The sequence below is a fragment of the Nuphar pumila genome, chromosome 6 (assembly GCF_984573655.1).
Source record: "Nuphar pumila chromosome 6, dmNupPumi1.hap1.1, whole genome shotgun sequence".
Lineage (NCBI taxonomy): Eukaryota > Viridiplantae > Streptophyta > Magnoliopsida > Nymphaeales > Nymphaeaceae > Nuphar > Nuphar pumila.
Window position 1 is genome coordinate 24,804,899 of NC_143254.1, and position 72,089 is coordinate 24,876,987.

The 72,089-nt window shown below is 36.9% G+C and overlaps 2 protein-coding genes across 3 annotated transcripts; one reads left to right on the forward strand and one right to left on the reverse strand.

The window, feature by feature from the left end:
• The first annotated feature begins 6,816 nt into the window (after positions 1-6,816).
• Positions 6,817-14,574, forward strand: LOC149834391 (WPP domain-associated protein-like). 2 transcript variants are annotated; one of them, XM_090010101.1, is made up of 6 exons: positions 6,817-6,983; positions 8,063-10,568; positions 11,657-11,771; positions 13,462-13,563; positions 13,711-13,792; positions 13,902-14,574. In XM_090010101.1, exons 2-6 carry the CDS (start codon positions 8,173-8,175, stop codon positions 13,988-13,990), a joined length of 2,784 nt encoding a protein of 927 aa, XP_089866227.1. In that variant the 5' UTR covers positions 6,817-6,983; positions 8,063-8,172; the 3' UTR covers positions 13,991-14,574. The 2 variants fall into 2 exon arrangements, with proteins under 2 accessions (XP_089866227.1, XP_089866228.1); XM_090010102.1 differs by having other exon boundaries at positions 8,154-10,568.
• A 2,035-nt stretch (positions 14,575-16,609) lies between these two features.
• LOC149834392 (uncharacterized) lies at positions 16,610-58,192 on the reverse strand. The gene is made up of 7 exons (XM_090011380.1): positions 57,839-58,192; positions 56,805-56,952; positions 55,238-55,429; positions 27,221-27,349; positions 24,313-24,482; positions 23,574-23,704; positions 16,610-16,940 (listed from the first exon to the last, which is right to left on the reverse strand). The coding sequence occupies exons 1-7, from the start codon at positions 58,137-58,139 to the stop codon at positions 16,869-16,871; spliced, it is 1,143 nt and encodes a 380-aa protein (XP_089867506.1). The 5' UTR covers positions 58,140-58,192; the 3' UTR covers positions 16,610-16,868.
• Between the last annotated feature and the right edge of the window lie 13,897 nt (positions 58,193-72,089).

The following is a 72,089-nucleotide window of genomic DNA, read 5'->3' on the forward strand; positions in this document are numbered from 1 at the left end:
GGCGATGATTAGAGGACTGTGTTGAAGAAGTTCTATTTTTTTTATTTTTCCTAATTGTAATTGTTGAATTGTAAATAATTAAACTTCTTAGTTTTAAGGTGGAACGATTAATTATTATAGATACTTGTTATATGAATTTTTTTGTGTGGTTTGTTTTTTATTTACAGGAAATATAAATTGTACAGGAAATATAAATTGTACAGTTCTCCGTAATTAATTTTTAAATAAATTTTTTTTGATTTTTTTTCGTTTTTGCGACGGATTAGCGACGGATGATTCCGTCGCTATTCATATTAATCTAGCGACGGCTTAGCGACGGAATTAAATCCGTCGCCACGCCGTGGTCGCCGTTTAGTACCGGCAGATTGGCGACGGAATATAGCGCTCGTTATTCCGTCGCAATTAGCGACGGACTTGGCGACGGAATAATTCCGTCGCCAGTTAGCGTCGAAATATTCGCGACGTAAGTATACTGTCGCCGCGTTGTCGCTAATCCGTCGCTAACATGGATTAGCGACGGATTAGCGACGAAAGGTGGTCGTCGCTAATCTACTGCTCTGTTGTAGTGATATTTTGTAAACTAGTTCCTTGGATTATTAATTTTTATTTTTAAATACGATAATGAGAAAAATTTATTAAGATGTCAATTTGAATATAATTAATTATAACATATTTCTTACTAATAGTTTTTTTATGGGAATAAGAATTGTCAAAACAAGTACCTAAATTCTATTAAACATAGAAATTTTATGTGGCAAACTTTTATGAGAAATAAGATTTCCATCTCTCTAGAATTCTCAAGTATTCTAACATTCTAGTCATGTATCGGTTGTGTATTTTGAATATTAAAGTTTTTTAGTTTTTTATTTTCAATGTTTTTTATATTTTTAAATTTGGACAGCTATATTTTTATGGGTTTCTAAATGACAATGGCGGTTGATATAGTTAATAATAGGATATTCTATAGCTTTCAAATTCACTATCTTGGGGTAAGTTTAGGTTGTGTTTGAGTTCCTATGGCTTATCCATGACCAACAGAGGAAGTCATAGTCAGGTGATGGTTATTTTCTTAATTAGCCTTTGACCAAGGTGGAAAGTTTATAAGTTGGACAGGAAAAACTCAGGCTGAGTTCGATATACATAACACGTAAGAACCTCCTGAATTAGACCAACACCTGGATCTGGATCTGGATCCATGCCCATATGATGGCAGTATCTCTAGGACATAGAGTGTATCACCTTGGCATGTGTACCACCAGTCTAAGACCTGGCTTGACGACTAGAACTGGTGAGCTATACTAGGATGTGGGTAGCTAATTTGACTTAGGATGTGAGTCCAACTAAATGTATCATGTTTTTTCAAATTATAAAAAAAAAAAAACTTGTGTAACAGCTGCAGTTAGATTGGATTCATACCAGTTAGAGACCAAGGCTCCAAGAGGACAAATCTGGACATATTGTTCCCTCCTGGGCCCTACTGTCAATACCTTAACCCATCTTTTCTCTTTTTTGTGTTTGTCTCCTTTTTTTTTTTTTGGCCTTTCAAAAAAAAATGGCAGAATAAAACCTGTCACAAAAGTTTCATGGACACCTTACGTCAGTTCGATTTATTTTTTGAAAAATAGGACACGAGGTTTTTTATTGTTTTTAATCAATAAAGAACTATTTTTGTGATATTTATTTCTTAAAAATGTATTTTTAATGAAATAATACTAAAAACGTTAATTAAAAATATTAGAATAATAGGCGTACATGTCAGTGTCCATATCAGAATGTCCATGTGTGTCCAGTCGTGTCACTAGGGACATGAGGCCGAAATGGCGTGTCCCTGTGACGTAGATTAAAACTCTAATCCCATTGACATGGTACAAGATTTTCATATTGGAGATTTGTCCAAGGTGTCCTTTAATTCAGGTCCACAATTTACCGATATTTTATAATTGTGAAGTTTTGGCATCTACCACGTCCACAATGGCATCTTATCATATGTAGAGAGAGAGAGAGAAAGAGAGAGGGGTGAATCCCTTTGTAAAATTTGGAGGGTTGAATTTTATGCTTCTTTGCATAAACAAATAACCTTGGTAAAGTTAAAAAGATAATTTTACCTTCTTAAAAGCGGTAAAGCGATTACCTTGTTAAAGGGAAAAGGATAAAAAATGAAAGGAAGATATTGAACAACATTTCAGCACTTAATTTAACGTTAAAAAGGGTTTAAAAAAAAAAACTGTCTAGCGTCCTCCAATTGACCGACATCAGGTGGGGTTCACAATCCCACGCAGTGTTGTGAGAGGCGTACGCCTCAGAAGCGAAGCGCACGCTCAAGGTACTGAGGCATTGCGGTGAGGCATTTCAGGCTTGAAACGCATGCTTCACTCATGTGAAGCGCACGCCTCAAGTCGAAACGCACTTCGCTTCTAAGGCGTACACATCATGTCTATCTCCTCCAACTAAACCTCAAATCCGACCTGTTTACTTTGCTGATGGGCGAAGGCGGCAAACCTCCCAGATCTTCATCTCTCTCTAAAGATTTTTGGTGTTAGGGTTTCTGGTTTGTTGGTGGTACGCACCATCTACCAACCAAGATGTTGCGTGGGATATGCTGCCAAATCCAGTGAAGAAAAGATAATAACAGCTAACTGCTTCAGGAAAGAAGAACAATTGCAACAGAGGGAGTGGTGTACCTGGGAACAGATCCTACTCTGATCAAAGATTTAAGGCAAGATCATATATATATATATATATATATATATATATATATTAACAATGGCCCAGCTTTATCCCTGCTTGTATCATTGAAGAAGAACGTTGGATTCGAAGAGCGTTAAAATCCACTGAAACTGCCACCTACCCTTGCCAGTTAAATATAAACTATATTTAGTAGCAATAAATTTCCCACTTCAAAATGAGTGAGCCCCACGTTAGAGAGGCATAGAAACATGGAGTTTGTCTCAAGTGGGAGGTGTTTGGTTTTACTTGCGTAGACAGTCTGTTGCCAAAGGCAGCAACCTCTCATCTCATGTGTGATTGCTCGCAAATATTCGCTCAACATGGCTTTTCCATGTTGAGGCCAACGTTAACACTTTTTCTTCTTCTTATCAATGACTGGTGACTCTGCTCAGCCCATGGTTTGACTTCAAATTGTGCATTCTGATGTAACCCAAAGGGGTTTAGCATATAGTGGGTTGGGGCCTAGGCTAGTAGGAAGGTGGTCTAGATTCGAACCTAATGTGTTTCACCCCTTGCACAAGCCGAAGCATGGCAACTCCTTGAGAGCAAAAGGCAAACTCACAAAGAGTTTTACGCTGCGAAGATAGCAACTATAAGTACCGCAGACAAAGCCAGAGTGACTAGGTCTCTAATCGATTGTTCTTTGGTATCATGAGTTTAGAGCAAGGTTGTTAAATGCGATGAGGTGAAGCGAGGCGTTGAGCCTGCGCTTCGCTCTGAGGCGTACGCCTCTCACAACTGGAATGGAAGTGAAGAGGTGGGAGGGGAGGCAGTAAGAGAAGGACCACTCGCCCAGCTGGTACGGAAGCGAGGGATATGTCGGTCGTCCGGTGGTCGGAGAAGACTGAGCAACAGCTGCAGCACAGCAACTCCGGTGGTCGGTGGTCACAACTGGTCGGAGGTTGATGAGGGGCGCATCACAGCAACGCCTCAGTACCTTGAGCGTGCGCCTCGCCACTGAGGCGTACGCTTCAGGTACTGAGGTGTACGCCTCTCACAACACTGGTTTAGAGTTAGATTTTAACTGGGATTATACTCCTGACTTATTACGTGTGTATATGCCTCTGCGGTAGGGGTGTCAACGGGTCGGGTTTACCTGGACCAAACCCTATAGGGTCGGGGTATGGTGACAAATAAGAAGAAGAATCGGATCCAGACCCGAATGTCCGATTAATACACTGACCCAGCAGGTATAATTTGTAAAATTTTATACCAGACTCGGGCCCGACCCGAGTTTGGATTAAGACCCCCACAAGTTTTCAATGTAAAAATGATAAAAATATATATATTATTTTATCAGTCTGATTCAAGATCAATTTGGTTTTTTTCCATTTTTTAAGAAATCAATTAACCTAGTGAACCGATTTTAAATACATTGGAACGTTCAACATAATCATACATTATCAAAAAGTTTGTTTGCATTATCTAGTGCACAAATAAAGAAAAGAGAAAAGGTCCACAAGGAATAATTAATGGGAAAGGAAAGGAAAGGTAGGTGGAACAGGAGAATCAAATGCTAAGAAACAAGGGTGGATGGCCCAACTTTTATAGTCTATAAATACATATTTTGGACCAAGGTTTGCTCGCACAAGAAGCTCCATGTGTATTTAGGCAAACTTGGAGATTTTGTGGAGTTGGTTTCGAACCTTGGGCTTTTTGTTTTTTTTAATCAGAGAAACTGTCCCAGAATCAGAGACCTAATAGCATTGACTTTGCCTGTTGTACTTACTATCACTGTCCTGACAGCATAAATAGGAAAAGAGGACTTATAATGAAATAGGATTCCAGTTCCACCCATCCAAACACACATTTTCAGTGCCTCTGATATCCATTTCTATGGACGGAGTATCCAAACAGGGAAATAAAAATGACAGGCGAGCTAACTCATGTTAGAACTCATCAGTCATCAAAAAGGTAATGAGAGCTTTGGGCAACTTTCCTTTTCTAACATCAAAGAATCGTAGGCGTCACATTATTTTTGTGATGACCAAAATAACCTTGAGTGTTCACCTCGTATTCAAATTCGTGTGCGGGGAAAGTGTAAAGCGAAACAATCAACCTATTGATATTCGGAGACCAAAAAGATTCTTCCAATGTATCATTTCTGGGTCCAATGGAATTCATAGGTATAGGAAGAAGCCCCATCAAATAGAGATTTTTTCTTTCGATCATATTTCGATTGTTAATACGATATATAAGGACCGCTACTACAAGCAGTACTACACCTTTGATCGTGAAATATCGATTGCTTGTTGAACCCTGTGAATCACGTGAAAGCACGACACTCCAAGTTTGGGGGCAAGTCCATCCCCCCATGGGTTTTCATTTTTTAACCTTCATCTCCGCCTCCATCCCCGTTTCATGTCCTTCATCCCATGTCAAAACGGGACAAGGCGGGGCAGGGCCCTGTTTACCCCCAGTCCACTGCCATCCCTACACCAAACCCTGACCCTATAAGGATTGGTACGGTTCAAGTATGAGTCAAACCCGACCCATTGACAGCCCTATGTGAGATAAGCTTTTGTTTTTTCTATGGATGCTAGCTGCGGATTAGCCCCATTTAGATCGGAACCTGAGAACATAAATAGGTAGGAACCAGGTTGACTCTACACTGGATTTGACTTTCATTGAGTGTAACCAACTTAGGATGTGGATCCGACTAGGAACACATACTAGAGCCATGGATTTGGGCATGATGTGACACTCTCTGACATTGAATCAAAGAAAATCCAGTAAGTTGGTTTTCCTGTAAATATATACAGATGGGTCTATCAAACCCAGTTTTAAACTTGTTTATTTTTTCAATTCTGACCCGGATCCAACTGAATACACCCGTTTGTAAAATGGGCCTTAATTTTATGGGTTATATTTTGCCCAAATTTTCTAGTCAAATAAAAAACTGATCTGCATGCCCTTAAAGAATAATAAATACCATAATTCTAACTAGTTTAGAGAGGGTGATCCCTCCAAATATATATATAGAAGAATAAGAAGCATATGTTGCAAATACAAGGATTGAGTAAATGTAATGAAGGTCAAACCATAAATAATGTGAACTTGACCAGTTAAACCATCTCAAACTCTTATTGATCAAATCATATTTAGCATCATTTTTTTTTTGAAAGGCAAGTTGGGGTTACAGATTGAAAAGATCAAGTGCAATATGATTGCACAAAATTTGTGCATTAAGCACCTGATCACCCTCCATCTTGGGGACAATGCATGTTGGGTAGGGGGTGTCACAGACCAAGCTTGTTGGGATGTGACAAATTTAATGTTGAGCTCCATTGAGTAAAAGATGCATTGGGTGTAGTAACCAGTGTTGTGAGACGCCTTAGTACCTGAAGTGTACGTTACCCGTAAGCTTCAATATTTTATCGGCTCATACCTTAGGAGGGAAAAAATGAAGAAGTGTAAAAAATAAACATATATTAAAAATATTAAAATCATCTTATGTTGTGAGAGTAGAGGGGTACGCCTCAGAGGCGAAGCGCAGGCTCAATGCCTCGCTTCGCCTCATCGCATTTAACAACCTTGGTGGTAACAAGCAGTATGTATTGGAACCTTCGCCTAATCGTTCAATCATTGATGGTAGCATATAATGTGTGATGAATAATGAAGTTATTGTTTATGGTACATGTGAAACATTGTTTAATAAAATATTGGTCCAATGAATTAGAGGATGGATGCTTTTGGAGATTTGGTGCACACACTAAGTCAAGAGAAAGTAAGACTAGAAAGGAACTAGATTAATGATTGAACGATTTCAGGAGGCCAATTTAGTAAATTCACGTCAAGTGGTATTTTACTCCCGCTCTGCGCGCCCAAAGGGACAGATGGTACTGCATTGTACTTGTGCAAAAATATGGAGGCCATTATAGACATTTCAGATACCCCGGATTAGTGATTGAATCTTTTGTGGAGATCAATTCCGTAACTTTCTCTCGTGGTCTTTTTTTTTCCTTCTCCCGCTCTGCCTTCTCCAGGACGCCCAAAAGTGGAGAGAGAGAGAGGAAATTTCTGCGAGCGCCGTAAAAATTATAAAAAAGGCTCTCTTGCTTTCCCCACTCACTTCGCTTTTCTCTGCCACACGAGATTCAGGGAGAGCGAAACAGAGAGAAATCTGGCGGGAAACAAAGGGGACTAGGTTTCAGCAACGGCTATGGTGGGAAATTCAAAACCACCATCGTCTAATTTTAACGGCGTCCCTCGGAGCACAGTGGTTTGGTGTCTTCTGTGGAAACCCTAACCTCTATGTGAGTGTTTTTTTTCCTTTTGGTCCCTTCACCCGCTCTTCTTCATCTTCTTTGTTGTTATTCTTCTTCTTTTCCTTTTGTTCGTTTTTTTTTTCGGAATCGAGACTTGATAATTTCTCATTTAGTTTTCATTAGAGTTTTTTGGTTTTTTTATTGTATTTATGAGTTCTTTTTAAAAAATTTGAAATTGGTTCGCGGAAACCCTAATCTCTATGTCATTTTTTTTTCCTTCACCCCACTCCTTTTTTTTCTGTTGTTCTTCTTCTTTAGTTCGTGTTTTTTTTGTCAATTGAGACTTTATAATTTCTCGTTTAGTTTTCAAGCGAGTTTGTTGGGTTTTTTTTTTGTATTTATGAGTTTTTAATTTTTTGAAATTGGTTCGCGCAAAGCCCTAGGTCTTATAGAGGCTTTGTATTGAGAATTTACTGAATCAAGGGTTTCTTTTCACTTTTTTTGTGTTGAATGTCGTAAATGCGTTTTGAGTTTTTTGGTAACTTTTATAGTTGATTCGGACTTTGATCTCGTTATTTTTTTTAAGGTTTTTGTGGTTGTCGTTTTGAGTGTGGTGTTGGAGCTACGGAAATTTCGATGTTTGGTTTTATTAGTGGATTTAATTTTTATTTTTATTTTGTTAATTGGTTTTATTAGTGGATTTAATTCTTTCTTTTTTTTGTTAATTTTGAGTTCTGCTTTTGATGGGTTATTTCGATTCATTCTTATCTGTTGGGATTTGGTGTGAAAATTTTTTGTTTTCCTTGATCATGTTGGATTCTTTGTTTTTCGTTCTTGCTAGTGATTGTTTTAATTCTAATATTAAACTCTATTTTACTTAATTTTATGAATTTAGTACTGGGAAATGCTCAGATTTCTTGGTTGTTTTTTGGAATTGAACTTGAGTATTTTTGTTTATTGTATGGAAGGCCGAACCTTATGTTTGATGGTGAACAATAATGTCTATATTAAACTCTATTTGCTTATTTTTGTGAATTTGGTAACGGTAAAATCTCAAATTTCTAAATCTTTGTTGTTTTTTTTGTATTCAACTTGATTAATTTTGTTTACTTTTGACAAAATCTTAGGTCTGATGGTGAACGATACAGTTCATGCACTCTGACTGCAGGCTTCTGGGTTCTTGTGTTAAGTTGACCTTGTTTTTGTTCTTTTTGGTAGTGGTGTGAGGTTGGGAAGCATGGAAAAAATACGTGTGGTATTGGAGAACGGCAAGTGTGTGCAGTCAGACTGTAGTTTTGGAAGTAGTGATAATGGTGATGATGGTTCTGAACATTATAAGAGATATTTGGAATATACAGATTTGTTCTTTGATGAACTTTTGGATGGGGTGGCTGTTTCTGGCATGGTTAATGAATCTGTCATTAAGGGCATTGTCAAACCTGTCAGCGAAGAGGCAAAGGAAGCAGTTTTGGCAAAGGAAACAGAGATAGCCGATCTGCATGAGAAGTTGAGGAGCCGTGAGTTGGAGGTATTAAGGCTTGAGAATTGTTTGCATGCTAGAGGTCTTGAAAATGGGTCTCTCAAGGCAACTACTAGCATTAGTAATAGACAGCCCAATGAGTTGTTGCATTTGTGTCTGATAAGAGATATTGGTCAGGATGAAAAGGTTGGGCTGTTGTGGAGTTTGGGAGTCAAGGCTGAGGAGCAATGGCAGAGGATTATAAGAGAAATGGAGGATTTAAGAATGCTTGTTTCATGTAACTCAGTTGACGATTCCAATTTGAATAACTGCAATATAGCTAGTAAACTGAATTCAGATTTAAATTCGGAGCAGGCATCTGCATCAGACAGAAAACACACTTTCTATGCAAAAGCAGGTTCTAAGTTGAGTAAGATTTCCAACAAAGTTGTTAAGATGGAGGAAGGGTTTGGTTCTCTAAAAGACACATTAGAGAAGGTATATAAGCAGATAGACAATGCCTTTTTCTTGTCTAAATCTACATCGTTGGAATGCCAATGGATGTGGGAGCTTCAGGAAGCAGTCAATGCTATTGTGATGCAAGGTTTTATTGAGAATCTTCAAGAGCGTTCTAAAGAAGAATTGCTGAAGGGACAAGTGATTAGCACACAGCATGATGTTTGGTTGAGTCAAATGAATGCCATCTCAAATTTGCGTCAAGAATTGGACAATATCTTACAATCTCTCTTTGGTTCTGAATCAGGACACACGTTGTTGCATGGGTCCCATGAAAGTCATGATGAAGGTGCTAATGGCCCAAAAAGAGTACAACGTAAGGTCTTGGGAAACCATATATCATTAGGGCATCATGAGCACAATGCCACTATTGTCTCTTCTGACAAAAGTGCAGGTGGTAAAGGTGTTTCTGGTGAGACTTCAGAGTTTGCCCACCTGAGGCATATGAATAGGGAGGAGTTGATAAATCATTTCAAAACTGAAATGACCAAGATGAGTAGAAATCATGAATCTCAATTACAAGCAGTGACAGAAGAATGTTTCCGGCTTAAGAGAGAACTACTTAAAGACAAGGGTTCAGTCCACACACGGAAAGATAAGGATTTTGAAGGTCTGAAGAAGAGAGTTTCAGAAGTAATGGCAAAATTGGATGACATAATCAAGCAGAACTCCAAGTTGTCCTTGATTTTTGATGATTACAAAAGAATCCATGGGGCAATGGATGAGATGGTTAAGGAAAACCAGAATCTGAAAATGGTACTTAATGAGAGAAAGAAGGAAATCAGGTTCCTCTCTTTGCAGGTTACTGATGCAATGCAAAAAATAGCACTACAGTCTTCAGCAGAAATAAACCTGCTCAAGCAGATAAGGAAGTTCAAATTTGACCTGGAAGAAAGTGAAATGGAAGTGTTCATCAGGGATGAGATATACACCACAGTGCTTATGGAGTTCATTTTGTGCCACAACTGCGAAATCAGTGATTCTGATTTCGAAACTATTATCATGCATGAACTTTGCAAAGTTATTTTGCAAGAAGCCATTAAGGATGCAGAGGCCATTATGGAGTCCACAATGACAATGTATTCTGAAGAAAGGAAACTCAGAGGGTATTTTGAATCATTAGCAGAAGAAAAAGAGCAAGCTGTGTGTTCAGAGATCAAAGAGAAGGAGCATCTGAAGGATGAAATAATGTCCCTTTCAGCTTCATTGGGAGAGAAGGAGAAGTCGGAGTTTGAAGCAAAATCTACCTTGGTTAGACAAAAGGAAGATCTAGATAAAGTTTCTCAAGAACTTGACAGGTTAAGGTGTCAGACAGTTCAGCAAGAGAGATTAATTATGGATAAGAGCCATGATTTGGATGCAAGGGTTAGATCGCTAGAGTTAGCTTTGCAGCAGGTGGCTAAATACAAAATCGATCTTGAAGAGCTAGAACAGAGATTGGCGAAGACATTGAATGATTTGAACGAAGCATATAAGCAGAGAAATGTGCTTGAAGATGTTGTCAAAAGAAAGCAACAGAGGGTTTCTATGTTTTTGGAAAAGGAAAGGGAACAAAAGAAACAATGGAAAGTTGTTTGCAATTTTATTATGGATTATTCAAAAGAAATGATGGAATTTGAACATAGAGTGGCTGATACGATTTCAGTAAACAATTTGAGGTATTCTTTTCACCAGCTTCTTTGTCATTCCTTTGCATGCCTTTTTTTCGCCTTCAAGTTTTTCATATGACTTCCAATTTTAGGATATAGTTGCAAAACAGAATACTGGGTTTTACAGTGTGAAATATATTAAACTAATGACATTGCTTTCATACATATGTATTTCTTACCCTATCCTGATTCCTTAGACTTTTTTTTTCTCCCTGACATGTTATGAATTTACTATTTTCTAGTGTGCAACTTGGATTTGCTACTTTGGTGCTGCTTCCAAGAGGCAAATTCAAATTGTTGCTGGCAGAATTAATGGATTTGCTGTTTTACTTGTCAAGCATCGTCCTGTCTTTTTCTTTCATGATGAAAATATCTATCAGATAAGTAATTACAGTCAAACAGTTGCTAAATGGCTAAAAGATCATGCACGAGTGACTGCTATGGCTCTACTCTAGAGTTAATTTGACTTTCCCGTCAATCCAAGAAGATTTGGTAAGAGGTGTAATGTTCAGTTGAATACTTAATGAAGTAATGCTGTGATTACTGTTATGCAAGTAGTGACAGATTAGAAGTCTTTGGTTCTGATAACGTTATTTGTATTCTCAGTAGAAGTAGGTTAGATTTATTTTGCATAATTCTTATGTGATGCCAGCTAGTGTTTAGTGATGCCATCAATTTATAGTTGTTTGTATTATGTTTGTAACATCTGTGCTATCTTCATGTAGTAAGATATGATGACATAAGCACGATGAACTCCCTAGAAGTTTTGAGAAGGTTACTGAAAGATGATCAAAGAATGCTTACTTTTCTGTGCTTTTCTGCTCACTTATGCACTACTGGTGTGGCACTCTTTAGCCTTGAGGAATGAAAGTTCGATTCTTGGTGTCTCTTGGAAATAATGTTTGATGAAATATTTACATCCACCATCTTATGAATTATTCTTGGAATATGCATCACTGATTTTTTTCAAGCTTTTAGGGCCTGTGACATATCTTGTATCACATATTTGCAAATATTCGATGTGATTAGTAGCATATCATACATAATTATATGGTTTAGCTTGATGATATAATCCATGTATGCTGTCTGCCTTGCAGATTCCAAAAGTTGAATAATGCATTGTGCCCACTCATTCAACATGGCAGCTTGCTAAGAAAAAGAGGATTGTGGTGTAAAAATATACTCTCTGATCTTCAAAAAGCTGAAGCGGAGGTAAGATTGCATCTGCTTATTTTTCTTCTTTTAAGCTACCTAGTGTCTTTTCCATTCGTTGTCTGTTTAGTGATTGAATAATGAATATGCATGATTTTTAGATTCAGTTATTGCATGTTGTGTCTAGAATTCTCTAATCCGCAAGCATGGATTTGCATACTCTGGTTTGTTCACAGGATCAAAGCTAGCTTATTTCTGCCTTTTATATCATCTAGTCAAAATAATCCCAGAAAAAACAAACTGAATCTGATGGCAGTTGGTGGTTAATCACACCATCAAGTTGTTGATTTGAAAAAAAATGGTCTGTAGCATCTTTTCAGGTAGCATGGTACATGTGAATGGCTTTTTAGGTGTGCACATGCGCACATGGTCACAGATACTGCCTATTGTTTTGAAAATATTGCAAAATTATCAATGGGAAAACAATTAGGAAGGGAAAATATCATAACATTATCACAATATTTTCAGAACATTTTTCCTGTCATTTCTTTTTCTTATTAATCATATTTTAAAACTTTTTAAAATTTTCTTTACATTTTTTCAGACATTATTTCTGATCTAAATTTTTGTATTACTTTTTGTATTTTCTCTTTCTTTTATGCTAACTTCCCAAGATTTATAAGAAAACCTGTAATATCCTGATGAATCGCCTTAACCAAGATGTTCCTGAGATTGATATTGGTGACTATGATGCATGTGTTTGCATGTATGTGCACAAATTCATGGTTAGCGGCCATATAAGTATTTTACATCCAAATAGCTTTGTGTGTGGGACTCTAATTTACTAAAAATCCAATAGCTTCATTCTGGCATTTCCATTGGTCACTCATTGCCATGGATGAGAAATTGGTCGAGTGTTTCCCTTGCAAATGCATCACCACTGCTGTCTAGTTCCTCTCAACATGTGACACTTTAATTTGACTTAACCCAAAGTAGCTAGATCCTATTATTAATTACCATCACACCCTGTTCACTTCTCTAGCTAAAACGATTCCCTGCATGTTATGATCTTAGTGCAACTTATACTCGTATGGTTCTCAAATCTTATGGATAAAGGGTCATTACAGTTGAGTTTAAATCAGTTTGAAGGAATATGAGGAAATACATGATATCTCAGTGGTTGCTTGATTCACAAATACAGTTGAGTTTAAATCAGTTTGAAGGAATGAGGAAATACATGAGATCTTAGTGGTTGCATGATTCACAAATGTTAGATTGCTCATCTTCATGAATTTTTTTTATAATCTTTGGATGATGACAGAGAATCCTGAATTAAGCAGTCACTATTGTTTACTGGCAGTATGATGGTTACCCAACATCACGGTGTTAAGTATCCTATCCCATGCCCAGTATTTGAAAAGTTGGACGCGTGCATCTGTGATCATTTTGTTGTATAGTTGGGGGTTTCAGGGTTTGGACGATTTCTGCCCCATATTTCGAGTTCAAGATGCTATGAAATAAAAGTAACATGAATTTCTTTGGAAAGTTACGCCCACCGTCCTTTTACAGGCTCTAATGTACCCAGTTTTCAAACATCTATTGATTGTTGATTTTATGAATTTATTCTTCACATTCTGGTTTTATTTTTCTTCCTAGTTGGAAAGGAATAACAAGATTAGTTCATGCTTTTCAATTCTTGAATGTCCACACTTTTAGCATACTATTTATGCAAGTTTCTTTTGGAATCCAGGTTGATCTTTTGGGCGATGAAGTTGATTCTTTATTAAATCTTCTTGAGAAGATATATTTTGCACTCGATCACTACTCTCCAGTTTTAAAGTATTACCCTGGTGTAAGTGCTTTTCCCTCGTCACTTTGTGTTATATTTTGTAAAACTTCCGATCATTTTTGGAATGCCTCTTTTTTTAAGGTGAAAAAGAAAAAATCAAGTTGCATTATCTAGGATTCCTGATTCATTCAAGTAGCATTCTTATGACAGATTATGGAAATACTGAAGTTGGTTAAACTAGAATTGAGTGGAGAAAAATCATCAAGCCAGTCTTCTTTAGTATCTCAACATGGTACATAATGATTTACCGTTTTTCTGATCTGTTGCGTTTTGATGCTCAAAACACTAGTTTTAAAACTCTCCACATCCTGCGTATTGAATTTTTAGAATTGGTCTCACAGAGATGAATGCATCATCAAATGAGGCCACTTCCAATCCCGGATCCATGTTTGATGGAAGGCCATGCATTTCAGACAATCAGGATTATTGATTCGCCGTGTTAGCATATAGAGGGTGTTTTGCTTGTTGGTGTGTCGGTGGGAGGATCAGGCTTACAAACTTAGCATCTAGTTGCTCTTCATCCTGTCAGCGTCCCAGAAAATTTGGCTTGCCAGTTAGCATCTAGGAGAAGGGAGAAGTAACTCATCGCATCCTTGTTTAGAGGAAACGGGAAACACCACACTGAAGTTGCGATGGTCAAGGAGTTTGTTGCATATGGTACCATAAGCAGTTTCTGCTGAATTATGATCTTTAGATGGCTGTGAAGTTCTGTTGGTTGGAGATTTATCTTTTGTTTGCCGGTATATACAGTCATCCTGTTTTTCCACCATGCCCTTTGGATCTATTTTACTTTCTTTTTTTGGTCTTTATGTTGAAAAAGTGTGCAGCATTCAACCTCAAATAAGAGATTTGGCATTTTTAGGTTAAAGAAAGAAAATGTAGCTATGAACAATAAAGTTCTGTTATATTTAGTTTATTCTTTTAGTTATTATTTTGATTTTGGTTTCCCAGTTGCGGTGTATATACTTCGATTTTCTGAGTTCAATTGATTATATTTTAGATTGAGGAAGACATTGTGACTCTCTCTCTCTCTCTCTCTCTCTCTCTCTCTCTCTCTCTCTTCTCTCTCTCTTCTCTCTCTCTCTCTCTCTCTCTCTCTCTCTCTCTCTCTCGTCTGGTTGTGCGTTAATACTCAAGCCTTTGTAACTATAATGAGGCGAGTAGGAATGATTGGTAGACCCAAAACACCGGATCTCTAGGAGGGTGTTTGGATGCACACGCCAAAGGTGCTGTTTGGATGACACTCAAAACCAGGTTGAAAACCTGGTTGTGGGTGCCAACCCAGGTTGTAACAACAAAACATAGCTTGGTGGCTGTTTGGATGCTACCAAATCAGGTTTTGAATCAACCTGGTTTGATGCAAAACTGGGTTTTCACCAAGTTTTGCAAATGCCACTGAGCCCTATTCCCACCCTCCTTTCCCTCTTTCACCCCCACAACCATGGCTGCTCCCACCCGCTCCAACTTGTGTCCAGCTATTTCCATTGGCTGGACTAGTACCACCCGGTGAGGGCAGTGCCAGCCGACTATATTTTTCACGTCAAGTTTTTTTTTATGTTTCCCACAAGAAAAAGTAGCTGGTTGGTCATTTTTTAGCTAGTAGATGTCCGAAAAATGGCTGCCAGCCATTCTTTTTTGTTTTTTCGTTAATAAAAAAAAGGCTAGCTTGCCATTTTCTGGCCAGTGGCTTGTCGGAAAATAGCCAACTATTTTTTTTCATAATTAATGAGGGTCAGCCATTTTTCGGCCAGCCACCAGCTGGGAAATGGCTGGCTTGGGGCAACCTGTGCCGAGCAACACCAGGCTGGCCATTTCCCAGATGGTGGCTCGCCGGAAAATGGTTGGCCCTCATTTTTTTTTTAGGTTTTTTGGTGTTAGAAAATCTTTTTGGATTTCCTGTCATCCAGATTCCAAACAGGTAAGTACACAAACCAGGTTTAGGTTTGCCAAAAAACATGTTTTACCCGTCATCTAAACAATGCCTAAAACTTGGATTAAACTCGTTTGGTTGAGGAAAACCTAAAAGTTTTTTTTTGTTTGAGTCCATTGGGTGGCAAGAAATGACTAGGAAAAGAGAGGGTTTTAAGTTTGGTTGTTTTCTGATCCTGGGAGAGTTTTACACCGTCAGGACAGTGACCATAAGTAGGGCAGACAAAGCCAACGCAGCTAAGTCTCTGATCCTGGAGGTGGTTTATCCGTGTAAATATAAAAAAAAAAATGTTTTGTTGTTTTCTAATGACCTACCTGTTGGAAACCAGTGCATGCAGTAGGCTTTAGGCTCAGACCTCGTTAAGGCTCCTATCCACCTGTTTATCAAGTTAACCTCAAAGCAAGTCCGCGAAGCACGCCATAGAAAGAGCCTTCCTCAGGGCTCGGTTCTGTAATAGTGGAGTTTCATTTCATAGGTATTCCTGCATGCTTGATCATCTTGGCTGGAAAAAGGCTTCTCTTCCAAAGTATAAACCCTTTAAGACTTCTTTTTGTAGGTAGGTAGGCACCTATATTGTATGGGCAATGTCCTACTTGTCTAATAAAATTTGAACTTAAACCTACTGAACCAAGGCTCAAACCAGGTCATTTACAAAAATAAATGCATTGTTTCAAAGCTGTAAGCAATAGAATTTGAACTCTAAACTTAGTCTGAAATCCAAATATTTCAACCTGTCACAGAGAAGTGAAACGGATTAGACTCGCAAGTTCAAAATCTTTTTGAAAAATAGGACATAAAGACACGTTTTATTTAATTTTTAATCAATAAAAAACTAACTTTTTCATATTTTAATATTAAAAATGAATGTTTTATCAAAATAAAACTTAGAATATTAAAATTTTAGCGTACGTGTCGGTGTCTTCAAACCGTCTACACTCTAATACAAAATATATGCAAACTATATAACTAGCCGAGTTGAACACTCGTTGTCGAGCCAAGCTACGAGCAGCTCATCTCGTAAAGAGAATAGCCCTTACCTGACAGTCTTCAGAGACGGCACACATCAAACCCCTCGTGTCTGCACTACTTTTCCAATTCTTGCCATCTTAAACAAGAATGTTTTCTCGAGGAAATGGCAAGAGTTTCCATATTTCATCCCGAAGTATTATACAACGATTCATTAACTAAGAGCAAATTGAAGATCAATGCCTAGTAAACAAGATATAAAGAATCCCTCACCTTGTAGAGGGTGATCCAATCATCATAAATTTATGACCATCATCTGTTACAAGAAATTCCCATCCTTTTACCCCAAATTCTAATTCTTTTAGCCTGAATGATTGAGATGAACATACTATACAAGGAGAGCTACTATTAGTCAGCTCTTACCGTCCAAATCTTTTAGAAAGAAGTTCCAAGCAAGCAGAGCAGCTCCAACAGCAGGCTCAACCTACACATTGGAAAAATAGAGACAAGTCATGCTTGGCCATAAGAGAAATGAACATTCAATGAGTAAAACTGAAATTAACTACAATATAATTTAGAAACACCCAATTCACAAGTTAGTGGGATTAGTTGATCAAACTATTCATCCTTCTATGGAATGATTAATGCCTGAAAACTGGCAAGAGTTGGTGTTGAGTTGTCCGAACAAAAATTTTGTTGTTTAGCCTGAGATCAGTAGCATGACAGATCACACCATTACAGGGATTTGGCAGGAGACTAAACTTGTATGGACCCTTAAACTATGACTGTCCATAAGCAAGTTAGTTGCTACTGTGATTATAGTTTAAATTGTTAAAAGAAACCCCTCCAAAATTTAAAAAAAAAACATAGATAAATAAATAAACAGTAGGGAAAAAGCAAGCCAGAGAGTCTATGAATAAGTAATCTTGAAGAATTCACATAACAGGAAGACCATGAAACAAATTTCTGGGCAAAGAGGAAATGCAAATATATGAATCACCTAAAACCAATGTATTAGACAAATGGGAAAATATTGGCTACCTTCGACTGTACCATATCCTCTAGTAGAAACACCCCGCTCCATCACATTTTCTTGTTTTTTTATGGATCAGCCCTACGGATATGATCTATATGGTTTGTTTAGTCAAAAACACGTCTTAGATTGTCTGACTCGGATCACATTCTTTAAGGGCCTCAAAATCCAATGGTTTTTTAATTTTACAAGACTTGTTGAGAACAAATCACATCTTCAAAGAAAAGAGATTGATTCTTCATCCCCTATTTTGTTCATTTTGCAGTGTTATCTTCAGTGACTTTCTACACAAAAAACACAAAGTCGTAACATGTCCATGTTAAAATGTAGCTCCTAAAATCATTGTAAATATAAATATATATATTTATATACATAGAGATATATTTACATATAATATATTATATGTACATATATCTCTATATATATAAATATATATATTTATATATTTTTACCCGAAAGGGCATTTCTGTCATTTCCTGTTTTGCGCATATTCACTTTTAGAATATGCTGTAATTTTCTTTTTATTTTTTACTTTTGTAATTCTTTTTTTTCTTTTTTATTTTTTATTTCTTTTATGTGCATTGGGGTCCCCCAATAGAGTCGTTGGGGGCCCCCAACGGTCACAAATGTGACCGTTGGGGGCTCCCAACGACTCCTTTGGGAGCCCCCCCTTTGCACCTTCTAACATTTGTATAAATAGGGGTGTTCCCCCCTTGTATTTCCTAAGCTTGAGAGTCTCAAGCATTTGCTTTTATATATTGAAATACATGCATTATTGCATGTTTATTATTTATACACTTTTTGTGTATTTTGTTCAAGTGTTGTGAGAGTGCTTTCGTGCACTTCTTTTATAAGGTTTTTATGCTTGTTTATGTATTGTCTCTTCGTAGACAATTTCACATGGTATCAGAGCTCGGTTGGTGATTCGAGATCGTGAGATCCGCCTTTGTTCGAGTGCCTCGAAAACCGTGCCTTCGGATTTTTTTTAGATTGAAGTGGTGGATCTTGCTTCTCAAATATTTTAGAAGGATCTTGTGCTAAGAAGAAGTTGAAACATCGTATTGGTACGTCTTCTTTCTTCTTCTCTCTACGTCTTAATGGGTGAGAAAGAGTCTCACTTTGCCCTTGGCTTCAAGTTGAATGGGTCCAACTATCATATTTGGGCCGGGAATATGGAGGCCCACATAAAAGGAAAAGGATTGTGGGGTTATGTGCAAGGAACGATTCCGGAGCCGGAACCCAAGATAACCATAATGGACGGAAGTGAAATCAAGATTCTTGAGGGAGAGGAAAGGATCAAAGCTCTTGAAGAATACTCAAAGAAACACGACGAATGGGAAATGAAGAACTTCAAGATTCTTTCTTGGTTCTTCGCATCCGTCGAAACGAAGATTAATGCCAACATTATCAAATTCAAAAAGGCATCGGAAGCTTGGCATTATCTCGAGAAGATGTATACATCAAGAGACCTATCTCATAAGTATTACCTTCAAAAGAAGGCCCTCTCCCTTACTCAAGGTGAAATGTCTATTAGGGAATATTTTGCCGATCTTTCCTCTATTTGGGATGAGCTCTCTATGCTTGAACCAAAATGGAGTGGAGAGGCAATTGAACTCCGCCACAAGCAACTTGAAGAAGATCGTTTCTTCAATTTTTTGAATGGGTTGAGACCGGAATTTGAGCAAATAAGGTCATCACTTCTATCCTCATTTACTCCTCCCTCTCTTGAAGATGTTCTCACCAAATTAAGTGGTGAGGAGACTCGTATGAATTTATGTAAACAAGGACCAAGTGTTCTTATGGTTCCTTGTAATTATGAAGAAAATAATGAGGTTAATGTCGTATCAAGACCCGGAAATAATGTAAAGACCTATCGTCCTCCTCACTTTAAATTCCAAAATCAAGGAGGAGATGGTGGACAAAGAGGGAAGCGGGACTATAGCAAGACTATATGTCACTTTTGTAAAGAACCGGGACATATCAAGCCAGTATGTCCCAAATGGAAGAAGCTTCTTGCTATGGCCACCACCGGCGCACCACAAAAGGAAGAGGCATCATCAAGTGGGTCACTCTCGTTGAACCAAATAATGGAAGCCCTTCAACCTCTTCTCAAGGGAGCTACATCCGGTGCCGCCGTGTCGACTTCTTCCATTCCAGGTAAAGTCCCTTGGCTTTTGGACTCAGGTGCATCCTTTCATATGTCCCCAAACATGTTTTCACTTTCCGATTATTCAAAAAATGCTTCTCCATCCTTTGTTTCCACTGCGGATGGAACTTCTCTTGAAATTAAAGGAATAGGTAATTTTGAAACTCAAGATTTTTTTATTCCAAAAATTAGATTTATACCTAAACTTAATTTAAATCTTCTTTCTGTTTCTCAACTCTTGGATCATGGTTGTGATATTAAATTTTCATGTGATAAATGTTTAATACAGGATCGCCTGTCCGGGAAATTGATTGGGGAAGGCTTTAGAAAAGGCGATTTATACTACATGGAATCTCTTCGAGTTCCAAAATCTTTTTGTAATGTTGCCCGAAACAAAGATATAAACATGTGGCACAAAAGACTTGGTCATCCTAATATCACCAAGTTGTCTTACTTACATTTTGCAAAAGACCTATGTAAAAGTTCCTTTTCTTGTAATGACTGTATTCTCGGAAAAATGAAAAGTTTACCTTTTGAGCAAAGAACTATGTTCTCATCAAAACCCTTTGAAATTGTTCATTCCGATGTTTGGGGACCGGCACCTGTTGTCTCAAAAGGAGGTTTTTCTTATTATGTTATTTTTGTGGATGATTTCTCTAGATATTCATGGATCTTTTTTCTTAAATTCAAACATGAAGTCTTTTCATGCTTTAGAACTTTCCATTCGATGATCAAGAATCAATTTAATAGTAACATAAAGATTTTTAGAAGTGATTCTGGAGGAGAATATCTCTCCAACCAATTTAAAATATATCTTGAAGATCAAGGAATCATTCACCAAAGATCTTGTCCTAAAACCCCCCAACAGAATGGGTTGGCCGAAAGAAAACATAGACATATTATTGAGACCACTAGAACCCTTCTTATTTCTCAAAACATACCAAAAAATTTTTGGGCTGAAGCTGCTCTTGCTTCTGTTTATCTAATAAATCGTTTGCCTTCTAGAATATTAGGAAAAATATCCCCTTTTGAGATCTTGTATAAACTCGAACCAGATTATAATAGGTTACGAGTCTTCGGGTGTAAGTGTTTCATACTTACGGATAAGAATGACAAACTCTCTCCCAAGGCTATCCCCTGCGCTTTTCTTGGATATTCCGAAACTCAAAAGGGATTTCGATGCTATGATCTTCGAGAAGATAAATTATATGTTTCTAGAAATGTAACTTTTTTGGAAAATGAAAGTGGATTTGAAAAAAATGTTTCTCAACAAGAAAATTTTGATTATTCCTTCCTTTTTGACTTATTATCTAGTAATGATGATACATCCAGTGATGATGATATGTCATCAAACCTTGATGAGAACATTTAAAGTAATATCGAAGAGCATAACCAACAAGAAGACAGGATTTCTAGTGATCCTATAACATACTCTCATAGAAACCAAGACACCTTTAGAAGTGCTATTGACCAATATAGTGAACTCATTCCTGTTCTCGATCACCGAAGGTCTGAGAGGAATAGGAGACCTCCCACTCGTTTTGTCTCCTTTGATTCCTTTTCGGCCCGATATAGGGCTTGTCTTAGTGTCATTCATTCTTATTTTGAACCAAGGAACTTTGAAGAAGCAAAGAAATGTATAGAATGGCAAGAAGCTATGCAAAATGAACTTAGTGCTCTTAAAAGGGCTGAAACGTGGGATTTTCAATCTCTACCTATAGGAAAGAAAACTATAGGTTGTCGATGGGTTTTTAAAGTTAAAACTAAGAGTGACGGATCACTTGAAAGGTATAAGGCCCGCTTAGTTGCAAAAGGGTATGGGCAAGAGTATGGGATTTATTATGAAGAAACCTTTGCTCCTGTAGCCCGAATGGTTACAGTTAGGTGTCTTATCACTATTGCATCTATCAAAAATTGGAATATCTTTCAAATGGATGTGAAAAATGCCTTTTTAAATGGTGATCTTAATGAAGAAGTGTATATGGATGCTCCACCTGGCATGGAGATCCCTAAAAATAAAGTCCTTCGTCTTCGAAAGGCCCTTTATGGTTTGAAACAGGCCCCCAAAGCCTGGTATGACAGATTTACCAGTGTAATGCTGGAAAATGGTTTCTCCTCATGTTATACTGATACTGCTCTATTTACTAGAAAATCTAAAGCAGGGATTGTAATATTGTTATTATATGTTGATGACATGTTAATCACAGGTGATGATATACAAGGAGTCAAGGGTATTAAGTCCGTCTTGACTTCAAAATTTGAGATGTCAGACTTAGGTTTTCTGACATATTTTCTTGGAATTGAGGTTGCCTATTCGCAACGTGGTTATTTTCTATCTCAGTCTAAACTGGCTTGTGAGATTATTGACAGATCAGGGATTTCTGATGACAAAGTATGTGAAACTCCTGAAATTGTGGGAGCCAAAATGAAGATTGACGACGGTGTTCCTCTAACTGATCCTACTCCCTACAGACAGTTGGTAGGTTCTTTAATGTATCTTAGCATTACTCGACCCGATTTGTCACATGCTATACACATCGCCAGTCAGTTTCAACATGCTCCTACAACCGTCCATATGGGTGCTGTACTTCGCATCATCAGATACTTGAAGGGAACAGTGAATAAGGGAGTATTCCTATCCTCTTCTTCTGAATTAAAATTGCTTGCTTATACTGACTCAGATTGGGGAGGTGACCCTAGTAACCGTCACTCCACCACTGGTTTTTGTATTTTTTTAGGAGAATCCTTGATCTCGTGGCGATGTAAAAAGCAACAGAAGGTCTCCTTATCATCCACTGAAGCCGAATACAAAGCCATGGCATCTACCACCATGGAAATAGTATGGATTCGACGTCTTTTGGAAGATATGGGAGTAGTTGTCAAAGAACCAACAAAGCTATGCTGTGACAATAAAAGTGCCATCTACATTGCCAAGAACCACACATTTCACGAGCGAACAAAGCATATAGAGATGGATTGTCATTATGTCCGAGAGGAATACTTGAAGAAGGTCATTGATCTGCCATATGTGACATCTGAGTATCAACTTGCCGACTTCTTCACAAAAGCTCTATGTTCGCCCAGATTTCATTTCCTTCTTGACAAACTTGCGGTTATCACACCGTAAGTTTGAGGGGGGGTGTTAAAATGTAGCTCCTAAAATCATTGTAAATATAAATATATATATTTATATACATAGAGATATATTTACATATAATATATTATATGTACATATATCTCTATATATATAAATATATATATTTATATATTTTTACCCGAAAGGGCATTTCTGTCATTTCCTGTTTTGCGCATATTCACTTTTAGAATATGCTGTAATTTTCTTTTTATTTTTTACTTTTGTAATTCTTTTTTTTCTTTTTTATTTTTTATTTCTTTTATGTGCATTGGGGGTCCCCCAATAGAGTCGTTGGGGGCCCCCAACGGTCACAAATGTGACCGTTGGGGGCTCCCAACGACTCCTTTGGGAGCCCCCCCTTTGCACCTTCTAACATTTGTATAAATAGGGGTGTTCCCCCCTTGTATTTCCTAAGCTTGAGAGTCTCAAGCATTTGCTTTTATATATTGAAATACATGCATTATTGCATGTTTATTATTTATACACTTTTTGTGTATTTTGTTCAAGTGTTGTGAGAGTGCTTTCGTGCACTTCTTTTATAAGGTTTTTATGCTTGTTTATGTATTGTCTCTTCGTAGACAATTTCACAGTCCAAACATGTATTGGAACTCAAACAAGAGCTTAGCCTAACAAGTGGAACTTAATGCAACTCAGTTGGGCTGACTTGACCGATTAGATTGACATTTGACCAGCATGTAGACTCACGCCACATTGTGGATCAGTCTCACTTAAAGTCTCCAGAGTCCAGACGGATCATTAAGAATTTTTTACACAAAAAAAGAAGAAAGTACAACTTACAAACCTTCTGTCTAATAGGATGAGCACCTGGATAATCCTTCGATATACAATTTATCACTTTGTTTTCAATATCCCATCCCTTGTTACCTTCAAGGACACCACCAACCATAACAAGGGGAAATGAACCATTTCCATCTGCAATTCAAACACAGCAGTGATCAGCACACATGCATATGTGAACATTTATAGCATATGAAGGTTTAGAAAAAATACATTAATAAATTACCACTTTTTTGGCATATGAAAGCTCAAAAAATTGCACGCTACTGATGACAAGTTGTGCCTTGGATGAAATTAAAACAAATCTACTTCCAGAAAAAGTTTGAGTGAATAAGTTCTGTAAATGCCACATGCACAACGACATGATGTACGGGCATGTATGCTTGTTGATAAGAATGTATCAATATAGCCAGTTTCTGATGAAACAAAATCAACAACAGAAATAACAGGATTTAGCTACTACAGGCCACAAATCCATGTAAATAGTGCAGTTCAAGGACATGACCAAAATGCACCTGGTTTATACCAAACTCACGGGAACCTACCATGTATTTGTAGGTCAATCCTATATGAGTGCCTTCATGGACATAATATGAATTCACAACCATCAAGGAAGATAAGATTATCTACCTTAGTGGACAGAACCCAAGGACATTACTATCTCAAAGGTATTCAAACATCTTCATTACTAACAGATAGAATTAAATGGATCTATAAATAGGATAATCTGAATAAAGTTTCACCTTCACCACTCAAGCCAAGTCTCTGGACAACAGCTCTGACGCTAGATGCCAACTCATGAACAGAGTCTGTCAAGATTCTATTTGCAACCTCATCACCAGCTTCTGCACAAGCCACTACAGTAGGAACAAGTGCAGCAATGCGAGCCCAAGATGGATCTGCATAGACCCAGCTGCATCCAGAAGGGGAAAAAATCAACAACCAAGTGAATATGAAGCTCAGGAATTGATCAAATTGCATGAAAAAAAGATAGGATTTATGGCAATATAATATAACCTCAAGGAACACAGGTTTTCTGAAAAATAGAATATGTGTGTGTGTGTGTGTGTGCTCGTGTGTGCGGGGGGGGGGGGGGGGGGGGGGGAGGGGAGGGGGGTGCGCGTGCGCGTGCACGTGCGTGTGTGCTCATAGTAGCTCTCTTGCTTTCATCTAAAATAATCAGAAGATCTACCATACATGATAAAACAATGGTGAAAAGAAAAAAGAAAGCCAAGTAACTTCTTCAAAGAATCTTTGAGTAGCAAAAAAGCACTGTGAGGTTTTCCCTGCACTGAAAGATAGTTTAATGGGAGAGTTTTTGGGGGGAATATTTCAAACATACCTAAAATTTTGGCAATAATTAAAAAAAAGGAAAAATCATACCTAAGTTTTAGAAATGGTTAGAAATACACCTAAATATTTTCATTGGTGATTAAAAAAGATTTCCTTCCATCAAGGCTGACATCAGTGTGATGTAATTACTATTTTACCTCAAAAAAGTGTTTTCAAATAAGCACGTAATTTGTCTATGTTTTTTCTTTTTGGATTCTTTGGTAATCACTTTGGAGTGGAAGATTTGGAGGCCCATGTGGGATTCAAAGCTGGTTTCTTTAAGTTTTTTCAACTTTGAAGCACGTACAACTTTGGGGGTTGGGGGCAGAGAGAGAGAGGAGGAGGAGGAAAAAGAAGAAATAAAGAAGATGGAGAAAGAGAGGTACCTACCGCTTCTTTTTCTTCTTCCTCATCCTTCTTCTTCTTCTCCTCCACCCCCTTGTTTATTTATTTATTTATTGAGAGCGAGAGAGTTTTTCTATTTTCTTTTAAAAAAATCATTTTGCCTCCTCTTGTATTCAAAATATCACATCTTCCCTCTTTTACTAAAAATACTACCCCTGTAGCTGCAACTATAAAATTGTGGTGCCATACCCTCCGCACTCGAGCCCCAACCCATACCCGTACATATGTGACGCAAGTTTTTGAGTTTAAATTAATAACTTAGGTCATTAACTCTATTTGGGATAATGATAAACAAAGTTAAATTGATAGAAACTTGCTTTTAATTAACAGAGCACAGATTTAGGTGTGTTTTAACAAATCTTAAAGCTTAGTGTGTTTTTTATTATTACCAAAATTTTAGGAAATTCTTTTAAAATTTCAATTTTCCCTTGCACAAGAGTAACTGTATACTAATTTCAAAGGCATAGACTACAAAAATAATTCATTCCCATATCATATAGCCATGGAACGCAGAATGAATGGTACAGTCTGTGAGCATCAGCCCTGCATAGTTGTTTTTTTACTGTATTTCCGCTATTGTACAACACACAGGAGTGTTAACATAGCAGGAGCATCGAGTGATCCAGATCCATTAGCCAAATCAGGCCCAGCACTGCATCAAGATGAGTTCAATTGTAAAGAGACTCATCCCAACGTGAGGACTCCTCCAATCCCAATGTGAAGACTCCTCTCAACGCTAAGAGTCCTTCCAACGTGAACTCAAGAGGAGAAGTCTCAATCAGTGTGGATCCAAGAGAGGAAGGAAAGTTAGTTTATCAAATCTCTAAATTAGCAAGTAATCCTAATGGTTGTAAACTCCTTCCCAAGATTGGATGTAATCTTGAGAGGTTCAACTGCAATAAGAACCTCTCTCAAAAAGAACTTGTACATGTTTATATAAATGAAGAGAGACCCCCCTCTCTGTCGTGTGAGATAGATAGAGAGCGTTCTTTGTGGACGTAGGTCACACCAGACCAAACCACGTTAAGTTGTGTTATTGAGTGTGTGTTGTTTCTTTTCAAGGAGGCGGTGCCAGGATAACATATGGAATGTGTGTATACATATATACATTTATTTATTTATTTATTTGTTTGTTTGTTTCTTTATTTATGAGGTGCCACCTATGACAAGAGCACCAATTTTGTAACCTCTATCATGGAGTTGCAATGGAACCTTAATTGTTGCACTGATAACTTATATACTCATGTGTATGTAGGCATATTAAGATGGATGACTGACAGTTGGCAAGACAGCATAAAATAGATGGTTCACATGCAGGTTGTTGCAGAAGGAAAGGATTCATGAAAAAGCTGGCAGAGCTCAAATACAGTCTACAATATAGTCAGTGACTTGATATGGGTTTTGCATAAACAACACAGTTTTTTCAATAAATTACAAACAACAGACTTATGTGACAAATGCAAATTTGAACCAGTTGAATAAACTGTGGAAAGTGTCTAACTCATTATTCAGGTATTTGTCACCCAAAATATAATGCCATCATATAGTCCATGAATGTTTTTCAGTTCTTTCATGATGACACAACTTCTCTCCTTTGGATATGAGAAAAAAGGGAAAGAAAAAGAAAAGAATTCTTTTAATAGTGTGCACGGAATTACGTTAGTCTGATTGTGCACATCACCGATGAACTCAGTTCATGAGAATTACAAGTAGATTTGATCTTGATGGAGAGTAATTCAGGAATAAAACACTTGGTAATAATTAGAAATTGAGTATTGTTCCTGATAGACATGTCTAAGTAATTGGTTCGTTAAATTGCTAAATACTTTTAAACAAAACGGACAGAATTACTTCAATCTCTAACATACACTGATCTGAGAGAATGATGCCAAAGTAGGATAAAGTAAAATTTACCCAATGACTTCATCAGGGGAAGAGAGCCCAAGCTTATCTAGAATATTGCTAGTGAGAGTTGTCTGTGGGCCACGACCATCATGAGCCCTCACAATTGCAGTCAAAGCCTGCGCAGAAATCCCATAGCCACTGCATCATAAATTGATCATGTCACGCCTTTAGTTTCTAAAACATGAAATGAAAAACTAATTAGTTACACCAACATATGACAGAAACGATTGAATTTGATTGCTGCATTTTGTAAGCTATATAAACGGAATAACTTGTACTCAAAAACATCAGGAATACTCCCAAAAAGGGTCCAAAAGCAAAAGCAGTCACAAAAATGTAAAGGGATCATAACCATTTATTCCCTAGTACAATCAGGAGAAAACAGGACACAAATGGGATAATCTCAAAGACAAATTGAAAATAATGAGGTAGCAACCAGGAGAATGGCATCATTTATTTTACAATAACAAAGGAGAAGACAACACCAAAGAAAAATATTTTCTTACCCAACAATGTACTCTTTTAGGTGATAATTTCTGAGACTGACACTTTTATTGTAAACCCAACTCAATAATGAAGTACTTAGACCCCCAAGATTAACAATTAAACCCTAGAAGGCATCATTTCTCAGTAGCTTGACAGTTTGCTTAAGCATTATCTTTGTTATGGGTTATTCAACCATTGAATAAATTCACATTCATGTTGATTAAAGGACTTCCTCAATCACATATGAACAGATAGTAATCAGTCTGTCTCTCAACAACAACAACAACAACAACAACAACAACAGCAGCAGCAGTTGTTGACCAAGTTCGTGGAAGAGATTAGGGATATAAATAAAATGTGGTTAGAAATCCATAATAAAGTCCAACCATAATGACAGAATTAACTGCACTGATCCACAAAAATAATAGATTATTAGATTATAAAGTAAACTATATTTCAAAATCATTCATTAAACCTCTCCTTTTTCTGTTGCAACTTATCCATTACTTCCAATTATTTCTTCAATTGAGAGAAACAGAGGAAATTCTCTTATCTCATTTGGAAGAATATTGTACCCCCATGACTGTTTATACCTCTAGCATGACCACTTGATGAATGGGGAGGAAATTGAGGCAAATGGTCAATCCTATTGCCAAAGGTTCTCCTTTGGTTGATAGGTATCACAAGTATTCCTGTGATTGGTTTAACAAGCATTTTCTTCTACTGCTTATACTTCTGGGTTGGAACAACCTTGTAATAATCAAGATGAACTGGACTGTAGATAAGAAGAATAAGATCATAATAGGACCCAATAACAACAAAAGGCGGTCAGTGGGATCTCTTAGTCTGAAAACTATCTGTCAATGGTAAATTTGGCAGCAATATTAGAGAACTTGGAGAAAAAATTTATCTTGAATTTAAGAGATATAAGTTGACTCTCTCCTCAAGCAAAAGTTTTTTCCATGCTGTTTGTGACTTTCATGTAGAAGAATCAGCTCACATACAGGGTTCAATGAACTGACAGAGTTCGCTTGGTTTTAACCTAAGCCACCAGTTACATCCTCATTCAAAAGGATACGGAGGCAACTACTGATTCTCTTTGTGCAGATGAACCACATGTGATAATGGAGGGTCCAAAAATATATATGTAAACTGCCTATGCCAGGGGCTTGCTTTGGAAGCAAAACTAGAGTATGCTTCAACCTATGGTATATAAAGATTGTTGGACTCAGGAGTCAGTGACAGATCTAGCTAGTGTCCCAGACCAGATGGGTTACCATAAACTTTATAAGGGATTCACCTGGAGGTAAGCAAAGAAAAAACCCAAATCCAAGTTACAGTAGCTATGTGGTTTTTTGTGAGAGAAAAAAGAGCTAATGCGAAAATTGCAACTCCTGGACCCTGGACTTGAACTTGAGACTTTCAGTGTGTTTGACATGGTTATCATGTCAGTCTAACACACACTGAGGATCTTGGGTTCAAGGATGAATAAGAAAAGAGGGATAGGTGGTGGGTGGGAGAGGATGAAGAAAAGGAGGTATAAGAAGGATGAAGATTGGGGACAATGGTGGTGATGGCCATGGCATTGTAAGGGGTAATAGGTATTGAGAATGTATATACTTGGACGGGTATGGATCTGGACCTAATGTCTCTTTATGTATTCTTTACATGATTGATGCTATCGGGTCTGAACTGATGTAACACAGACCCGATCCAACCTGTAATATATATATATATATATATATATATATATCATTGAATATAGGGCACAATCCCATATTGGGAATCATGCCACTCATTGCAGCCCCTCTTTCTCTCAATCTTCTCTCTTCTGCCGTCGCCGAACACCGGTGTATGACTTCTGACATGGTATCAGAGCAGGACGAGGCGTAATTATCAGGTCGGGTTCCTCTTCTTTCTTCCTTTGATTCTAAATATGATTTCGTCAAATCAGATTTCATCCTTTTTCTTTCCTGAAAATCGATTTGATCATATTGGGTCAAATTTTTCTTTTCTTAAAATCGTTTAGTCATCTTCCTTCTTTTCTTAAAATCTCTTATTTTCTTAAAATTGAATCTGGTCACGTCAAATCATATTTGCCTTCTTTTAAATCCCGATTGTTATTTTGTTCTCTAACATCGGATCAGATCATTCCAGATCAGATCTTATCGTTCCAAGCTAGATCAAATTAGATCTGGCTACGTCAAATTGAATTTTCTCTTTCAGCAATGTCAAATCAAATCTGATCGTATCAGATCAGATTTACATCTTTCTAAATCCCGATTATTCTTCTGTTCTCCAAGTCTGATCTTATTCTTCAAATCCCTTCATTTAATCGTTCTTTCCTTTGTCTATATCATTGAATCAGATCTGAATCAGATTACAAAAAAAAAAGGGCTTCTAAGTTGATTTGTTCAGATCTGATCTAATCCATCGTCCCAACATGAAATCTCCTTTCTTACTTTCATCGTCCTAACGTAAAACTCAAATCAAGGTTTCAACCCAACGAAATTCCATATTGTCATCCTGTTCTGTTTCTCAAGAACACAAAGAAGCACTGCTGATTACTATTCACACTCAAAAAAAAAGGAGGGCAAATTTGTACTGTTGGGCCATTAAACCGTTGGACAGAGTGTTCCCTTGGATTGTCTTCCTTTCATCAACTCTTGTTTATCTTTCCTCATGGATTTCCCTTCCCTTTTGTCCAGTTTTCTTGGTCTCATATCTAAGAAATTGAACAACTTGAATTACTTGAACTGAAAGCAGCAATTTTGCCTTTTATTAGAAGTTTGGATCTCTCTGAACACCTTGATGGAACGATTCATGCACCACCAGAGTTTGTCCTGCAGAAAGAGCGAAATGATAAAGGGAAGGCTTCCAACCATTGATCGTAATCCAGAGTTTGTAATATGAAGGAAAAAAGACCAGGCGGTTGTAGCCTACGTTACCTTTACACTTTCCCAAGAGGTATTAGTAGTCATTCCAGATTAACGTTCAGCTAGGAAGTTGTGGCAGATATTGGCACAGACCTATTTACATATTTCAGATCATAAATGCACAAAGGCACAACACATTCAATAGATCATAAATGCACAAAGGCATAAAAATAATATAGAATCTTTATTTAGAGAACTCAAAATCTTTTAGAATGAACTTTATGCATGCAATTATGTAAATCATCCACATGAAACAACAAATGAAAAGATAACAACTTTTGTCAAAGATGAGTTAATTAAATTTATGCATACCACAATGTGGACAATAATCAATTAAAAGCATAATCCATTCACCCATCCTAAAGTGATTTTAAGTATAGAAGACCAAATATACATATATATATATATATATGTATGTTATCAATAAAATGCATGAATTTTTATCGATAAATATTTTTCCATACACGGAAGGAACAAGTAGTAAAGATTTTTAAGATATTCATTAAAGAATTAAAAGATCCCACATTGACAAAGAGAATGATATAAGCAAGTCAAAACCAATTTGCGGAAGACAATTTAAAAAAAAACATAAATATCAAGAAATGGTCTTTTGCAAAGAGAGATTTTAAAAACTTATATAAGGAGAAATAAAAATTGTAAATCAACACCAATTTGTGAAAAATTGCATTCTCACAAATATCAAAGAGTGATATTTTGCAAACTTTAATAATGCAATGCAAGATGCATGAAATTATTTCAATCAATCATTTCTCATAGAAGAGAAGATGAGTTAGACAATTTTGAAAAAATTCTCAAACATTTGAATGAGAAAATTAAAGCAGCGGTTTAACCATCACAAGTAATCACCTCCTAGTCCTCCAAACCTCAAATATCAAGTGTATCTACGACTAGACGAAGAACATAAACAGCATGCCACTAAAGGGCCAAAAACGCACACGAAGGTGTGTAAAAACACCTCTTGTATATATATAATGACACTTGAAATGAGTGTATTAGCGACTAGAACAAGAACACAAAACTAACAATGGGTTAAAAGTCACACACAAAAGTGTGAACAAATGTCTCTTGTCTACCTATAGTGACACTCAAAATCAAGTGTATCAGCTACTACAGCAAGAGTATAAAGCCAACCATGGGCTAAAAACCACACACGAAGGTGTGAATCAACATCTCTTGTCTACATATAATGACACTTAAAGCAAGTGTATTAGCTATTAGAGCAAGAGTACAAAGCCAACAATGGGCTAAAAATCACACACGAAGGTGTGAATCAACATCTTTTGTCTACATATAGTGACACTTAGATAATAGGAATAAAAAGGAAAAGACACCCGAGATAAGAAGGCTTGTAATGAAAACACTAATGCAATTTTAAAAAAATATCAATTTAAACCACATTTTGAAACACCATGGTTTCAAAGAATAGATAGTCATCACAGACACATAATTAAAAGCATTCATAATAAAGTCGATGGCCAAAAAACAAAGGAGTGATACAACACACTCACAATCAGAGTATAATGAAATGCGTGAAATTAAACACAATGTCCTATAATGGACATTCACACATAGAATGCAAAGAACAAGTCCACAATGGACATACACAAAAAACCCACGATGGCTTGCAAACATAAAGATCTTATAAAAGCAAGAAAAGGGCTTCAAGAAGCCATACTTTACAAAGGGGTTTACCCCACTATTTATAAGCAAAGAAGTGAGAAAGAGAGAGTGAAAGGAATGAGAGAGAGAGAGTACATTGGGAGGCCCAACAAGGTGTCGTTGGGCCCCCAACGATCACATTTGTGACTGTTGGGGGTCCAACGACTCTTAGTTGGGACCCCCAATGTATAAAGCATTAAATGCTTTTTACAATAAAAAGACAAAAATAAAAATAAGAAAAGAAAAAGGAAAAAGGAAAGAAAGTAAAAAAGACTAAATAGCCTCTATTGGGTAGAATTACAGAAGTATCCTTTATCGGGTATATATATATATATATATATATATATATATATATATATATATATGTGTGTGTGTGTGTGTGTGTGAATTACATATATTTTAACACAGAGATCCCATAACTGTCAGTTAGAGTCAAACTACAAGTTGATAATCTAAAATGACATAAAACGGTGTGCACACAACTCACCCCAACAAACATCTTTGATTCAACAATAATAAAGCCAAGAAGATTTATGCATCATATAAAAGTCTCTTATGGATAATACAAATGCCATAAAAAGGCAATGAATGTAATGAAGAGAGGCGGAAGCACCAATAGAGCAAAAGCACTCTTTAAGAGTGACCACAAGAGCCAAGAACACAAACACTAAAAGTGTATACACACAACTCACAAAAGTAGAAAATGACTTAAAGTCATAAGTTGAATATTATTGAAGAAAGAAAGAGAAGGGTGAAAACCCAATACCATTACAAGGGGAGAGCCTCCTCTATTTATAGAGGAGGAGAACTAAAAGGAGACCATAAAGGGGGCTCCCTTCTAGTCGTTAGGAGCCCCAATGGTCATAAATATGATCGTTGGGGCCCCAACGACTAGATGGGTGGGGCCCCTTATGGTACTCCAAAGAGAAAAATAAGAAATAAAAAAGAAAAAGGAAAAAGAGAAAAAGAAAGAAAAAAAAGGAAAAATTACATGGTAATTTACCAAAACACCCCTATCGGGTTTTTGGTTGTACAGAAAAACAGAGAAAAAAAAAAGAAATATGTATATATACATATATATATACTTATATATATACGAATGTATATATATATAAGTATATGTATATATATATTAATATATACATAATTTAACACGCCCCCTCAAACTTTACGGGGAGAAGACCGAAAGTTTGCTAAGAAGAAACATGAATCGTGGAATTGGGAGCGCCTTGGTGAAGAAGTCAGCCAGTTGATATTCTGAAGTAACATATGGTAATGTGATGGTCCCTCTGAGATATTCGTCTCGAACATAATGGCAATTCATTTCGATATGCTTGGTCCTCTCATGAAAAGTGTGATTGCTGGCAATGTATATCGCACTTTTGTTATCACAGCAGAGCTTGGTGGGAGTGGAAATGGGAACGCCCATGTCACCAAGGAGACTTCTGACCCATACGATTTCCATAGTTGTCATTGCCATGGCCCGATATTCAGCTTCAGTGGATGATAGTGAGACCTTCTGTTGCTTCTTGCATCTCCACGAAATGAGAGATTCACCTAAAAAAATACAAAGACCTGTAATTGAGATACGATCATTGGGATTTTCTCCCCAGTCAGCATCAGTAAAAGCAGTTAACTCAAGAGATGAGGAAGAGGATAAGAAGAGTCCCTTGGAGATGGTATTTTTTATGTATCGCACAATTCTCATTACGGCCGCCATATGAACCGAAGTAGGTGCATGCTGAAATTGGCTTGCTGCATGAACCGCTTGAGCTATATCTGGACGTGTGAAGGATAGATAGGTGAGGGATCCAATTAATTGACGGAAGGGGGTTGGATCTTCAAGAGGAACACCATCCTCGAGTCTCAGTTTTGCATTGATAACTTCGGGAGTCTCAACTTTCTTTTCATCGGATATTCCTGATTTGATACAAATTTCTGCAGCTAATTTCATTTGAGATAGGATGTATCCTCGCGTGGAATAGGCCACTTCAATTCCTAAAAAATATCTCAAGTATCCAAGATCAGACATATCAAAAGTTTCTTTTAACATAGAATTTACATCATTTACCCCCTTTTTGTCATTTCCAGTGATGATCATATCATCAACAAATAGCAGAAGCATAACACTGGAGTCATTTGTCCTCTTAACAAAAAGAGCAGTGTCAGTATAGCAAGAAGTAAATCCTAAATTTCTTAATACATTACTAAACTTGTGATACCATGCCTTAGGAGCTTGCTTAAGTCCATATAAGGCCTTTTTTAATTTTAAAATTTTTCCATTTAAATTCATACATGGAGGAGGTTCCATATAAACTTCTTCATTTAAGTTTCCATCCAAAAAGGCATTTTTGACATCAAGTTAAAAAATTGGTCATTTTTTAACAGAGGCTATAGCAATAAGAGCTCGAACACTAGTCATTCGAGCAACAGGGGCAAAAGTTTCATCATAATCTACCCCATACTTTTGGGCATATCCTTTGGCTACTAACCTAGCCTTATATCTTTCTAATGAACCATTACTCTTAGTTTTTACTTTAAAAACCCATCTACATCCAATGGGTTTCTTGTCATTGGGTGGATCAATGATTTCCCAAGTTTGTGCCCTTTTAAGAGCATTAAGTTCAAGTTTCATAGCATCATTCCAATGAGTATATTGTTTAGCATCATTGTAATGAGATGGTTCATGAAAGGAGTGAAAAGCAAGTAGACATGCTCGAAAATTTGGAGAAAAAGAATCATAAGAAACAAATCTATTTGGTACTTTGGAAATACGATTTGATCTTCTTTGAGAGGTTTCTTCGATCGACTCACTTTGAGAGAATTTTTCAAGGGCACAAGGTGGATTTCTTTCATTCCTTCTAGAGTAGACTTGTATTTGTCTTGAAACATTTTCTTCTAAATTTTGATCATCATTTGGATGTTCAAAATGATCTTCAATGAGAGGTTCACTAGGATCAATATGATCATCTATGATGTTTTCTTGAGGCAACAAGTCAAATAGAAAGGAATAGTCAATATTTTCATTTGGTTGGTGCGAAAAACCATTTTCTTCTTCTAAGAAAGTGACATCTTTTGAGATATAAAGTTTGTTTTTTAGTATGTCAAAACATCGATAACCTTTTTGTTTTTCGCCATATCCTAAGAAAATACATTCAATAGCCCTAGGAGAAAGTTTATCATTTTTGCGAGTTAGAACAAAGCATTTACATCCAAAAATTCTTAGTCTTTTATAATCGGGAGACATATTGTAGAGTTTTTCAAATGGAGAAAGATTTTTCAAAAAAGATGAAGGGGTTCTATTGATAAGGTATGTTGAGGTTAAAACCGCTTCGGCCCAAAAGGATTTTGGAATATTTTTTGAAATTAATAACGTTCTTGTGGTTTCTATTATATGTCTATGCTTTCTTTCCGCAAGACCATTTTGTTGCGGAGTGTTGGGACAAGAACGTTGATGACAAATTCCATTTTCTTTTAAATAGCTTTGAAATTCATTGGACATGTATTCGCCTCCCGAATCGGACCTAAGAATTGATAGATTTCCTAAAAAATGATTTTTAACCATCGCATGAAATTCTTTAAAAAATGAAAAAACTTCGGATTTGCGACTTAAGAAGTAAATCCATGTAAATCGAGTGAAGTCATCAATAAAGACCACATAGTACGAAAAACCTCATTTGAACAAAATAGGGGAAGGTCCCCATACATCGAAATGAACAAGTTCAAAAGGCCGAGTGGTGAAATAATTTCTTTGAGGAAATGGAGTAGCTTTAGATTTCCCAAAAATGCAATCTTTACAAGTCATGTGATTGTCTTTACAAGTATTGTTCAAAAAAGGGAAAAGAGACATTTTTACAAAATTTGGATGACTAAGTCTCTCATGCCAAATTCCAATACTTTTGTCCTTTACAAGATTGCAAGATGATTTAGATGGAAGAGTCAAAAAATTCATAAAATAGAAATCACCCCTTCTATGGCCTTGCCCAATCAGCTTCCCTGACTGGAGATCCTGCACGGTGCAATCTTTAGATGAGAAAGAGACTTGGCATCCATGATGGGTGATTTGGGAAACAGAAAAAAGATTTAGATTAATCTTTGGAACGATTCTTACTTTATGAACGAAAAAGTTTTGAGAGTTTTTAAAATCAAGAGATTCAATACTTTCAATTTTTAAAGATGTTCCATCGGCCGTTGAAACATAAGAGGATATAGGTTCGGAAAAAACATTAGAAAGAGAGTTTTTATGAGATGTCATATGAAAGGAAGCACCAGAGTCTAGTATCCACATACCTGGAGGTGATGAAGAATAGGCGATAGCGGCTCCGGATGTTGAAGAAGAAGTCTTGAGAAGATGTTGGAGAACTTCGGAGATATGATTAAGAGTTTCTTTGATATCTCCCTCTTTGGCACTTTCATCTTCCTTCTTAGGAGAATTCTCTCCAACCGCGGCTACTTTTCCCTTAAGCTTTGGACAAACCGGTCTAATGTGCCCCGGTTCATTACAATAGTGACATATTACTCCCTTTCTAGGCCCATTATTTTTGTTAAAGTGAGGAGGTCTATATGTTTTTACATTTGATCTGGGCCTAGTAACTGCCAAAACTTCATCACTCTTAATGCTTAGGCCAAGACGAGTTTCTTCTTGGCATATTTCGGCAAGGGCATCTTCAATGGGTAAGGCTTTACTTCTATTGAGAAGTGATGCCCTAACTTGTTCAAATTCCGGTCGAAGACCATGAAGAAATTAGAAAAAGTGTTCTTTTTCAATTTGTTCCCTTCTTAACTCAATATCTTCCGGAGCTACCCATTTAGGCTCAAGAAGAACAAGTTCATCCCAAAGAGGGGTTAGAGAGCTAAAGTAGTCTCGGACACTCATATCCATTTGTTTGGTGGAACGGATTTTTTCTTGACAAAAAATTTGACGGGCAAGATCCTTTTGGGTATACATACCCTTAAGGAAAAACCACGCCTCATTGGCCCTCCTAAATTTGGCAATATTAGCACAATTTTTTAGGTCTATATTGTTCATAAACCATGCCAAAATTTTGGCATGGTTACTTTCCCAATCCTCAATTTTGGATTGATGGTCATTGATAGCTTTGATGCGCTCATCGCCATCTAAAGCTTTTTCAACCTCATTTTCGATTTTAGTGAGAACAAGAGAAGGTTCGGGAGTAGTTCCCATAACAAAACCCCATAGTTTCTTACCTCTTAGATGATTTTCCATAGCGGAGGCCCACATAAGATAGTTGGACCCATTGAGCTTAAAAGAAAGCTCAACTTTAGAATCACGTTCCATCGGCACCAAATACTCTTTCTTTCTTCAATAGGCTTGAGAGGCACACGTCCCAAGATAGCAAAGAGAAGCCCAATTATCAACCGAGCTCTGATACCATGTAATGAAGAGAGGCGGAAGCACCAATAGAGCAAAAGCACTCTTTAAGAGTGACCACAAGAGCCAAGAACACAAACACTAAAAGTGTATACACACAACTCACAAAAGTAGAAAATGACTTAAAGTCATAAGTTAATATTATTGAAGAAAGAAAGAGAAGGGTGAAAACCCAATACCATTACAAGGGGAGAGCCTCCTCTATTTATAGAGGAGGAGAACTAAAAGGAGACCATAAAGGGGGCTCCCTTCTAGTCGTTGGGAGCCCCAACGGTCATAAATATGATAGTTGGGGCCCCAACGACTAGATGGGTGGGGCCCCTTATGGTACTCCAAAGAGAAAAATAAGAAATAAAAAAGAAAAAGGAAAAAGAGAAAAAGAAAGAAAAAAAGGAAAAAATAAAAAGGAAAAATTACATGGTAATTTACCAAAACACCCCTATCGGGTTTTTGGTTGTACAGAAAAACAGAAAAAAAAAAAGAATTATGTATATATACATATATGTATATATATACTTATATATATACGAATGTATATATATAAGTATATGTATATATATATATTAATATATACATAATTTAACAATGAATACGAACGAAAATTATTTTCCAAATAGGTGAGTTCATAAAAAGAACTGATATGAAAAGATAATTTCAAATTGAAAAAACCAAAAATGGTATAGATACACTAGAGCACGTGATATACAAAAGATCTAATAATTTTAAAGAGAAGACAAGAACATATTGTCTTAAAAGAAATTATTTTAAATCAAAAGTCTACTATAAGACAAACAAAACATATAATATATTAAGGAAATAATACATATAAAGTTTTTAGAAGAACCTTTTACAATCTCTAAAGTAGACATAATTACTATCAATCATGAATACTTCAAGCAATAAGATGATCTAATAACTCGTAGCCACATAGGTTATATAGAAGCTATGAAATTATACCAAACATAATTCATAATGCAATATAATTTTTTGTGACAATGACACATTTTTTTTAGAGAAAAACGAGTTAACAAAAATGCATTCAAAGCATCTAATACAAGATTTACTTTCTATATAAAAGTCAAATCACAAATATCGAAGATCATTCTCAAGCATAATCAATCAAGAATGTTTTTCAAAGAATTAGTTTTGCATAAAAAACATCTTAAAGTTAACCATTGTAATGAGATATGCGAAAATACAAATTACAAGGGATAACACAAGAGGATTTCATAAAGAACCAAATATTAAAATGACATAAAGTGCAAAATATAAGGTATATAAGGAGGTTTATGACAAGTTGGATACCAAAGAGGGCGAGAAGGATATTTATAGGCTTGCAAAAATTGCAAAGATGAGAGATAGGAAATCGAGGGATCTGGGTATGGTTAGATGTATCAAAGATGAAACGCAAAGGGTTTTAGTCAAAGATGAGGAGATTAAGGAGAGATAGAAAGATTATTTTGATAAGCTATTTAATAAAAGTAATGTTCAGGATCTTGGAGACTTCTCCATTCCTTTTCATGAGATGAATCGTGACTTCATGCGCAAGATTCAAAAGAAAGAAATTACAGAGGCTTTGAAGAAAATGAAATCAAGAAGGGCAGTTGGCCCAGATGGTATACCTATCGAGGGTTGGAAATGCTTGGGAGAAAAAGGATTAGAATGGTCGAAAAATCTTTTTAACAAGATTTGGGGGACAAATAAGATGCCTAATGAGTGGAGGAAGAGTACTTTGGTGCCTCTATATAAGAATAAGGGTGATATACAAGATTGCACAAACTATCGTGGTATAAAACTCATAAGTCATACTATGAAACTTTGGGAGAGGGTGATTGAGTCTAGGTTGAGGAAGGTTGTCATGGTATCAGAGAATCAATTTGGTTTTATGCCTGGAAGATCAACTATGGAAGCTATACATCTTCTTATACAACTTATTGAGAGAAATAGAGAGAGGAACAAAGATTTGCATATGGTTTTTATTGATTTGGAGAAGACATACGATAGAGTACCTAGGGACGTTCTCTGGTGGACAATGATGAAGAAAGGTGTTTCTCTCAAGTACATTAGTATAATTAAAGATATGTATGAAGGAGTACTAACCAATGTCCGCACTTGTGGAGGGGTGACAACCAATTTTCCTATAACGGTTGGGTTACATCAAGGATCTGCTTTAAGCCCTTTCCTATTTGCTATAGTGATAGATGAGCTTACGAGATCAATTCAAGAAAATGTGCCGTGGTGTATGTTGTTTGCTGATGATATTGTTTTGATTGATGAGTCTAGAGCTGGGGTTAATGCTAAGTTAGAATTATGGAGACAGACATTAGAAGCAAGAGGTTTTAAGTTGAGTAAGAGTAAGACAGAATATATGAAATGTCGGTTTAGTAAGCAACGAAGTAGTGATGGGAGTGTAGTGAAGCTTGGTGAGCAAGAAATATCGGTGGATGATTGCTTCAAATATTTGGGATCTATCATTCAAAAGTATGGAGAAATTGATGGAGATGTAAATCATAGGATAAAGGTTGGGTGGATGAAATGAAAAAGTGCAACTGGAGTGTTATGCGATCGTAGAATGCCATTGCGGTTGAAGGGAAAGTTTTATAAGACGACTATTAAGCCCGCTTTACTATATGGTACGGAATGTTGGGCTGCCAAGAGACATCATATTCAAAAAATGAGTGTAGTTGAGATGCGTATGCTTAGATGGATGTGTGGAAATACAATAAAAGATAAGATTCGGAACGAGGAGATACGTAAGAAGGTAGGCGTTGCACCCATTGAAAATAAGATGAGAGAGAATCGTTTATGGTGGTTTGGACATATTCGGCGAAGGCCTAATGATGCTCCAATTAGAAGGATGGAGAAATGGGAAAATATATTAGTTAAAAGAGGTCGGGGTAGGCCTAGGAAGACATGGATGAAGATGATAGGAAAGAATATGAATGCTTTGAACCTCACTGAGGACATGGTATTGGATAGAAATGATTCGAGGAGAAGGATTCATGTGGAAGACCCAGAATGATTTTCTTTTTTGGTTTATATCGCCGACCCCAATTGTTTTGGGATGAAGGCGTAGTTGTTTTTGTTGTATAAAGTGCAAAATACACAAAAACCCACTAAGGGTTAAATGCTAAAAAGCAAAAGAAGAATATTATTGAAGGAGAAAATGAGAGAATCGTTGAAATCATATGAGTATGCAAAGATATCCACGTTATTAAAGAAAACATGATGAAAGAAGGTGTACTTCATACAAACTTCTAAAATTTTAAGGAAATCATAAAATTCATAATGATTATCAATAATTATTATGATAAAACCAAATGCATATAACAAGGGAATTAGCAATATGAAAAGCAGAATCTTTAAGATTTAAAGCAAAACCATATATTCTTGTAAAATATAATTTCTATGACAATGTACATAATTAAAACAAATATTTTATGGAGATCTGCTTATGCACAAGAATTAATAATTTCTTTAAAGAACTATTCATTTTTAACATATTTAGCAAGAGGCTACTATATTTTAAATACATTTTCAAATGCATATCATAAATATTTAAAGTAAAGAATCCAAAGAAAATAGCAAAAGTATTTATATATATAATTATATATAATAATCAAGAAAATAAGTGTTTTCTCATGCACAATGCATGAGATAAATAATACAAGAGACACCTTTTAAAAAGTATGTGATACATACCGGGTAAATTCTTTCTTTGAATCCAAACTTTGAGTGGCATGCTTTTAAGGCGACCACTGTGATGAAGCAACATAAGAGCTATTCTTCTAGAGACCAAGCTCTGATACCATCTAAGGAAATAGACGGAAGTGTAACCCAAGAATGCACAAGCATTCACAAAGTCCAATAATGGACAAGCTCTATGGCATTCAAATAAGAAGTCCACAAAGGGACAATATGAAAGACAAAAAAAGCTATACAAGCATAAAAATAATGAAATATTTATTGAATGAAGCCTTGAAAGGCATAACAAATACAAGGGGGAATCACCCCTATTTATACAACAAAAGGGTAACAAGGAGAGCCATTGGAGGCTCCCCATAGAGACGTTGGGGGTCCCAACGACTCTATGTGGGACCCCCATTGCATGTTCAAAAGAGGATTTATAAAGAAAAAAATACAAAAATAAAAAAGGATAAACTAACCTAATTAAATAGTTGTTTCTATAAAACAACTATGTAAAAAGATAAAAATACCCTATCGAGTATTACAAAAGAATATATATATATATACATATATTTTTAACACATATATCCCATCATCTCTCTTATCATTACTCCTTGACTTCCAAGAATTATTCTTGTAGAAGTGAGGAGGCTTATAGGAATGAGTATTGGTACCGAATCTAGAAACCGTCAATACATTGTCTTTAATCTCCCTAGATTCGTTCATAGATTTTAGCCTTGTTTCTTCTTTACAAACTTTAGCTAAAATATCATGTAAAGGAGAAAGCTCCTCTTGATTTTTGTTTCGGTGGATGTTAGAAACACGAACGTATTCAAATACGAGCCTAAGCCATCATGAATTGAAAAAATTGCTCACTAAGGATTTGATTTTTTTTACGGTGAGCATAAGGTATCCCAAATAGGCTCTATTTTAGTCATTTGGTCCCAAAGTCTTTTGCGAGAAGCATAGTACTCTCTAACACTTCTATCACCTTGTTTGCAATTGTAAATATTATCTTGTAATTCTCATTTATGAGCATCATCATGTTGGGTATAGGTTTGTTTGATATAAACTCATGATTCATCGGCCCTCTCAAATTCCAATATATTCTCGCAAGGTTCTTCACACATACTCCTTCTAAATAGAGATAAAACCTTGGCATATCCCACATCCTGGGTCTTAATAGCCTTTTTGCAATCTAAGAGAGCATTTTCTCTCTCTTTGTCTTTAAGAGGTTCCCCATAAATGGATTTTGTGAGAATAGGTTGAGGTTCCAATATGGAGCCATCAACATAGTTCCACAAATCTTTGCCCACCAAAATTCTTTTCATAGTGATAGCTCACATGCTATAGTTTTTCCCATCAAATTTGACGGGAACAACCGTAACAACTTTTTTGGCCATTGTTACAAGAAAAAAAAGAGTAGGGGAAGATAATAGTGTTAAATTATGTATGAAATAATTGTAATCTCATATATATATTATATATATAAGGTGATACATATACATATGTGATATACATGTATATGTATCTACCTAATTATATATATAATATATATTTCTTTATTATTAGCCGTAGGGGTAGTTTAGTCATTTCTCAATTCTTTTACGAATATGCTTGTATTTTTGTTTTTTGTTTTTTCCTTTTCTTCTTTTTTATTCTTTCTTTTCTTTTGACTAAAGTCAATGTACCTTGGGGGGCCCACTCTCGTAGACGTTGGGCCCCTCCAACGGTCACAATTGTGACCGTTGGAGGGGCTCTAACGTCTATGAGTTGGCCCCTCCAAGGTCCTCCTCATGGTTTATAAATAGGGGCTTCCCCCCCTTTGTATTTTCAAGGCTTTGGGACAAAGCCCAAGTGTTTCTCAATAAAGTCTTTATTCTTTTATGCCTTTTGTGCATTTGTGAGATTTGTTGGGTTGTGCTTTTGTGCACAAGTGTTGTATGTGTGCACGTGTTCATTATCAAGAATATTAAGGTTTTGATCATAGTATCTTGTTATAGATACTTTTACATGGTATCAGAGCCACGTTTGAAGAAGAAAGATCGTGTGGTCTTCCACTTTCTTGGTTACCTCGAAAACTGTGCCTTCAAGTTATTGGAGATTGGAGTGAATCATCTCCTTCGGGCAATATTTTAGAAATCTTCCTTGTCAAGGACTTAAAAATCTATTGAGGTACGTATTCTTTTTTTTATTTTTATCCTCTTTAATGGGCGAAAAAGACTCCCACTTCTCCCTCAGGTTTAAACTCAATAGCTCAAACTATCATTATTGGGCCGGTAATATGGAAGTCATATTAAAGGAAAGGAGCTTTGAGGATATGTTCAAGGTTCGATACCGAAACCCGAACCAAAAATTATCATTATCGAAAAAGGAGATATAAAGATTCTTGAAGGAGAAGAAAGGCAAAGAGCTCTTGAAGACTATTCAAAAAAACATGACGAATAAGAAATGAGAAACTTCAAGATCGTATCTTGGATTTTTTCATCCGTTGAAACCAAGATCAATGTCAATATCATCAAATTCAAGAAAGCTTTCGAAGCTTGGCTATATCTTGAAAAAATGTATAAATCTAGAGATTTATAGCACAAGTACTACCTTCAAAAGAGAGCTTTAACCCTACAACAAAATGAGATCATTATTCGGGGATACTTTGCCGAATTGTCTTCCATTTGGGACGAGCTTGCTATGCTTGAACCCAAATGGAGTGGTGAAGCTATCGAGCTTAGAAACAAACAACTAGAGGAAAATCGCTTTTTTAACTTCCTAAATGGCCTTAGACCCGAATTTGAACAAATTTGTTCCTCTCTTCTTTCTTCTTTCTTCTTTCTTCTTTCTTCTTTCTTCTTTCTTCTTTCTTCTTTCATTGAAGATGTAATTACTAAATTGAGTGGGGAAGAAACCCGTATGGGTATTAGAAAAAGCAACCCTAGCATCCTTACTATCTCTTCTATTCAAGAAGAAAGTGAAGGGGTGAATGTCGTTTCAAGACCAGGTAACAATGTGAGGATGTACATACCCCCTCATTTCAAGAATTAAAATCAAGGAGGAAATGGGCAAAATGGGAAAAGAGACTATAGCAAATTAACTTGTCATTTTTGTAAAGAACTGGGGCATATCAAACTCATTTGCCCAAAATAAAAGAAATTGTTTGCAATGGCTACCACCACTCAACCAGAAGAACGGTCATCATCTTCCAATGGGTCTCTTTTTCTACAACAAATTATGGAAGCTCTCCAACCTCTTCTCAAGGGAGGAATTTCCGGAGCCGCTACAATCTCTTCACCTCCCGGTAAGACATCTTGGCTTTTAGATTCCGGTGCATCTTTTCATATGACCTCAAGTGTTTGTTCTCTTTTTTAATATTCTAAAAAAAAAAATACATCTTTTATCTTCGACGGAGGATGGAACATCTCTTGAAATTAAAGGAATAGGCAATTTCGAAAAAGAAGATTTTTTTATCCCAAAAATTAGATTCATAACAAAACTAAATTTGAATTTGCTTTCGGTTTCTCAACTCTCGAACCATGGTTGCGATATAAAATTCTCTTCTGATAAATGTTGGATACAGGATCGCCGGTCCGGGAGGTTGATTAGGGAAGGCTCTATGAGAGGAAATCTCTACTATGTCGACTCTCTCCAAGTTCCCAAGAATCAATTTTGTAACGTTGTCCAAAATAAAGATATTCATGTATGGCATAAGTGTTAGAAAGTGAGTTGAAATGAATTACAAGAATGCTCAATGCATTCACAAGGTCCAACATTGGACAAACACAAATCTGCAATGGGAAATAAAGAAATGGTCCACTAAGGGACACCACAAGAAGCCTACGAAATGGTCCACTAAGGGACACCACAAGAAGCCTACGAAGAGGCATAAAATGAATACACTTCATTGAATGAGAGCCTAAAAGGCCATGTTTTACATAGGGGAATGCCCCTCTATTTATACACAAAGGAGAGAGGGAGAGAGGGAGAAAAAGTGAGAGAGAGAGAAAACCTTGGGAGGCCCAAAGGGGACTCGTTGGGGGTCCAACGACTCCTTTGGTTGGTACCCTCAATGCAATACATTAATTGCATTTTGCAATAAATAGAAAAATGAAAAAAGAAAAAAGAAAATGGAAAATAAAATACATGTAAAAAGACTAAAATGCCCCTAATGGGCAGAATTATAAAAATACCCTTTATGAGGTATGATATATATATATATATATATATATATATATATATATATATTTTAACACCCCCCCTCAAACTTTGTGTGGGGATAACGAAAAGTTTGAAGATACAAAAGGAGGGTTCCAAGTCTTCAAAAAATCTTCAATGGAAGTTATCACCTTTATAGCACATGAAAGAACTTTGCAAATGTCAACCTTTAACTGTCTTTAATTATCATCCCCAAGCTCCTTTCACGATGTATCATAATGCTTCTTTCATCCCATCTTGAAGATCCTGTGGAACAAGCCAAAAGAACTCCAAAGTAAAAAGTATCTTTGTATCTTAATCAAATAAGAGATATCAAAAATGAATAATAGACCATAACATTGATTAAGGACAATGATTCAAAAGATATTTTATGCATTTCAATTGAATATTATGCAAACCACGAATTAAACTTAAACATTAATAAAACACACTAAGTTCTTGAATAAAGATAAGTGCACAAAGGCCACACTAAGAACATTTGAACAAAAATATCTCCAAGAGCCATGTAAAAATGCCTTCAAAGATGTGCACTTCAAGCACCAACACCACAAAGGAATATGTGTGCAAAGACACACCAAGAACACTTGAATAAAAGTACCCAAAGGTACAAAGGGGACACCCACAAATACAAAAGATTGAATCTCTTAGAATAAGTGAGCACTAAGGCTCCCAAAAGTATTCTCACAAAGGGTTTTATCAATATTTGGAAGTAAGGAGTGTGTGCACGGAGAACACTCACAAGTGCACAAAGACACATAAAATATGAGATTTGTATTAAGATCAAGTAAAAAATTTCATGTATTACAAATATATCTAAGACAATGTTCACACAAGAACAAATTGCTCCCAAGGGAATGTGTATAAGAGCATACGAAAGAAAGCATGTTTAACACACATAAATCAACAATAGGAAGACATTTTATCAACAAAAGATGAGTTAATGAGTTCTCTGATATCTTAGAGAGAAGAAATTTTATGCCAAACAAATGTCATATGTGAACTTGCAAGGACATGATCTAATTAAAAAACATCCACCCAAGAGTCAAGAATGAATATTATTTGAGTAGAGAACCTTACACATTGAGGAATTTCTCACTCAAATATTTACAAATGCAAAATCTCCCTAGGTGGTCAAAAATCATAAGCGCTTAATATGCAAAATATTTGAATTCCCTTATAGGTTAAATGCCAAGATGTAAAATTGATTTTCAAATATGTATATCAATGATATAATCCTTTTATCCATAAATATTTTTCTTTGCAAGTAGTAAGGATTAAGAAAAACTCATTTAGAAGGAAATCTCATATGATATATGGGGATCAAAAACAAATTAATAATGAAATTTTGTAAATTTCAACAATCGTTCATCCACTACAAGCAACCACCTCATTAGTCCTCCAAAACCCATAAATCAAGTATATAAGCTACTAGAACAAGAATATAAACATAATGTCATTAAAGGCCAAAGACACACACTAAGGTGTATATAAAACACCTATTGCCTACATATAATAATACTTGAAACGAGTGTATCAGCGACTAGAACAAGAGAATAAACGTCAACATGGACTAAAAATATCTCGTCTACATAAAATGACACTCAAAATCAAGCATGTTTAGCTATTAGAACAAGAGTACCAAGCCAACCATAGGCTAAAACACATGCGAAGGTGTGACAATACATCTCTTGTCTACATAAAATGACACTTAAAATGAGTGAAAGAAGCCAACCATGGGCATACATCTCAGCGACTAGAACAAGGACACAAATGTCAACATGGACTAAAATCACACACAATGATGTGAATCAACGTGTCTTGTTTACATATAATGACACTCAAGACAAGTGTGTTCAACTACTAAACCAAAAGAACAAAGTCAACAAAGGGCTATCAACACACACAAAGGTGTGAACAATATGTCTTGTCTACATATGATGACACTTAGATAAGAAGCATAAAAGGAGAAGACACTTGAGGCAATAAGACTTGTAATGACAAACATTTAACATATTATCAATTTCAATATATCTCAAAACACTTATGGTTTCAAACTTTAGACATTCATCACATGTATACATAATTAAGAGCATCCATAATAAAATCAATGGCCAAAATAAACGAGTGACACACTCATAATTAGAGATCACATAAGTCATTTTAGAGTCAAACTACAAGTTGACAATCTAAAATGACATAACACGAAGTGCACATAGCTCACCTCAACAAACATCTCTAATATAACAATAATAAGGCCAAACAAATGATGCATTAAATAACCTGTAATGGACAAATATAAATGTCATAAAAAGGCAATAAACACTTAAGGAAATCATTTTCCAAATAGATGATTTTACAAAGATGGCCGATTTGAAAAATCAAATCAAAGGTCCAATATAATCAATCACAACAATATGCCTCATAACAACAATTTTGCATAAACACGAATTATACTTAATCATGATCAATTCTTCAATTTATACCAAAAAAGACTTATCATGAAACATTAAGCAAATAATGCATATGAAATTTCTATATCATGTAAGAAGAGGAAGCTCACGAAAGCTCTCTCTTAATTAATACAATTCAACATGCTCAAAAAGGCACACCTAAAATAGAGAAAATATCTCATTAAAGTGGGGTGGAGCCCACACAAAAAGATGACTTTGAATGCAATAGGTTCAAGAATGAACCAATAACCATGCACATAAAGTGTGAGTATACACACCCACTAAGGGGTGAAGCCAAAAAGTTATGAAATCATTTATCATAATGCAATCACATTTTAGAGAACATTGAGTTATCATGTAATGAAGAAAATGGTGGTCTTCCACAAATGCTCTTTAAACACTCAAAAGGAGGTGTCTAAAAGACACTTTAAGCAAAAACCCATAAAAGGGTAAAAGAGGAACAACATACATAAATAAACAATTTTATTTATGTAAAAGAATGCTTAAAAAAACATTACAAAACGGTTATCAAAATGTATTCAAGACAATCTAGAGATGAAAAATCTAGAACCATTCTCAAACATTGAGAACATCTTAACGCTATCAATTGTAATACAAAAATACATATTTTCAAAAGATGACACACGAGAGTTTAACAAGTAACCAAAGCATATGAATAAAGAAACCATATGCATGCATTCTTATAGAAAGATTAACAAGAAATACTCAAACAAGACTTAGAGCCACATGTTTCATAAAAAACATGCTTCCAATCAAGATTAAGAATATAATCAAGAGATAAGTTCACACAAAAATTATGTTAAGTATGTAATGCGTCAAAGATCTTAAAACATGAACATGCATGTCTTATTAAACACAAATTTCAATTGATAATTATATATATATATATATATATATGTGTGTGTGTGTGTGTGAAAAGTAAGTTTAAATTATATTTTTGTGAAATAAGATATCATTGACCATCTCGAATCAACATATATATATATATATATTGTTTTCGAAAAAACTTCAAATATTTAAACGTGATCCATATTTCTCATTTTCTAAACACAAGTTCAACGATAATTAAAATACTCAAAAAATGTCAAATTCATATATAGATATATAGATATATATATGAATAAAGACATATTTTCTTGTGTGTAATGCATAAGCATACTATTTGAAAATTTCAAAAAAAAAATATATATGATAAGGAATTTCAAGAAGAAGAGAGAGAATACAATACAACATTGTTGCTCAAGTCCTTCTCTCCAACCGAGTCCTCTTGAAGCCGATAGAGAAGTGATAAAGCACTTCTAGCCGAGAAACGAAACACTCCTTGCAAGAACAAGGTAATATCACACCTTTGCAAGTGAAGCACGGAAAACGAGATGGAAGTTTTTCAAGATCTAAGAAATCTGTGAGCTCTGATACCATGTTAGAAAGTGAGTTGAAATGAATTACAAGAATGCTCAATGCATTCACAAGGTCCAACATTGGACAAACACAAATCCGCAATGGGAAATAAAGAAATGGTCCACTAAGGGACACCACAAGAAGCCTACGAAGAGGCATAAAATGAATACACTTCATTGAATGAGGGCCTAAAAGGCCATGCTTTACATGGGGGGAATGCCCCTCTATTTATACACAAAGGAGAGAGGGAGAGAGTGAGAAAAAGTGAGAGAGAGAAGACCTTGGGAGGCCCAAAGGGGACTCGTTGGGGGTCCAACGACTCCTTTGGTTGGTACCCCCAATGCAATGCATTAATTGCATTTTACAATAAATAGAAAAAAGGAAAAAGAAAAAAGAAAATGGAAAATAAAATAAATGTAAAAAGACAAAAATGCCCGTAATGGGCAGAATTATAAAAATACCCTTTATCGGGTATGATGATATATATATATATATATATATGATTACATATATTTTAACAATAAGAGACTTGGACATCCCAATATTGTTAAAATTTCATATTTGTCTTTTGTTAAAGGCCTTTGTAAAGGAGATTTTATATGTAATGAATGTATTCTTGGAAAAATAAAAAGTTTACCTTTTTATCAAAAATCCATGTTTACAACAAAACCTTTTGAAATCGTCCATTCCGATGTATGGGGTCTGGCTCCTGTAATATCTAAAGGAGGATTCTCATATTATGTGATTTTTATTGACGATTACACTAGGTATTGTTGGATATATTTTCTCAAGCATAAGAATAAAGTTTTCTTGACTTTTAAAACTTTTCATATGATGATTTTAAATCAATTCAATGGAAACTTAAAAATTCTTAGATCTGAGTCTGGAGGAGAATATCTCTCAAATGAATTCAAGAGGTATCTTGAAAGTTATGGTATTCTCCATCAAAAATCTTGTCCAAAAACCGCTCAACAAAATGGATTAGCCGAACGAAAACATAGGCATATTATTGAAACAACCCGAACTTTGCTTATTTCACAAAACATTCCAAAAAATCACTGAGCTAAGGCAGCCCTTACTTCGGTCTATCTCATAAATAGACTTCCATCAAAAAATTTGAACAAAATTTCTCCTTTTGAAAAATTATACGATAAAGAACCCGACTATAGCAAGTTAAGGGTCTTTGGTTGTAAATGTTTTGTCCTTACGGATAAAAATGATAAGCTTTCTCCAAAAGTCATTCATTGTGCCTTTCTTGGTTATTCGGAAACCCAAAAGGGTTTTAGGTGTTATGATGTTAAAAATGACAAATTATATATTTCCAGAAATGTGAGTGTTTTGGAAAATCTTAGTGGTTTTGAAAGTCTTAAATCTCATGATGAAAATGTGGATTATTCCTTTCTATTTGAATTATTAGCTAAAGATGATGATACAAGTGATGATGAGTCAACTCAAAATGACTCAAGTGACAATGAAATCGAGGAAATTATCACCCCTCTGCTCCCCTGCTCATCAACATATCGATGAGGGATCATCTAGAGATCCCATCACCTATGTTCATAGAGATAAAAACACCTACAAAAGTACTCTTGAAAGATATGATGACACCAGTAGGACTGTTCCTCAAAATGAGGAGAACCTGTGAAGGACCGAAAGACATAGGAAAGCTCCTTCTAGGTTTATCTCGTATGATTCTTTTTCACCCAAATATAGAGATGTCTTAGTGTCATTCATACATAGAACCTAAAAATTTTGAGGAAGCACGAAAATGTTTGGAATGGACAGTAGCTATGAAGAATGAACTCGGGGCTCTGAAAAGAGCCAAGACTTGGGAATTTCAAGATCTTCCTAAGGGTAAGAAAACAATAGGGTGTAGATGGGTATTTAAGGTTAAAACTAAGAGCAATGGATCTCTTGAGAGATATAAGGCTCGTTTAGTTGCAAAAGAATATAGTCAAGAATATGGGATTGACTATGAAGAAATTTTTGCTCCTGTGGCCCGAATGGTCACTGTCCGATGTCTTATCACTGTTGCCTCCATCAACAAGTGGAACATCTATCAAATGGATGTTAAAAACACTTTCCTAAATGGCGATCTAAATGAAGAAGTATATATGGATGCTCCACCAGGAATGGAGACTCCCAAAGGGAAAGTGTTTCGACTTTGAAAAGCACTTTATGGTTTAAAACAAGTCCCCAAGGCATGGTATGATGGGTTTAATTCCATAATGTTAGAAAATGGTTTTTCATCCTGTTTCACTGTCACTGACACTGCCTTGTTTGTTAGAAAAATCAATGCAGAGATTGTGATCTTGCTTTTGTACGTGGATGATATGCTTATAACTGGTAGTAATTCAAAGGGGGTTAAAAGCATAAAATCAATTTTGAAAGATAAATTTGAAATGTCTAATTTGGGTTTTCTAACTTATTTTTTGGGTATTGAAGTAGCATACTCTCATAGAGGGTATTTTTTATCTCAAAATAAACTTGATTCTGAGATTATTGGCAGGTCAAGTATTACAGATAATAAGGTTTGTGAAACTCCTGCTATAGTGGGAGCCAAGATGAAGATTGATGATGGTATTTCTCTCTCAGATCCCACTCCTTACAGACAGCTTCTGGGATCATTGATGTATCTGAGTATCACTAGACCAGATATTTTTCATGCAGTTCATACTGCAAGTCAGTTTCAACATGCACCAACATCGGTTCACATGAGTGTCATCTTGAGGGTTGTAAGATACATAAAGGGTACACTACTAAATAAGGGAGAATTCTTATCATCTTCTTCTGAATTAAAATTAATTGCTTATACTGACTCTGACTGGGAGGTGACCCAAATAACCGTCACTCTGCCACTGGTTTTTGCGTGTTTTTAGGAGACTCGTTGATCTCATGGAGACGCAAGAAGCAGCAGAAAGTGTTTCTAGCCTCAATTGAAGTTGAATATCGCGTCATTGCAACTACTACCATGAAAATCGTATGGATTCATCAGTTACTAAAAAATATGGGGATCACAATAAAAGGGCCCACTAAGCTATGCCGTGACAAGAGTGCAATTTATATTGCCAAAATTCATACCTTCCACGAGCGGACTAAGCACATTGAAATGGACTGTCACTATGTTCGAGAAGCCTATCTGAAAGGAGTCATCGATCTTCCATATGTCACTTCAGAATATCAGTTGGCAGACTTCTTCACCAAAGCTGTGTGCCCTGCATTTCAACTTTTTCCTTGGCAAACTTTTGATCATCTTGCCCTAAGTTTGAGGGGGGTGTTAAATTATGTATCAAATAATTGTAATCTCATATATATTTTATATATATAAAAGGTGATACATATATATATGTGATATATATGTATATGTATCTACCTAATCATATATATAATATTTCTTTATTATTAGCCGTAGGGGTAGTTTAGTCATTTCTCAATTCTTGTGTATATTCATTTTACGAATATGCTTGTATTTTTGTTTTTTGTTTTTTCCTTTTCTTTTTTATTCTTTCTTTTCTTTTAACTAAATTCAATGTACCTTGGGGCCCCACTCTCATAGACGTTGGGCCCCTCCAACGGTCACAATTGTGACCGTTGGAGGGGCACCAACGTCTATGAGTTGGCCCCTCCAAGGTCCTCCTCATGGTGTATAAATAGGGACTTCCCCCCTTTGTATTTTCAAGGCTTTGGGACAAAGCCCAAGTGTTTCTCAATAAAGTCTTTATTCTTTTATGCCTTTTGTGCATTTGTAAGATTTGGTGGGTTGTGCTTTTGTGCACAAGTGTTCTAAGAGTGCTTAGTGCGCATGTGTGCATGTGTTTATTATCAATAATATTAAGGTCTTGATCATAGTATCTTGTTATAGATACTTTTACAAATAGATAGAGAGAAAAGAAGAGAAGAGGATTGCAAAAAATATGTTGAAGAAGTTTGATGATGCGCTTTCCAAAGCAACGAACCAATGAACTAATGTCACACCAATCTCATGATCCTCCTCTTGATCTTGACGTACACGTTACAACTCAAGAGCATCAATGCTCTGATACCATGTAATAAAATGGACAAAGTAATATAAGGAAGTGTCTCTTTTGGGCATCTAAGAACACAATAGCAAATGGCACAATGACCTCTTATGGGTCAACACCTATGTCACATGGGTGCGGGTGCAGGGATGCGGCACTTCCAAAAAAACTGGGTGCGGGGGTGCGGAAAATATATATATATATATAAAGTCCAAAAGTTGGACATAAATGACCCTGGGTGCGGTCAACACACCCAAGGTCAGGTTGACCGCATCGGGTGCGGGTGCGGCACCTAGTTGGAGAATCCCTGTGACATATATTAAAAAAAATTTGCCAAGTCCGAAAAATTGGACCAAAATGACCCTGGGTGTGTTGACCGCACCCAGGGTCGGGTTGACCGCACCCGGTGCCGCACCCGCGTCGCGTCGATGCGGGTGCAGCACCCTGCTAGCCGAATCCCTGTGACATAGGTCAACACAAGATTATAATCACATAAGCCACTTATGGGCCAAACACAAACATAAAAAATATAGGATCTTATTAAGAGAATGCTTGAGAACAAGCTTGACATACAAGAGGGGTTACACCCCTTATTTATAAACAAAAGAAAGCAAAAAAGAGTCATTGGGAAATGCTCCCAACAGCTAGAAATATGGTTGTTGGGAGCACTTCCCAACAACTAAAAATATAGTTGTTAAGAGCACTCGATCACTCCCAATAGCTCTATTTCAAGAGCATTATAAGGACTATAATGCCCTTGATAAAAAGAATAAATTACAACAATAATAAAAACCTAAAGTGCCCCTAATGAACACAACTAATTACATAAGGAGAAATGATTAAAATACCCCTAATGGGTTTTACTTATTACATCAAGAAATATATATATATATATACACTTTAACATAATGATGGTGGTGATTGTGGTGAGAGAAGAGAAATAGAAATGTAGAACAAAAAAGTAGATACCCCTTATTTTTTAAAATAAGGTGGTTTTATTTTTTTCGTCAAAATTTGTTAAAAACATAAAAATAGAACTATCAAACATAAAAATAATTGTTTAAAACAAATATAATAGAAAGCAGCTATTCATAAATACATCCAAGAGGGGTAGAGAAATTAAGAAACTATAAGAATATCATTGTAAATTTGGGTCATGATGCTCTATTACTAAGTTCTCTCTCATCTCTGTCTCAGCTTACAACGAACTTTTCAACTTTTCAAGAATGTTGAGAAATGTTTTGTCCAGTCCAGCTATTTTCACAATCCTTCAAACATTGAATGCTTGTTTAAAGAATTACTCAAACTATGAAGACAAATGAACTTGGAATAAGAAAAACATCATCCTAGCCCAATGAGAATCACTATGAATTAAGTTCAGAGCTTGTTCCATCACTCTGTATTGCATCACTGCAGTTTTGTGGATAAAATGATAATTTTGGAGTTGTTTAGTGATGATAAATTAGTACTTAAAGGAGGTTCATTTAACATGTCTGATAACTGATTTTGGCATAATATTAAGATAATTTGAGATGAGTTCAAGAACATAGAACCAAGAGTTTTTCCAATTCCTGGTTATTTATATCTTACTGACCAGTTTTTTTGCGGTTTTAAATGTTCATAATTCTTTATTTTTTGTCTTTGATGAAGACATCATAAAAATTAATAAAAAAGAGCTTGCGTATTGACACATGAATATCCACTGGGACTTGTTCTCAAATTAATTTATTTTATCACTGCAGATGTCTCACCTCCCCCAATCACCTAAGATAGGTCCTGCACCTGCAGCACGAGCTTCTCTTCCATCTTCAGCGAAGCCATAAGCTATGCTCCCAGTACCTGCGATAAGTACACATCCATGGAGCTCTCCCATTGTTCCACTTGCCAAAGCTGCCAGAGCATCATTTTGAACAAAGAGCTTAACATGACTCGGGAAGATGTCTCTGCACACACCAAAGGAGATAGAAATCAATAAAATTGCCCATCAAGCAAAAACCTTGACACGTGGTGAGCCTGGTGAAACATATATTCAAGTAGAAAGAGAAGTTACAAACTAATGAAAAAGCACTTAATCCTTTTTTTGAAAGTCCTCGGGATGATGTCCATACAGAAATTCAAATATCATTCTAGTAAAACAGACAAAATAGTTCATAATATGCCCATATAAGATCTACTGAGTAAACTATACAAAATGAGGCATGAAAATTAATCAATATGACAATATCTGATGTGCATGCTAATGTAGACATTTGAAATAACAAAGATAAAAACATATTAAAGAAGCAAGGATAGACATGATGAAGGGGTAAAAAGGTTAAATGCTTGTTACACACAGACCTGAACCAACACTTATTTGGAAAAATGACCTAGTATATAACAAGAGCATACAGATGAATCCTTCACAAAAGCTAGGAATCTATTTCAACACCATGGAAAAAAATATAAAGGATGAAACAACTAGGAGTTTAAACCTTGTAAGAAAAAACACTTACAAAACACAATATAAATAAATAAGAAAAAATAGCAGGCTATACCAAAAAGTTAATAAATAACTTAAATATAGCAACTGAGCTTGCATAAATTCTTTTAATGATTAAAACAAATAAAATGAATAGGCAAATGGGGAAGAGGGAGGTTGGAAGAAAAGATGGATTACGACTTTTTGGACAGAATCAAGTTCAATATTTGTGTGCATTCACTTTCCTCTATGTAAGTAACATAAGAACTGTTTCCAATCAGATGTATGAGACAAAGACCTGAAAACTCCAGTTGCACATTACTCAATGGTTCTGCATATAAGTTGCATATGCAACCTTTTCACAGAGGTAAAAACCTTTTATTGGTTAGAAAATTGCAATGCTGTTCTTCTGGTTTTCTTGTGTAAACCAACGAGACTACTACCTCAAGATATGCATCTACAGGTATAACATGAAGGAGGAAAACCGTATTAAGCACGCAATGCTAACATGGCATGGTTTGTCTCCAGAGTCCAGCCCCCTTCATATTCAGGCAAGAATTTGGTGATACAACTAATAGTACTGTTGCTGCATATGATGAAGAAGAACAGTAAATGCAACACGACTCCTGCAAGCAGCTTCACAAACAGAAAAAGCACAACCTAAGATTCAGTCATAGCTACTTTGTAAAGAAATGGAACCAAATGGAATGAATGATGGAATATTTTGAGCTCTAAAGCACTTGGAACATCCAAGTTATTACTCACGAAGGAAATATTTGAAATGATATTTCACATGCAATAACAGCAATGATAACAAATTAACAATAGGTAGTCTAGCAAAGGATTATGATGGACCAAACCTAAGCCACTTTAATATCCTTTGCTGATCAGTTGGATGGTTAACACCAGATACGGCCAAACAAACAGCTCGCACAGCAGACCTATTAGAGTGGGAATTCATTAGTGCATCTGCCATAACTTGTTCCAGAATGTCTCTTGCTGCAGCTTCTGCATGAGTAAACAAGATTATCATAATTTGTAACGCTTCATAGTTAAATGCACGACATACATGATTCCAAGAAGAATTTCAAATTTTGGAATTTTGAAATATGGCCTTGATCAAGTCGATATGAAATTCAAATCATTGCGATTTGGTCTATTGTGGATAGATTGACTAAAATGGCGATGTAGGATGCTATTTATCCACGTCAGAGATAAACCATCTACATATACGATTCCAACAAATTGATAACAATGCAACAGATGAAGAAATTCTTGGAATAACATGTGCATTGTATATTAGAATAATAACAAAACCCCACTAGAAGAATCATTTCCGTATTATCACCAATCCATGCGTGCAACGCAAAGGACCAAAGAATCAAAACAATGTGCAAGCCGGATTTTGTTTTCTTCTCAAAATTAAGCAAAAAAAAATCCATTTGGAGGAAATGTGATACACCGACCAAAAAAAAATCCATCTTTACATTGTAAGCAATCCAGTTCATAATGTCACAGACTACAAGGACAATAACCCATTGCCCAATTTTGGTTCTTTCTTAATATTAACCAAAAAGGTCCAAGTGGAGTCAAGAAAATCAGGACCAACAAAAATCTCACCACGTGACGTACATCGCAACCAATACAAAATTTGCCCAATAAACTATCAAATTTTCAATGTCCAACTGCCCGATTTTGCTCATTTCCCCACATGAACCCGAAAAATTGGATGTATAGCTATTAAAATCCGATAACCGACAATCAATTTTATGGCAGAATCTATAACTAAGAATCAGAAACAGATAAGGATTACAAGAACCAACGCCGTGACTTCGCTTCCTCCCTCACGAAAATGTGTCATGATACAAAATGCAACTAACAAGACCTGTCTTACCTCCAACGCTGTTGTGATTCGAGCAGCCGGCAGCGACTCTGGCGAGCACGGGGAGGGGGTCGGGCAACTGGTTAGAGAGAGGGATCCCCATACAGATACAAACCGTCGATGTCGCGCCCCCATCCACGCCGAGGACGACCCCCCCTTCCCACCCATCTGGACTTATCGGCATTTCCCGCTCGAAATCCCACATCTCCCCATTTCTATACCGCCTCATCGCAGAAACTTCCGAGAACAAAGAAGAACGTCCAAGAGCAATACCAGACAACCTACAGAGAGAAAATTTGTTGGATACCTTCATGTAAGAACAGGATCAATTGATTGCATTGATCCCATGAAGGGCATAAATCTCATGTAAGAGAGAGAGAGAGAGAGAGAGAGAGAGAGAGAGAGAGAGAGAATTTTCAGATTTTGAGATTTTAAGATTTTGGGGCAAATCAGCCAAACGCAGGGCGGCTTTCAAACAAGAGGACTCAAAGGGGAGAACGATCGTTCAAAGCTGAATTTGGAAATCAATGAAGTGGGCCCACTTTCGTTTTGAAGGATGAATGAGGTTCGTGGAACTGGGGCCCATAGCTTTTATATTGAGAAGTCAAACTTTATCCAAATACGAATCTAAATTTCGAGCAGTAAATCTCGAGTCTGGATTCAATCGGAACAAGATCCAATGAAGTAGGATTGCATCTAGATTTGAATATGATATGGTGATACCAGATCCAGTAAAAAAAGGGTTGAGAATATGCATTTTACATGCAAAAAAGCAGAAATGTATCGGCAAAAAATGTTGATCCACTAGGTCCACACCCATATTGCAATTTCGTTTTTTGTTCTTTCATGAAAAACCAGAACCCACAAGTATAGAAAGTCACATCCAAATTCATTTCGGCTTTCATGAACATACTTTTGTTTTGAATCACTAGGTCCACACCCACAAGTATAGAAAGTCCATTGTCATATCACCAACACTAAGCCTTAATTATTATATTGATTGGTTATACTTAGCAGGTCCTTGCTAGTCAAATCTACTAAACTAGGATTACCAGGTTTGCTGGAAGCCCATATTTTTTTTTCATTGCAGTCCCTCAGTATGTGGCATGTTTCATTGGAGACCCTCGTTATATTTTTTTTTCATTTGAGGCACCATGCGGTGGCCTCAAATCTCAAAGAAGTCAGCCGGCCGTGATTAAATCCAAACCCAGTTAATAGACTTCAACCTACAACAGCGGTCCCTAGTGGAAAACAAGACAGGGCCTACATGTTTGTATATAGAGAATTGGATTGTTCAAGTGAATGGATTTTTAAGTTGTCAAGACAGCGACCCTAAGTACGGCAAGGAAAGCCAGCGCTGCTAGGTCTACCAAGATGCAATTGTCACAAGGTCAAATTTCACCCTTGGAATTCATCTTGCGCCGGCACGAGGATCGCCACGACCTCGTTCAGCCGCTTGGTAGCGGAAGCCTTTCTTTGAAACAAATCAAAGGTAAGGGACAGCAAGGACTAACGGGCAAGACCCACTTTTGTATTACTCTTGCATAGAATACAATTTCCCGAGTCTGAGTTGCTTCCTTTTGCAATGCCCAGATATTATATCTTTATAGTTTACAAGGGTCGTGACCACAAGCATCAACTGACGCCATCCTTGCACCTCTTTGGGTTGGTACCCTTTCATTTACCACACCCCTTGCAGCTATGGCACAGCCTTCAACCGCCTTTTGGTCGCATCCCTTGGTGAACGCGGACGACTCCTCGCCGCATGTCATCAACCGTCTTTTGGTCACACCCAATGGCGAACGCGGGCGCCTCCTCCCCACACGTCGTCTGAATGCCATACCTACGTTTTGCACACTGTGTTTTTCATGTCGCGCTCGAGTGACGTGCCTGCCTTCCGCACGTCATGCCTGAATGGCGTGCCTGCGTTCTGCATGCCATGCCCGAGTGTCGCGTCTGCGTTCCGCATGCCGCGCCCGAGTGTTGCACTTGCATTCCTCACGCCGCGCTTGCTTTATTGAGGGTCTAACAAAACTTCACCACCAGAAGTATCTGACGTCCTTGTCGGGTAGATCTTCTTTAGGTAGTCCTCTATCAAATCCTCAAAAGGTAGTGTCATTCTTCCACGTTGCTTCCGCTAACGGAAGTCCTTTCCATTTGACTAGGAACTAGGTCCTCCGGTTTTTCTTGCTTTGGCCCTCTACCCTTTTGTCCATAATGAACTCAGCTTGCTTTTGAAACTGTGTATGTATGTTAGGTGGAGCACGTCGTGGCACCATCTGCGAGAGTTCCTCCAAGTTTTCATGGTACTCCTTGAGAAAACTAGCATTGAACATTGGATGTACCTTGATCTTTTCTTAAGTTCTAACTTTTAAGCCGAACGGCCAATCGGCTTGGCTACCATGAAAGGCCCATCATACAAAGGAATGAGTCTTTTGTGCGCTGTCTTTCTTAGGATCTTTTTTCAAATTTGGGGAATGAGTTTCAGCAATTCTTTTTCCCCGACATGGAACTCAAGTGGTCGACGCCTCTTGTCTGCCCACTTTTTCATCTGCTTCTTGGCCCTTTCCCAGCAATCATGTGCCTCTTCTATCCTCTCATGTCGTGTTCTTGCAAACCGGTATACTGCAAAACAGCAACTCTGGTCCTTCTGCTTCACTACCTCATGAGGAGTGAAGGGTTGTTGCCCAGTTGCCAACTCGAAGGGACTCTAACCAGTCATCGAGGTCACTTGCAGATTGTAGCATAATTGAGCAATGTCTAGCAAATCCACCCAATTTTGCTGGTTGGCCAGCACATAATGCCCGAGATATTCCTCCAATAAAGCATTAATATGTTTTGTCTGACCATCTGTTAGTGAATGATTGTTTGTCGAGAAGTTGAGTGTAGAGCCCATCATATCAAACGAGGTTGTCTAAAACTTTTCTGTGAATCATGCATCACGATCACTCACAATGTTCAGCAGCAATCCCCAGTACTTCACAATATGTTTCATGACCAATTGTGCAGTAATCTCCAATGTGCATTCTTTAAGAGCAAGAATGAATGCTGCATACTTTGAAAACTTGTCCACCACAACCATAATCAATGTAAACCCTTCTACCTTGGGTAATCCGTAGATGAAATCCATCGATATACTCTCTTATGGTCTGGTCGGCATTGTTAGGGGCTCCAGCAACCCAACAACATTTTTCCTCTTTGTCTTGTCTTGTTGCCAAACAAGACAAGTCATGACATATAAGTCAATGTCCTCTTCCATCCTTGGCCAATAATAACTTGATGATAGGAGAGCCATCATGCGCTCTTGTCCGAGATGCTCCGCCCAAGGGGTGTCATGCGCCTCTTTTAATAACAGCCTTCGCAAGCCGCCACTGTTAGGCACATAGGACTGCCTTCCTTTAGCATAGAGAACACCATCTTCTATCCAAAATCGCCTTTTCACCCCCTCCTCCACTTGTTTCAGCAAGCGGATAGTGACCGGATCTTTCTGTGTTTCTTCCTTCAAACTCTGCAAGATATCTCCGGGTACTTGAGTGATTAAAGCGACAATCACCTCAGGTTCTTCTTTGCAGCTTAAAGCATCAACGACCATGTTTTCCTTCCTTGGATTATATTGCAACTCAAAATCAAACTGTGTCAAGAAGTCTTGTCATCTCGCTTGTTTTGGCGTCAACTTCTTTTGAGTCGCAAAGCAAGTTATAACAACATTATCTGTCCGGACTATGAACTTGGAGCACAACAAGTAGTGCCTCCATGTTCGTAGGCAATGTACCACCGCCCTCGTCTCTTTCTCATGAATAGAGTACCTCCTCTCTATATCATTGAGTTTCTGACTTTCAAAGGCAATTGGGTGTCCCTCTTGGACCAGCACCCCTCCTATTGCAAAGTCTAATGATTGGTGTGGACTTTAAAAGCCTTTCCAAAATCCGACAGACGAAGGATGGGTTCTTATGTTACTACTCTTTTCAACTTATTAAATGCCTCCTAGCATTCAGCAAACCAATTCTAGGTCTTGTATTTTCTTAGCAACTCTGTAAGCGCCACCATCTTTTTAGAGTAGCTCTTCACGAACTTGCGATAATAGTTTGTAAGGCTAAGGAATGACCGCAATTCTGAGACCTTCTTCGGTTCTCGTCAGTCTGTAATGGTCTGAAACTTTCGTGGATCTATCTTCATTATGCCTTCTCCGATTATGTGCCCAAGGAAGTGGATTTCCTTCCTTGCAAACTCGCATTTCTCCTGCTTGAGATAGAGTTCATTCTTCTGCAGTTTGGTCAGGATCATTCGCAAGTGGTTCTAATGCTTCTCAAGAGACTCACTATAGAAAACAATGTCATCAAGATACATCGCCACGAACGCATCGAGGTACTCTCAAAAGACATTATTCATTAGAGTGCAAAAAGTTGTAGGAGCATTTGTTAGTCTGAAGGGCAATACAAGGAACTCAAAAGACCTATACTGAGTCACACAAGTGGTCTTTGGTTCATCGCCCTCGGCTATCCTCACTTGATAATATCCCGACCGTAAGTCCATCTTTGAGAAGTATCGTGCATTTTCCAAGCGATTAAACAGATCTTCAATGTTGGGCACCGAATACTTGTTTTTTATGGTCACCTTGTTGAGAGCATGATAATCAACGCACATCCGAAGGGATCCATCTTGCTTTTTCTGGAACAACACAGGCACCCCATAAGGTGCCTTGCTTGGCCTTAGAAATCCAGAATCTAGCAACTGATTGAGTTGTTGTCGTAACTCAGCCAAATGTGGAGGAGGCATCTTGTAAGGCATCTGGGATGGTGGAAGTGTCACTGAAACCAGATCGATCGAGTGGTTAATATCTCACTTTTTTGGAAGCTTCTTTTGCAACTCATCCAGCATCACATCTGCATATTCCCTCAGAATGTCGACCATCTCTTCTAATTGCTTCGCAGTACTTGGTCTACCATCTTATATCAGAGTCGCTACATAGGTAGGAAGTCATTTTTGGACTCCATTCCTAAGTTACAGAGTTGACACCAAGCCCACGACTAGGTTTTCTTCCAAGCCCCGAACAAGACAAGACATCCTTGTCCTAGTGATGAGGATACTCTTTAAATGCAGCATGACAATGACCATATTTCTTGCCAAGAATTTCATCCTCAATATAATTTGGAAGTCATCCACTTGCATTGCCATTAGACTGCAGCCGCCAACCCATTCCCCAACTTGCAGTTGGACATGGGCAATGCCTCTGATCTGCAATGTTTTGGTGTTAACCGCCTTTACTTGGCTTCCATCCTTGGATAGCGGCAAGCCGAGAGTATTCACCTCTTCTGCAGAGATAAAGTTATGGGTTACCCCAGTATCGACCATGGCCTTTACTGGTTTCCCATTGATCTTTGCCTCCACATGGATTAGCTTATTCTGCACAGTCTCCTTTCTCAACGTAGTGAGAAGTTAGAGTGGATTCACACGAGCTTGATCTATGGGTACTTTCTCACCCACCAGAGCATTTAGTTTTTCCTTCTTTGGGCAATTTTGAGCAAAGTAAGACCCTTCACAGATGTAGCAGCCTGAAGTCTTCTTCTCACCCTTATCCATCTTTTTGAATTCACCGTCTTCTTTGGCCTTCTTTTCAAACTTGCCCTTGCCCTTGCCTTTGACCTTTTCCTTGGACTTGCCCTTAGCATCGTGGTCATTCGAACTAGACGATTGTTATCATCGCAAAATTTTTAACTTTTTGCGAGTCAAACTGACCTTTGAAAAGTTTTTGAAAATAACTCGCCTCCGTTTTAAAATGCGGGAAAATTCCGTAGAATGGGACTCGCCTGTCGGTACGAGGTTCGACCGTTCCTGCCACCTTTAACAGGGGTAATCAAACCAAGGATCAATCTACTGCTCTACTCTATTCAACTTCTAAATCATATTCTAATTTCTAAATGCACATAGAATCAGGCATGTGCTATGAATTTTCTGAAAATGCATATTTGAAAACATGATGTTTGCTTTGAATAACTGAAACACTTAGAATAGATATCATATGGAAAATCGTGAATTGGGATTTGAAATGTACTTCTGAGAAAAGTAAAAGTCAATTTCTGAAGAAATCTTGAGATCTTGTGAAAAATTGATTCTGAGAAATGTGAAATAACTTGGAAAAACTTGATTTCTTTGAATTCAAACTTTGAAATTGAAAATATAACTTATAAAATCGAATTTGAAACTTGGGAAATACTTGAAATATCATTGGCAAATCCATATTTTGAGAAAATCGATTTTTGACTAAGACTTAGGAGATTTTGAAGAAATTGATTTCTCTGATTTGGAATTTGAATTGGAATTGGGAAATGCATGAAATGAATGAATATGATTTTCAGGAATTGAGAAAATCTCTTTGTATTTTTTTGAGAAATGCAGTGCATTTTGAAGTTAGCCTAAGAGTGTAGGCTGAATGTGGCTAATGTGAAGATCATAAATTTGGGTATCATTCATATTCTGACTATGGCCATAAATACGAATTCCACCAAGTTTATAAACTTCTTAAAAGATAGTGTATGTGTCATTTGTGTAGACCATAGTGAGTTTGAATATGCATGAATCATCATCCATCACACATTAACTTTATTTTAAAAAAAAGTAAACTATATGCAATGATGCCTAAGCTAAGCAGGAAATGTAAATGCTTATTCCAAAGTTTAATTTAGTTTACATCACTATTGAAAATTAAATACATGAAAAATAAAGTCTTCAATGTACCTGCAAAACTAGAAAACTTGGTTAATGAAAATATGTTGGTTTTTCTAGGTTTATCCAGTAATATTAGAAATTACTGGATTTTGCTAGATATAAGCCTTTTCCATGATTCCCTTAATTCAAAATGATAAAGTATGAAATAAAATTGAATAAATAAGGAAGGTAAGATATGAAATTTCGAAATTGGGGTCAAAATGACCAAAATACCCCTAATAACAAGACTATGGCCTTGAAATTAGGGTTTTTAGAAATATATTTGGTAAAATGCAAGTTTTAAAATACAAATGAGAATAAATCAAACTAAATATGCTAGGACATGATTAAAAACATGAAAATTAGGGTTAGGAATTTCGAAATTGAGGTCAAATGACCAAATTGCCCCCGATAGCAAGACTATGGCCTTGAAATCAAGGTTTTTAGAAAGATATTTGGTAAAAACTTAGGTTTTATGCACTAAATAAAATCAAATGAGCATCAAATTAAACCGAAAGCATCCTAATATGATTATGAATATGATTAAACCCTAAAAATATATGCTTATACATGAAAATCCAAGAATATCACAAATTTTGTGATTTTTTGCAGTGTTTTGGAATTCTTCGGCTACCCTGTTTTGCAATTCAAGCCATTCAAGCATCAAACGGATTCTAAAAATCCTCAAAATTGGTACCTGCACTTGTTATAACCCTAATATCAAATTAGAATTATAAAAATATTTTTTTGGCATTAAATTAATCTAAAAATAGCATCAAACCCTAAAAATATACTATTTTTGACCTAGTTCACCAACCAGTCTCAGTCCAAGACCTGAACCAGGGGTCAAACCTCCATGAAAATTTCTGTTTTTTGACAGAGACTAAATGGACATAAAAAACAGAACTTTTCTTTTTTACAGATCTGAAAAAGCACTTAGGATCAAGGAGATCCCCTACCGGCAATCCGGGCCTGAATATTGCAAACCAAACATGAGTTAAAACAGACACTACAGATTACAAATTTCGGGATAAATATCAATACTATTCTAAAATATCTGAGATTTTAACAGTGAATAGTTGACAGAAAAATAACAATACTCACTTTTTACATATCATGAATCTGATCTGTATTTTAGGATTTATAAACAATACAAGTATGATTAGGGTTTTGGTAAACCCTAACGAGTTTTAAATTAAAAATCAGAGTTTCTGACAGAGGAAAAATAATAAACAGTGGTCAAAATTTCTGAAAATTTCACAGTAGATATATCTAATCAACATGAATCCATAGCAATTTACAGATCTAAAATCGAATATGGGATGAGAAAAATATCATCACAGCAAGTTACCCTCTTGATTTTAACAACGATTTTAAAGTTTTAAAAACCCAATTTGGTGTCTGATTTTTCTGACAGGGTTTCCGAAGTCCAAAATCTCTGATTTTTTTATAGTAGATCAATCACATATGCATGCATCACATATAAAAAAATCAGAAATAAACAGTGAATATTTCAATCCGAAACAGCATGCTCTTTTCTGTTCTAAACTAAAAAACACACCGAAATCTAAGAAACTTGAGAAAACATGCATTAATTAATGAAAAACAATAAAATAAACCATAAAACAGTAAATAAAAATTATTTCTATGCTATAGAGCGTAAAAAAAACATGAATAAACCATGAAAATAAAATAAAAGCAGGTAATCAATGGCTGGAATTCAATATTACCTTTAAAACATAGATTTAACCCATTAAAAGGGTAAATCATGTGTTTTATTGGTTAATAATGCAAAGACTAATGCTAAAATTGGTTCTAATGGATTAGAATCCCTGTAAAACATAAAAAACAGAGTTAGATCATCTTCTTGGACCGTTCTTGATGGTTCTTGAGGTGAAACCATGGTTGGATCTTCATAAGGAGGGGTGTCCAAGGCTAGATCTAGGTTTAAATCATTAAAAACACTAAATAAAATATTAAAAATTAAAGAAATTATTTACCTTGGAGTTGCAGCAATGGAGGAAGACTAGAGAGGAGAGAGAAGCTCCAAGAATCCAATAGGAGGTGGCTGGGGAAAATCATCCCCCATGGGGCCTCTTTATAAAGAAAATTTTTTAGGTTAAGAAAATCAAGTTTTCTAAAATTTTTGGACTCTCTAAGGGGGGCGATTTTTGTAGAGGATTACCTATATACCCCTAGCCTAAATTATCCTAAATAATGCTTAATTAACCCCTAGCTAATCCTAAAAAATCCCCAAATGTAGTGCCACTTGGCATTTTCCACATTTGAGTTTTAAAACACCTTTTAAAAACCTTTAAAAACACTAGTTTTAAAAACTAACTTTCAAAATGAGTTTTCAAAATAAATTTTAACTCTTCTAAACCCCTAACACTAATCAAGACACTGACTAACCCTAGTCTAGCCCTGACTTACTCGAATATGGCGCCACCCCGAGTGGGCCCTACTTGAGTTTTGCAAAAAAAAAAACGATTTTAAAACATGAAATTGAAGGAGTTTTCAAAAGAGATTCAAAAGTAGACTTGAAATTAAAAGTTTTGAAATGGCACAAAGTTCCATCTGGGTTAGAACTCCTCTGGATATGGCGCCAACTGAGTGGCCTTCACATCAAAGTTTTGAAAATTTGAAATAAATACTGAAAACGGCTTTGAAAAGGGGTTAAAATCAATAGTTGAAATTCAAAGATTTTTGAAAATAGAGTCTCAAGCGAACTGGACTCTGGGCTAGAGTCCTGGATTTTTAGGACTCTGTTATTTTGGGTTTTAAAAGCCAAATGAAGGATTTTTTGAAAAGATTTTTTCGAAAATGATGAAATAAGTCAGAAAATACTGTCAGGGTTAGACTCCTAACTCAATCAGGACTCTGAAATAGAGTCCTGAATTAACTAGACTATGTAAAATGACCTAAATTTTGAAAACAGACTTCAAAACAAACTCTTGACTGGACTAGGACTCTGGGACAGAGTTCTGATCGAACTGAAACTCTAGATTTTTTTGGTATTTTCTTAAAAACAGACGAAAGAACAATGTAAACAATGACAAGTATTGAAATAGAACAAAATTCTGATTCAACTGAGACTCTGAGAACAAAGTCCTGATTAAACTAGGACTCTCAGATTTTTGGAATTTCTGATAAAACAAATGAGAGAATTTTGGAAAACAGTTAAAAATGGGATGAAATTAAAGTTTTGGTTCAGAGTCCTGTTCTGATTAGGACTCTGAGAAAGAGTCCTGATTCAATCAGAACTCTAAGAATTTTGGTTTTCTGATAAGCAAATGATGAAATTTAAGCAAAGCTTTTTGAAAACTAGTGAAAATGAAGTGAGAAAATCAATTTTGGATAGAGTCCTACTTCGATCAGGACTCTGGGGTAGAGTTCTGATTTGATCAGGACTCTAAGATAAAACCTCAGAATTTTGAAATTCTTTGATAAAAGTGTAATAGTTTTGGTAGATTGAAGGATTTCTGAAAGATTTTCTCAAAATTGAAATCAGGATCAGAGTCCTGATCCAACTAGGACTCTCTGAACAGAGTCCTGTTTTAACTAAAACTCTGAGTTTCTGACTCTTTTTGAAAGATTTGATTGAAATAGATAAAATAACTGTAAAAGATTAGAGTCCCAATCAAATTGAAACTCTGAAGAAGAGTTCTAATCCGACTGGACTCTTGAAGAAGAGTCCTGATCCAACCAGGACTCTGAGATTTTGGCCAAAACATAAGATTTTAAAAGGTTTTCTTCAAAAACAGGTAAAAAGGTAGTGAAAAGTAGAGTTTTGATCCGACTAGGAATCTGAAAAAAGAGTCCTAATCCAATTAGGACTCTAATTTTTTTGATAAGTGAAGGAATCCAGAAGCGACACCACCTAAATGGGCCTCATCTGAGAATTAAAATCAATTGAAATTGAGTTTGAAATGAATCCAGATCGTTTTCTAAGAAAATATTTCAAAATATAAGGTCCTGGGGGTTGGCAAACGACAGAATGTTGATTAAAAACCCAGGTTTTAAAATTGTTTTTGAAAGTAAGCTTTAAAACTCAAATCTGGATTGAATGTTTTGAAAACAAGAGTGCTGGATCTCGAAAATGAGATGTAATGACATGCAATGCTATGCAATGCAATGAAATGGTATGTTGAATTCATGTAGTGATATGCAATGACACATGAAATGTAAGCACTGGATAAGAGTGAAAATTTGGGGTGTTTACAACGATGTCGCCTTGTAGTTGACAAGTGCATCAGCCGCCGCTATTGGCGTATAAAGATCTTTCACTCCGGGTCTCCTCAATTCAGTCTAAGCCCATCCTTGCAGCCCAAACATGAAGTTAAAGAGTTTATCCTCCTCGAACATGTTCTTGACGTCAAGCATGAGCGAGGAGAATTGCTTGACATATTCTCAAACAAAATCAACCTGCTTCAAGTTCTTCAGAGTGTTCCTCGCCACCCATGCTGTGTTGCTGGATAGGAACTGCTCTTTCATTTTCCGGACAAGGTCCTCCCATGAGGATACACTTGAACAATCGGTATCTCCAGACCGGGTACACCACTAGAGTTTGGCATCCTTAGTCAAGTACATACTGGTGATAGCAACCTTCTCAGTATCCGGAGTCTTGATGCTCTTGAAGTAATGGTCCATGTCCCACAAGAAATTCTTCAACTCTTTGGCATTACGCACAACCATGAATGCCTTGGGTTTCGACACTTTGATCTTCCTCATCTCAGTGCCTGTCGAATTGCTGAGTAGAGCCAAATTTAGAAGCTCTGCTTTCTTTCCCATGGACTTGACATCGTTTTGAACTGTGGTCAAAGATGGAGTCTCCCCATGAGACTTCTCGAATTTCTCTTCCCATGACTTCATCTAGACATCAATTTCAGTCATTCGGGTTTCCAAAGTCATTAAACGAGTGCCCAATGTAGTGTGATTAGAGACGAAAGCATCCAATCGCTCCTCCAGGATTTCAACCCTTTTCGCTGTCTTGCTCATCATGGCAGGATAACCGGGCTCTGAGTCAAATTGTCACAAGGTCAAATTTCACCCTTACAATTCACCTTGCATCGGCACAAGGATCGATGTGACCTCGCTCAGCCTCTCGGTAGCGAAAGACTTTCTTTGAAACAAACCAAAGGTAAGAGACAGTAGGGAATAACGGGTAACACCCACTTTTGTATTACTCAATACAATTTCTCGAGTCTGGCTTGCTTCCTTACGTAATGCCCAGGCATTATATCTTTATAGTTTACAAGGATCGTGACCCCAAGCATCAACCGACATCATCCTTGCACCTCTTTGGGTCGGTACCCTTTTTTTTACCGCACACCTTACAGCTATGGCACAACCTTCAATCGCCTTTTGGTCGCATCCCTTGGTGAACGTGGGTGCCTCCTCGCCGCACGCCATCAACCATCTTTTGGTTGCACCCCTTGGCGAACGTGGGTGCCTCCTCATCGCACGCCGTCCGAATGCCACACTTATATTTCGCACGCCGCATTCTGCATGTCGTGCTCAAGTGCCGCACCTGCGTTCTGCACGCCATGCCTGAATGTTGCACTTGCATTCTGAGTGTTGTGCCTGCATTCTGCATGTCACGCCCGAGTGTTGCGTCTGCGTTTTGCATGCCGCACTTGCTTTATTGAGGATCTAACAAGCCAGGTTATCCTGTCATGACAAGCAAGATAGCGAAAAGGGTTAGAATCCTGGATGAGTGATTGGATGCTTTCGTCTCCAATCACACTGCATTGGGCACTCGTTTGATGATTTTGGAGACCCAAATGACTGAAATTGATGTCTTGATGAAGTCATAGGAAGAGAAATTCGAGAAGTCTCATGGAAAAACTGTATCTCTAACCACAGTTCGAAATGATGTCAAGTCCATGGGGGAGGAAGTAGGGCTTCTAAAATTGTCTCTACTCATCAATTCGGCAGGCACTGAGATGAGGAAGATCAAGGTGTCAGAACCCAAGGCATTCACGGGTGTGCGTAATGTCAAAGAGTTGAAGAATTTCTTATGGGACATGAACCATTGCTTTAAGAGCATCAAGACTTCGGATGTTGAGAAGGTTGTTATCAGCAATATGTACCTGACTGAGGATGCCAAACTCTGGTGGTGTACCCGGTCAGGAGATACCGGTCGTCCAAGCATATCTTCATGGGAGGACCTTGTTCGAAAAATAAAAGAGTAGTTCCTGCCCAGCAACACGATATGGGTGGCGAGGAACACTCTGAAGAACTTGAAGCAGGTTGGTTCTATTCGAGAATATGCCAAGCAATTCTCTTCGCTCATGCTTGAGGTCAAGAATATGACCGAGGAGGATAAACTCTTCAACCTTATGTCTGGACTGCAAGGATGGGCTTAGACTAAATTGAGGAGACAAGGAGTGAAAGATTTCTAGGCGGCTGATTCACTTGTCGACTATAAGGCAACATCGTTTGGTTTGAACGACCAATTATCACAAGGTCAAATTTCACCCTTGAAATTCACCTTGCACTGGCACAAGGATCGTCGCGACCTTATTCAGCCTCTCAGTAGCGGAAGTCTTTCTTTGAAACAAACCAAAGGTAAGGGACAATAGGGACTAACGAGCAACACCCACTTTTGTATTACTCTTGCATAGAATACAAATTCTAAAGTCTGGCTTGCTTGCTTTTGCAATGCCCAGACATTACATCTTTATAGTTTACAAGGGTCGTGACCCCAAGCATCAACCGACGCCATCCTTGCACCTCTTCGGGTCGGTACCCTTTCATTTATCGCACCCCTTGCAGCTATAACACAACCTTCAGCCGCCTTTTAGTCGCATCCCTTGGTGAACGTGGACACCTCCTTGCTGCATGCCATCAATCATCTTTTGGTTGCACCCAATGGTGAACGCAGGTGCCTCCTCGCCACACGTTGTCTGAATGCCACAACTACGTTCTACACGCCGCGTTCTGCATGTCACGCTCGAGTGTCGCGCCTGCCTTCCGCACGTCGCGCCCAAATGTCATGCATGCATTTCACATGCCGCACTCGAGTGTCGCGCCTACGTTCTGCATGTCGTGCCTGAGTACCGTGCCTGTGTTATGCATGTCGTGCTTGCTTTATTGAGGGTTTGGCAAGCCTTCCCCACCAGAAGTATCTAACGTCCTTGTCAGGTTGATCTTCTTTAGGTAGGCCTGGATCAAATCCTCAAACTGCCATAAGGTAGTGTCATTCTCCCATGTTGCTTCCTCTAACGGAAGTCCTTTCTATTTTATTAGGAAGTAGGTCCTCCCGTTCTTCTTGCTTTGGCCATAATGAACTCAGCTTGCTTCTGAAACTATGTTTGTATGTTAGGTGGAGAGTCCTTTGTGCATCGTCTTTCTTAGGATCTTTTTCTAAATCTGGGGAGTGAGTTTCAGCAATACTCTTTCCCCGACTTGGAACTCAAGTGGTCGACGCCTCTCATATGCCTCTTAGCCATTTCCAAGCAATTTTGCACCTCCTCTATCCTCTTATGTCACGTTCTTGCTAACCGGTATGCCGCAAGACAGTGACCCTGGCCCTTCTGCTTCCCTACCTCATGAG

Bases quoted from the DNA above. Each gene is read 5' to 3' on its own strand.
- LOC149834391 (XM_090010101.1), top strand. From the start codon at position 8,173: ATGGAAAAAATACGTGTGGTATTGGAGAACGGCAAGTGTGTGCAGTCA. The intron at 11,772-13,461 runs GTAAGATTGCAT...TTTGGAATCCAG, and splicing joins TTCAAAAAGCTGAAGCGGAG to GTTGATCTTTTGGGCGATGA. The intron at 13,793-13,901 runs GTACATAATGAT...TTGGTCTCACAG, and splicing joins TTCTTTAGTATCTCAACATG to AGATGAATGCATCATCAAAT.
- LOC149834392 (XM_090011380.1), bottom strand. From the start codon at position 58,139: ATGAAGGTATCCAACAAATTTTCTCTCTGTAGGTTGTCTGGTATTGCT. The intron at 55,430-56,804 runs GTTTGGTCCATC...TGGTGTGTGCAG, and splicing joins AGGATATTAAAGTGGCTTAG to AGACATCTTCCCGAGTCATG. The intron at 16,941-23,573 runs GTTTGTAAGTTG...TCCAATGTGTAG, and splicing joins CTCATCCTATTAGACAGAAG to GTTGAGCCTGCTGTTGGAGC.